The sequence below is a fragment of the Rhinatrema bivittatum genome, chromosome 2 (genome assembly GCF_901001135.1).
Source record: "Rhinatrema bivittatum chromosome 2, aRhiBiv1.1, whole genome shotgun sequence".
NCBI lineage: Eukaryota > Metazoa > Chordata > Amphibia > Gymnophiona > Rhinatrematidae > Rhinatrema > Rhinatrema bivittatum.
This window is the reverse complement of record NC_042616.1, coordinates 646628625-646700713: the sequence shown is the minus strand read 5'-3', so window position 1 is coordinate 646700713 and position 72089 is coordinate 646628625. Positions and strand designations below refer to the sequence as shown.

The window sequence follows — 72089 nt, the reverse complement described above, 5'->3', positions numbered from 1 at the left end:
GCTGCGACCTCTGATGCTCACCTCCTTTTTCCCTGCACCAGCGTGGCAATCTCCATCTGCAAACGCCGCCTTCCCCGGCATCCCCGGGAAGGCGTGGGCGATCCTGTCCGCCATCTTGAATCGGGGATTACCTAGGGCATGTGCGCGTTTGCCAGGTCCTCTCTTAAACACGTCATGGCGTCACCCGCCAGTGTATTTAAGCTATTCGGACTTTGCTTCCTATGAGTTAGCAAGGACTTCCTTCCTGCTGAATTCCACTCCACTTGGAGACGCTTTGCTATTCGCTTCGCTATTCGCTACTCTTAACTTGTTCCTGCACTCTGGGTCTTGAACGCTTTAGGTACCCGCTCCTCGGGGTTCTTGTCGCAATCTGGCTATCCGCTTCTCAGAGGTCCTTCCTGCCTAGAGAATCCATCTGCTCATATTGGGACCCATCCTTGTTCAGCTTTGTGAGTACGCTACTCGTTTGCTACTGTCTTGCTGATGGAACATCCAGTGTACCCCGTGCCTCAGGCCACTACCGTGCTCACCTCAGCATACCTGCTTCTACACCGGAGTGAGTACCCTCATCTATTCTGCTCTGCTGATCTCCTGCACGTCTCTTACCAACATCAGTGCTGATTCTCGGCATACACCGCACTGCGGGCCACTATTTATTTATTTATTTATTTATTTATTTATTTATTTAATATACCGACATTCGATCGAAATATCACATCGGTTTACAGGAAACTGAGAGAATAGGGCGGGGACTGCCCTATTTTACACCAGATCTACCCCTGAGAAGTGTTCATCTAGAGGAGGACTTCCCTTTCGTACCCCGCTCTGTGGACCACTACCGGGGGTATCATCACTGAGCCACATTACTACTCTGGACTGTATCTTCCATCCTACTCGGTGGGTACTTCACCTACATTCCAGTCTAATAATGTCTCTTTATTAACTGTGTCTGTCTCAGCTGAGGCCATGCCTATCGTGGTGAGTCCCCACAGGGCTCCTCCCTGTGGGTGGAGTCAGCTCTCACTATGATCCAGGGTCCACAACCAAACCAGAGCATAACAGATTGCTAACTCCATGGACCCGGCTCAGGTCTCAGCCCTGCAGGCCATCCCTGGCCTGGCCCAACGTATTGCTGAACAACAGAGGACCTTAGAGACATTGGCTAATGCTTTTAATCAGTTGAATTCCCGACTGAACATTTCTACAGCACCTGATAAAGATGCTTCGTTGTAAGTGGTTTCTGTACGAACTGCAGTACCTTTACCAATCCCCACTCGCTTCTCAGGAGATTCCCTGTTGTGTAGGGGTTTTCTTAACCAGTGCTGTATGCACTTCTCACTACAACCAAACTACTTTCCTAATGTAGTAGCCAAGACTACATATATCCTGTCTCTTTTAGATGGGAAAGCTCTGGCCTGGGCTTCACCTCTCTGGGAACGCAATGACCCAATCCTCAGCGACTTGCCAGGTTTTCTTGCTCTCTTCAAGTCAGTATTTGATGACCCAGCTCACAAGACAGTCACTGGATCTGCTCTTTTACACCTCCAACAAGGAGCTAAGCCACTTCTGGACTATGCTATTGAATTTAAGACCCTATCTTCAGAGCTTCACTGAGACCTGGGGTGCCTACATGCAATTTTCCTAGAGGGCTTTAACTCCCATATCAAGGATGAATTAGCAGCACGTGAATTACCTGACACTTTGGACTCACTCATTGACCTTGCAGGGAGAATTGATCGCCGCCTGCGTAAACGTTCGCAAGAGGTAAAGAGTCCCAAGAAACCTCCATCAGGGAGTATGCGCTCCTGAGCAAAACCAGCAACCCAGACCCTGCCTTCACCTATCATTGAAGATGAACCCATGCAATTAGGCCGCAGCCACCAAACCGCCAAGGAGAGGCGCTATCGTAAGAGATTAGGTCTCTGTATGTACTGCGGACAACCTGGCCATACGGTTCAATCCTGTCCCATCTGTCCTGGAAACATGCAGACCTAGGATCCGCAGGAGGACTCTTCCTTGGTCTTACTACCCCATCTCCTCCACTGACTCTCCTAGTCTCAGTCATTTCCAGGACTCTTGAATTCCAGACTCTAGCACTTGTAGATTCTGGATCTGATAGTAATTTTATACTTAAAAGGTTGGTAGAACACCTAAGGATTCCTATCATTCCGACACCTATTCCACTGCTTCTCTCCTCTATACACGGCGAGCCACTACCCACGCAACCAATATGTCTGCGCACTGGTTCTCTTCATACTGAGACCATCTCATTTTTGGTCCTTGACAAAGCCATTCATCCAGTAGTACTTTGCCTATCATGGCTGCAAGATCACACACCCCAGTTTGACTGGGGCACCCTGGAACTTTCACAATGGGGAGCGGCTTGTCACAATAGATGCTTGAAGAAAGTAACACCTGTGCCCTGCATGTCTACCACTACTTCTTTCCCAGGCTTGCCGCTACAATACTCCTCCTTTCAAGACGTGTTTTCAAAAAAGGCAGCTGACGTATTACCAACACACCAGTCCTTCAACTGTGCTATTAACTTAAAATCTGACTCGGAACCCCCTAGAGGAAGGGTGTACCCACTTTCTCTATCAGAGACTGAGGCCATGTCGGCCTATATTCAAGAAAATTTGCAAAAAGGATTTATCTGACCTTCCAAGTCACCTGCTGGAGGCGGATTCTTTTTTGTCGGCAAGAAGAATGGATCCCTTCACCCATGTATAGACTACAGAGGACTTAAGAAAATCACCATAAAGAACCGATACCCTTTACCTCTGATTTCAGAGTTATTCGACAGATTCCAGGGAGCCAAGATTTTCACGAAGCTGGACCTAAAAGGGGCACACAATCTGGTCTGCATTCGTCAAGGGGACGAGTGGAAGATGGCCTTTAATACTCGCGATGGCCATTTTGAGTACTTGGTCATGCCCTTTGGCCTGTGTAATGCTCCGGCCATATTCCAAAATATAATGAATGAGATCCTGCGAGATATGCTGTACCAATGCGTGGTTGTGTATTTAGATGACATACTAATTTTCTCCCAAGATCTACAAAGTCACCAGGAAGTTGTTTCCAGAGTCCTGCAGAGACTTCGGGACAACCGTCTCTACACTAAGCTTGAAAAGCGTGCCTTCCATCAGGAGTCTGTTCCCTTTTTGGGCTATGTGGTGTCCAGCAGGGCTTCCAAATGGATCCACAAAAGACCAAAAGCATACAGGACTGGCCTCAACCCACTAGTCTCAAAGCTCTCCACTGATTCCTCGGCTTCACCAATCATTATCGCACATTCACCCACCACTACTCGACCTTGACTGCACCACTTACTGCCATGACAAAGAAAGGAGCCAACCCTTCACAGTGGTCTCCAGAAGCTGTTGCTGCCTTCCAAACCCTCAAGGAGGATTTTCTCCAAAACCCTTGCCTTTGCCACCCAGACCCTCAACGACCATTTATAGTCGAGGTTGATGCCTCTGTTGTCGGAGTAGGAGCCATGCTGAGTCAGAACAGTGACACCCATACCCTGCACCCTTGCTCTTTTTTTTCCCGGTATTTTTCTCCACCTGAGAGAAATTGTGGTATGAAGATAAAGAGCTGTTGGCTATCAAGCTAGCATTCGAAGAGTGGCGCCCATGGCTCGAGGGGGCACAACATTAGATAACCCTATACACAGACCACAAAAATTTGGAATATCTGCGTTATGCGCAGCGACTGAATCATAGACAAGCCCAATGGTCTTTGTTTTTTAATCGGTTTGACTTTCTGCTCAAGTACCGTCCTGCTGACAATAATACCCGTGCAGATGCCCTCTCACGCTCCTTCACTTCAGAGGATGTCCCAGATGCACCTCGCCATATTATCAATCCTGATAAGATGATCCTGGCCGCTACCCATTCCGTTCCAGCTGGAAAGACAATGGTACCTCGGACCATGAGAAAGAAACTTCTTAAGTGGGCTCATGATTTCCGATTAGCCAGTCACCCTGGGCAGTCCCAAACGCTATCCACCTTACAGAGGTATTATTGGTGGTGGCCTTCAATGAAGGAGGACGTATGAGCGTATGTTGAATCTTGCGCCACCTGCGCAAGATAGAAGCCTCTAGCTGGTCGCCCTTGGGGTCTTTTCCAGCCCTTGCCAGTTCCAGAGGAACCTTGGACACACATCGCGACGGATTTCATCGTTGACCTGCCAGTGTCCAGCGGAAACAACACCATATGGGTCACTGTAGACCGCTTCTCGAAAATGGCGCACTTTGTGGCATTACCCAGGCTATCATCTGCCCCAGAGTTGGCAAAGCTATTTATACGGCATATATTTTGCCTGCACGGCATGCCGAAGCATATCCTCTCGGATAGAGGTGTACAGTTCACGGCTAAATTCTGGAGAGCCCTCTGTAAGAAATTCGATATTTCTTTAGACCTGACGTCAGCATACCATCCACAATCAAATGGTCAAACTGAAAGAACGAACCGTACACGTAAACAGTTCCTACACTCCTATGTTAACTCCAGACAAAGTGATTTGGCAGAGTTGCTTCCCTGGGCCGAGTTTGCCCTGAATTCACACCCATCAGCCGTCTCTGGATCAACACCTTTCCAAATAGTGTATGGCCGTTAGCCATTACCTCCATTACCAATACCCTTGTTGGTTTCATCTCCTACAGCCTAGCTGAAGAACTCCATCAGCTTAGGGAACAAACCAAAGGCCTTTTACAAAAGGCAGGACAACGGGCCAAGAAATGTTATGACGCTCATCACAGAGCAGCACCCAAATTCCAACCAGGAGACAAGGTATGGCTCAGTACCAAGTTCATACGTCTCAAGCTGCCATCTGTTCGATTTGCTCCACGCTAAATTGGGCCTTTTCCCATTCTTCGCCGCCTGGGACCAGTAACTTACAGCTTCAGCTACCTACTTCCATGAAGATACACAATGCCTTCCACGTATCTCTCTTTGAGTTTTCAAATAAGACTCCGGACTCACTACCTCTTACTGCCGAAGAGGACATCACATACCAAGTGGATGACATTTTTGATGTACATAAACGTGGAAAGCAATGGGAGTACCTCATATTCTGGGAAGGATATGGGCTGGAAGAAAATAGTTGGAAACCTGCCTTCTCTTAACTCTTCTACCTCATCACATCTCCCACTAGTAGACTTTGTCTTAGGCATCTCCTTAATGGTACTCTCGCTGTAATAAACCCAAGGTAGATGCACTTAATACCTTTGCCCTTTACCTAGTCACCGAACACTACACCAGCAAGCATTAGGCTCGCCGGTTAATCCACTTTGCTTATATACTGTGTTAAACCCAGTTCTTTTGTATCCAAGTTTGATTACCCTGGTTTAATGTAAGACATCCTCATGTCATGGTTATTGTTTGAATGTAAACCGACGTGATTGGTAACTATGTTACTTGAATATCGGTATATAAAAATGCTAAATAAATAAATAAATAATAACATCATTGACAAGGATTTAATTCATCAATTTCATCTAACTCATCCAAGGAAGCTGAAAACCCCTGGGAGGGGCCCTAAGAAGGGGGGTACTGTTGTGCCCGTCTGTCGCAAACGACTGCAACCTCTAATGCTCACCTCCTTTTTCCCTGCACAAGCGATTCTTGGAAGAGTGGCAGTCTCCGCCTGCAAACGCCGCCATCCCTGGAAAGGTGTGGGCGATCCTGTCCGCCATCTTTAATCGGGGAATATCTAAGGCGAGCGCGCGCCAGGCCCTCTTTTAAACACGTCATGGCGGGAACCTCAGTGGCGTTCTCTCCGCATGAGATTATCTGTCAGTGTATTTAAACTATTCGGACTTTGCTTCCTATGAGTTAGCAAAGACTTCCTTCCTGCTGAATTTCACTCCTCTTGGAGACGCTTCGCTATTCGCTACTCTGAACTTGTCCCTGCACTCCGGGTCTTGAATGCTTTAGGTACCCGCTCCTCGGGGGTCTTGTCGCATTCTGGCTATCCACTCCTCAGAGGGCCTTCCTGCCTAGAGAATCAATCTACTCATATTGGGACCCAGCCTTCTGAGTACGCTACTCGTTTGCTTCTATCTTGCTGACAGAACCTCCGGTGTACCCCGTGTCTTGGGCCACTACCATGCTCGCCTCAGCATACCTGCTTCTACACTTCGGAGTGAGTACCCTCACCTATTCTGCTCTGCTGACTTCCTGCACTTCTCTTACCAATATCAGTGCTGATTCTCGGCATACCCCGTTCTGCGGGCCACTACTGGGAATATCATCGCTGAGCCACATTACTACTCTGGACTGTGTCTTCCATCCCACTCGGTGGGTACTTCACCTACATTCCAATCTAATAAAATCTCATTAGTATCTGTGTCCGTCTCAGCTGAGGCCACGCCTATTGTGGTGAGTCCCCACAGAGCTCCTCCCTGTGGGTGGAGTCAGCTCTCACTATGATCCATGGTCCACAACCATATCAGAACATAACACACTTAGTGGATGCTAGACCGCTGCCCCCCCCCCCCCCCCCCCGCCTTTGCCATGGATCCTTTCTACAGGCATGAAAGGCAGAGCTGAACAAGATTGACAGTCCGGGATCGCAGATGCGAGATCCCGCAAGGCTGGCAGAGCAGGCAGGAACCAGGCTGCATCTTGCCCTGCTGTGGGATATTGTAATGAAGACATGGATGATGACATGGATCCCTGATCCCTGGAGGTTACGGATATTCCTCGGGGTTTAGAGCCATAAAGAATGGCATTGGTTTCTTCACAGGGGTGAATTGCAAGCTCTGGGTAGTATTGAGAGTGACGGGTGCTGAGACCCCAGCTGATCCACGAAAGAATCTCATTTTGTCTTCCTTGCTTGAAGCCTCATGGTTTTTTTCCTGTAGTGGAGGCCATTGTAGAATTGATTGATCTTGAGTGGGGCACTCCTGAAGCTAATTTTAAATGGGTGTTACGCGTGCCGTCCGCGACAGACCCACGGCATGCCCTCCTCCCCTCTCTGCAGTAACTCCAGTGCCTGGTCCCTCGTCTCTGGCAGCGGTAGGCCGCCAACTCCGTCCTCGGGCCACCCCTGGTGCCTCCGGCTCAGCTACAGACCCTGGTGTCCCCAGTCCAGCTACCACTTCCACTGCTCCACGTCGGGCCTCTCCGCGTGGCCCGCGGAGAGACGCTGCTACTCAGCGCCATGCCCCTCCCTAGGCACGCACGCATCACCGAAGCTTAAGTAGGGCCCGCGGCAGGAACCAAGCCACAGCCCCAGATGATGATGTCAGCGGAGCACTGTTATATAAGCCCAGGCTCTGCTCCCTAGCTTTGCAACAGGTCTCCTCGCTGGTCGAGTACTCATTGCATCCTGAGAGATTCGTCTCGTCCCTGTGTTCCTGTTCCTCGCAGACTCCTGACCCTGGTCCCCGTGTTCCTGCGTTCCTGTTCTTCAACCCACCTTTGGATTGCCTTCTTGGATCTCAACCTCTGCTTCGCCTGACCATGTCGTTGACTCTCTCCAAGCCCAGACCTCTGCTTCTCCTGACCACATGTTGACTCTCTCCAAGCCTGGACCTCTGCTTTGCCTGACCACACCATTGACTCTCTCCAAACCCAGACCTCTGCATTGCTTGACTATTCGGTTGCCTCTCTCCGGACCCGGACCTCTGCATTGCCTGACTACTCCGTTGCCTCTCTCCAGACCCGGACCTCTGCATTGCCTGACTACTCCATTGCTTCTCTCCAGATCCGGACCTCTATATTGCCTGACTACTCCGTTGCCTCTCTCCAGACCCAGACCCCTGCATTGTTTGTATACATATGACAATCTCTGCGACCAGACCTCAGCCTTGCTTGCCATGCCACTATTTTCAGATTGCCGCCAGCCCTAACTCAAGCTTGCTCTATGACGCCTCGTCAGCCTACATCCTGGACTTGGCCTATTCAGGCTTCAGCCTACTCTTGCTCGGGCGCCCCTTGTCTGACTTTGTTCCTTTAGCACCCTGTTCTCCAGGATACTACCTCATCCAGTACAAGACTGTATCATATCTCTACTGCTGTCTCTGGGCTGATCTCGATCCCTCCATCGACGACGACATACGGAGGCCCACATAAGTCCAGCTGGGCCTGGTACCCAAAGGCTCAACTCATGGGGAACGAGAGTTGGTAATGGTGAAGCACCAGCTGGCCTCCATCCCTCAGCCCACTTCACCTGCCTATGGTGGGGACCCGTAGGTCCCTACCTATGGGTTGCGTCAACCCCACCTCGGCCCAAGGGTTCACCTCCAGCGCAACAGGTTGCAAAGGCCAAGGACTCGGCTGAGCAGCGTGCCCTCCAGGCCATGCCTGGCCTCCAAGGTACAAGAACAGCAGCAGTTTCTTGAGGCACTGGCCTCCTCCCTTGAGCGTCTCCACACCCAGCTTGATGCCCTAACCAGCAACCCAGTTCCAGTACTGGCTTCTTCTCATCAACAGCCGTCTCCTTCCACTCCTAGAGCCTTGTTGGCCCTGCCAGCTCCACTGCGCTTCAATGGTGACTCCAAGCTCTGTAGAGGGTTTATCAACCAATGCTACATGCAGTTCGCTCTGCAGCCCTCCGTCTTTCAAGATGAATTAAGAAAGGTCACCTTTATCTTGTCTCGTCTCGAAGGGAAGGTGCTGGCCTGGGCTTCTCCCCTGTGGGAGCGATCGGACTCCCTTCTACAGGAACTGTCTCAATTTGTGGCTGTGTTTCGACGGACCTTCGATGATCCTGGGTGGCATGCCATGGCAAGCACTAGTTTGTTACACCTTCGTCAAGGTCTAAGAAGTCTATTTGACTACACAATTGAATTTCGGACCATGACCTTTGTTAATTCATCTTGAAAGACGGAGGGCTGCAGAGCGAACTGCATGTAGCATTGGTGACAGCAGTTGCACAGTTTTAGTGAATTTTCAGTTATGAGCAGCATTGTCTGATGTAGGATTGAATAAATATCAGATGGTAAAGTCATCTACTTATGTGCTGACATTTTGGGATTTTATTCAATATATTAATCTACCTCATTTTAGAGCCTGCATCTTCCATGTCTTGAATGTGTCAGGAAATGAACAAGATGGCTGGACTCAAAGAGAGTGGATTTCATAGTTTCATTTGGATTCACAAATGTGCGTAAAGGGTGGAGAGAATGGATGGAGTGTATTCCCAAAGCCTGTCCCTTGTGAAATCCTCGTATATTGGAGGAACAGTGAAGTGGCAGATTACACCAGCCCTGCTTCTCTCTCAGCAATTTCCTACTATAGCATTCTGTAGTTGCTTCTCATCAAGTCATCATAATCAACAAGTCACAGGGATAGGCATTTGTCCACATTGTAATATTTTTGACAGAACCAATTTTTATACAAAGTATGCTCATTGTTTTGGAGAAACAGTAAAAGTACACATGCTGTTACAGAGCAATGGGGCAAAAGTACGTTATGATAGAGAAACGGGTTCAAATTACACATGCAGTGTACCTGTCCATGCAGTATTTGGCAGAAAAAGAGGGTAAAAGTATGCACGCTACCTGTATCCAGTGTCAGAAGCATTCATTTTTGATGGGTACTTCCATTAGTGTAATGTAAAATCTGTTTTATTGTTTTTGTTTGTTTTTATCTTTTAGAAGTTTTTATCTTTTATAGTTTTTATCATGCTTACATATGTACAGTTGTGATCTACCATGATCTTGTGGACTGAATGGAATACAAATACTGTGAATAAATAAATATGTGTAATGTTTGTGTTCACCTATTAAGATAATTACTGTATGTTCTCTGGGAATTAGAACCTTCACTGTACCAGGCAGTGTGTGAATAGTGGGCATAGGAACAGCATGTCTGTCCTTATTTGAAGTAACAGAGAACATAAAACTAGAGAGTGCCATCTGATAGAACCAAGTTCAATACCTGACTCCTGGTCAGAACTGAAAATGTGCAGAGATACAGTTCACAGACCCTGGGAGGGATGGACTACCAGGCATCACTCAACCCTAAACAGCAAGTATTAGGGTAACCCTAATAACAACAGTTACAACCATAAACAGCAGTGGCATGATTGCCTCAGAGTGTTGCTTTGGGTATTGCTTTTTTGAGAAACAAAGTTGAAGAGGGCAGGGTTTGAAATGGCCCACTACTTGAAGAGGTGGAGATCCTCACTTTGGCAGATTTTGGGTATACTCAGGCTAGTGACAGGAAAAGGCTTGTAAGGACAGGGAAAAGGCTTGTGGGGGGATGGGAAGGAAGGAGTTGATGAGTTATATAAGGGATTTTGTGTGTGCATATACCTAAATTGACACTCTACTGGACAGACTGGATGGACCATTTTGGTCTTTATCTGCTATCATTGGCTATGATACTATGATGCAGCATCATCTGCTGGTTGGCTCATGCGCACACTTATACCAGGTTCCAGAAGGAGCTGTGCTCCATACTTCTCAGCGGGAGGAATGTCACTAAAATGGCTGGATTAGAAGTCAGGAAGAAGGAAGAGCAATAAAGAGTGAAGAAAAAAAAACAAAACAGAATAGCTGCAAATGATGACTCAAGGAGTTGTAGACCGAGTTAAAACAGGTTCCAGTTCAAACAAGAATCCCAAAGCAGCAGGTGGAAGCTGCTGGGCAAAAAAGAAAAAAAGTAAGAATGGGTACAATTTTTGTAGTGCACCTAATCGCAAAATTATGTGTGCACTTTTAAGCATGCACAAAATACCCATTTTAAAACACAACGTACCCACCATAACTGATGCATGTCAGGTAGCTCCACAGCTAAATGAAAGCAGTAACTTTATCCATTTCAAAACAGTGTAAATTAAGCAAATGATCAGCATGTCTGTTAGGTGTGCAGTTTATAAAAAATATGAGTTATGCATGTAGATTCATAACACCCCTCCGCCACCCCACCCCCTAGAATGCTTCTTTATTAAGTGGCCAGATTTATGCATGTAGGTTTAGATGGCTGAAAATCCACTTAAGCTCATGTGTGCATCTGGCTGAACTAAACTTTTGAAAATGTACTCCAAATGGTTAAAATAGTTAAAAATAATTTCAAAAAACCTAAATTCCATTATTATAGTACCAGCATCTTTGAATTACTATGACCCGGCATTTAATGGAGGAGTGACCTGGTGGTTATAGCAGTGAGCTTATACACCAGGGAGACAAGGGTTCAAATCCCACTGCTGTTCCTTATGACCTTGGGTAAGACACTTCATCCTCCATTGCTTCAGGTATAAGCTTATATTGTAAGACATCTGGGGATAGGGAAATGCTTAAAAAGCAGACAATAAACAAACATTTACTTGTGCCATGGAAGAGATTTCATGAAGCAGGTACTCAGCTGTTCTTTGCTTGTGAGATGTGTGGTACAGCATGCATTTCTTTATTGTAGCACACCTTATAATTATTATGCAGTTAAGCAAGATTTATGAAATAGCCATTCTACTTGCCCCACCCTAGGAGAGTAAGCTCTGAGTCACCTTTCCAGGATGTAATTGTTTTCCTATTCTAAATAAAGCAGTTAAAAGCCAAATCTTTTTGGGTTGTTTTTTTTAAGGCCAATACACAATTGGGTTGATACATTGATGCAAAAAATATTTCAAATTGATCACTCAATTTTTATGACTGGCATCAAAAGTGCTTTTTTTTTTTTTAAATTTCCATTTATTTCTTCATAAGAGCTGATTAAGACTAAGGCATACAGTGTCCGATTTAAGTTTTCAGTAGAAACAAACCTGCAAATCATCTTGAAATAGCTCATCTTTTATACAAAGTGTTAAATTACAGCACTTTCTGAAAAATGAGAAAATAATTGTACTCGCAAAAACATGTATAAAAAGTGCAGTGAGACTTTGCCCAGTTCTTAAAATTTAGTACTTTCAGGCAAAAGTTTCATGACATTTTTTTTTTTAGCAAAAGTTTGTGCTTGCACAATTTTTTCTGTGCAATTGTTTTCCCTTCGAGAAATTGCAAGTAGTTAAATCCTTGGACAAAAGATAATTCATTCATTTATCAAAGGTTCTGCAAGCAAAATGGACTTGAATGCTATTGCTATGTGCCCTGCTTTTTGTCTGAAACTTAAACCTGATATTGAAACTGTGATATTAGTCCATAGCATCATCTCAGTTTTGTAAAGCTGTAGAATAATTAGTTGCCAATGTAACCCACCTTTAGTAAAAAGCATGGCATTTTGATAGATGTGGTATTCATGACAATGCAGGGCTGAAAGATGAGTGCTATCTCTATAAGCTGTAAGACTAGCACCTAACATGTGCAGGTAGTTTGCTAGATCCTGCTAGTCCAAGACAGAAAGGAACCTGCTCTGGTACAGTGTCTAAACATAACAACATAGGAAATAACATACTGAGACAGACTAAAAGTCCATCAAGCCCAGCACCCTGTCTCTGACAGTGGCCAATCCAGATCGCAAGTACCTGCTGAAGTCCCAAAGATTATGAACAATCCTTCTTGCTCATAACTAGGGTAAGTAAGCTAGTTTTATTTATTTTGATTAATTTATTCATTGTTATCAAAAAATCAATATGATTTACAGTTGCTTTTCCAAGTCTAGATGGCTAATGATAGTTTATGAACGTCTCCTCCAGGAACTTGCCTAGACCCTTTTAAAACCTAGCTACACTAACTGCTTTCACCACATCTTCTGGCAACAAATTCTGCAGTTTGTGTGTTGAGTGAAAAAATACTTTCTCTAGTTAGCTTTAAAAGTGCTACCTTTTTCACTCAACGCACAATTAAACTCTGGAATTTGTTGCCAGAGGATGTGGTTAGTGCAGTTAGTGTAGCTGTGTTTAAAAAAGGATTGGATAAGTTCTTGGAAGAGAAGTCCATTACATGTTATTAATCAACTTGACTTAGAAAATAGCCACTGCTATTACTAGCAACAGTAACATGGAATAGACTGTTTTGGGGTACTTGCCAGGTTCTTATGGCTGGATTAGCCACTGTTTGAAACAGGATGCCGGGCTTGATGGACCCTTGGTCTGACCCAGTATGGCATGTTCTTATGTTCTTACCTATTAACTTAATGGGGTTTTACTTACTCCTATTACTAAGGGAAAGTATAATTAATGGTTCTATATTTGCTCATTTCACCACACACCTGATTTTATAGATCTCTTTCACATCTCCTCTCAGTCATCTCTTCTCCAGACTGGACAGCCCTAATGTATTTAGCCATTCCTCAAAGGGGAGATGTTCCATCCCCTTTATCATATTGATCATCCTTCTCTGCACCTTTTTTAGTTCAGCTATATCTTTTTGTGAGATGGGGTGACCAGAATTGCACACAATATTCAAGGTGCGGTCACACCTCAGATTGATACAGAGGCATTATGCTAGTTTTTATTTGTGTAACCCCTGGGCTAGTAGTACGGAAAAGAGCCCCCTGAACCACACCTTAAACAGAGTCTCAAATGTCCTAGTCTTCCCATGATGTTGATGTTACCTCAATGTCCAACTTTATATTTCATTGTATACAACATTGATGATCACTTAGTTGTAAACAGCACCAATAATCACACTGCAGGCTAATATGGTTTCCATCATAACTCAATTTCTTCTGATGTTCATTAATTGAAAACTGTCAAATGTAGTTGTTTTCCTGTCCAACCAGATGGTAAGGGTCAACTTTCTCTCACTTGATGGAAATATCTCTTTAGTCAATTTGGCGTATTCCATGGAAAAAATCCCAATTTTCCTACTTTTTTATGTAGTTCTTCTCTCATTCACCCTGCTTGTGATACCTGTAGGGTACCGGTTTTACTCCTTTTCTCCCATTATCTGTTTGAGATGTTAGTGAACCGCCGAGCAGGTCCATGAAGTCTCTCCCATTTTACTTCTTCTCCCCATGGGTGACCCTGTGTCATTCCTTCTAGAGGATACTGGTGATCCTATAGTTCTCTCACAGTGAAAGGCACCCCTCCTCTTGATGTAGAACAAAATGGAAAAATATCTGAGTCCCTGAATCCTGGAGTACTCAGCCCAAATCAAAAGGGACACTCCATACTCAATTAAGGAAACAAAAGAACTGAGGTGGAAAGGGTGGAAAACTTCCCCCACAGACAATAGAAAGATCTCACACTCCATGATACTCTAAAGGGTAAAGGCACTCTGACTCCATTTCTAACCCAGGGTCTCGCCCACAGAGGATCTCAGTGTCCTTTACCAGCAAAAATAAACATAACAGGGAACAACAAAACACATGCTGCCACTTGTAAGGTCAACTCAAGCTTCCATGCTTTACAGCGATGGGGAGGTCTGGGGGAAGCTTTCAAACCCTCCCCAGATCTCCCCATATTCCATCCTGCCACCCTTCCCCCCCCCCCCCACCAACACACTCACATCTTACATGCATTAATACTAATTTTCCATTGTCAAAAGAGGGGCAGGAATGAATCCCAGTTGCTTCTGCCTGTGTGTCAAATCAATATGGCATCAAATGGCACTGAACTCAAGTCAGCCAGTGCTATTTTCATTTAGCTCACTGGTGGGGCAGGTGCAACTTGGGATCAATCCTGTCCCTCTTTGTGCAATGGACACTACTAGGGATGTGAATCGGGCTTCGGACGATTGAAAATATCGTCGATATTTTCAAAATCGTCAGAAATTGGGGGCTTCCCCGAAACGATAGGAAAACCCCACGATATTGATCGTGGGGGTTCTCTTATAATTTTGGGGGAGGGCGGGAAAAACGGCACACAAAAATAACCCCTAAACCCACCCCGACTCTTTAAAATGAATCCCTTTGCTTTCCCCACCCTCCCAACCCCCCCAAAAACATTTTACAGGTACCTGGTGGTCCAGTGGGGGGTCCGGGAGCGATCTCCCGCTCCCGGGCCGTCGGCTGCCACTAATCAAAATGGCGTCGATGGCCCTTTGCCCTTACCATGTGACAGGGTATCCATGCCATTGGCCGGCCCTGTCACATGGAGGGAGCACTGGATGCCAGGTGGGGGGGTTGGGAGGGGGAAGCAAAGGGATTAGTTTTAAAGGGTCGGGGTGGGTTTTTTGTGTATCGGCTCGGGCGCAGCCGATAAGCAAAAACCGCGATCGGGCCCCAATGAAAAAAAAACCCACATCTGAATTGGAACCGGAATCCAAACCGATTCCGGTTCCGATTCACATCTCTAGACACTACTAATATTAAAGCAGGTAAGATGTGGGGGAGCCGGGGGGGGGGGGGGGATATGGGATGGTCTTGAGAGGTTTAGAAAAAGCCCAGGGAGCTTTTTTAATTAGATAGCATGGAATTTCATTGAAAATGGTGGCTGGGACAGAGATGAATTGTGGTCTGATGTGTTCTGTTGTAAAATAGCACACCCTTAAACAAAAATAAAGCAAAAAACAAGAAAAGCACATGAAAATAATTGATAAATGAAGCCAAAACAACATTTTTTGTCATGCACATCCCTGTTGTGTAAAAGTGCAAGGTTTATAGCTATACAAATCACTTAGTTGCATGAGAAAATGAGTTAATGCAGGAAATGCATTTAACATTTCAAATTATATTGTTTAAATGTTGATTATTTAACAAAAGATGTGTGCACTTAAAGGTTAACTTTAAAAGGTGCGTTCATCTCCAATAAATGCATGTATGTAGGTGTATGCGCCAAACATATGTATTTTCTATCATGCATGCAGGTATATGCACACAATGAAAAATGTGCATAAGTCTATATTGCTTTGTGTGCACATATATGCACACAGATCTACGTATGTCCTACATAGCCATGCACAGATCTGAGCGCATGCACACACAAACACAAGGGTGGGACTTCCTGTTCTTCATGGGTATGGAGCATAAGCATGCCAGTATGAGCCCAGCAGCCAAATTTCATCATCAGGCACGTCCCCCATCAGGCATCCCTGGTGGTGGAAAAAGAGGACCAGCTGTTCCAGGTACATGGCCAGCGACGGAATTTGTGACCAGATGCAGAGGGCCTGGAGGGGCCTGCAGCAGGAATTTAACCGGTGCGGGGTAAATAGAATGTGGGAAATGGGATTATGTAAGCTTCTGCATAAGGGGGGCACTGGGGGGTGGCTAGGTATGGTTACGCATGGGTGGCCAAATTGGCCAACATTTAGTGCAATATTAAATATGGATGTATGGAAACTATTAATGTTTAACATTCTATTACTAGCATGGATATTTGTTGATGATGTCATACTATGTAACAAATAGTAGGCAAGATTTACATGGAATGAATGAAGCCTATAGACACAAGTATAATAATGCTGAAAGGAAGAGATGCTACTTTCTCTGGGATAAAAAAAATCATTTTGTGCTGAAATCTATAGTAATACTTCTCAAGCCAGTCCTCAGGAGACACATAGCCAGTCAGGTTTCCAGGATACCCACAATGATTATGCATGAGAGTCTGACATGTGTTACGATTCTGCTTGTGGGATAGGCCCACAAGCAGTCTCTCATCTCTCCGCCACCTGTCTTCCGGCGGTCGGGCCGCTGCCTTCCAGTCCCGCGGTCCGGAGACCGCTCCCATCCATCCGCGGTCGATCACAAGATATTGTTAACTGGACTTGAAGAAATCGGACTGACAGATGTAACACTAAAATGGTTTAGTTCCTTTCTAGAAAATAGAACCTTTGTAGTTAAAATAAATGACAACATCTTAGAGACTATTCAGTTAACGACAGGGGTCCCCCAGGGCTCGGTGTTGTCGGCGACATTGTTCAATGTATATTTGCTTCCTCTGTGTCATTTATTGACGGATCTTGACTTGATTTATTTTGTTTATGCTGACAATATTCAGATCTGTTCTCTATTGAGAAAGATTTAGACGTGACTTTTAAGCTAATTAAAATGTATTTAGAAATTATTAGACAAGTATTGACACAACTAAAACTGATTTTAAACCTAGATAAAACTTTTTATTATTTTAGATAGGAAAAGGATATATGATGAACCAAAGTTAAGTTTGGCCACAGATAATAAAAATATGAAGATAGAAAATGTAACAAGAAATCTAGGCTTACATATTGATACGGAATTTAATTGTCAAGCACATATTTCTAAGAAAGTTAGGGAAGGCTATGGTAAGCTAATGATGTTGAGACGTCTCAAACCATTGTTATCCCAAGAAAATTTTAGAATGATATTGCAAGCAATGATATTTACAGGATTGGACTATTGTAATGCAATGTTCCTTGGCCTACCAAAAGTCGCACTCAGGCCCATGCAGATTTTACAGAATACCGCAGCACGTATATTGACAGGTACCAGAAGGAGAGATCATATTACTCCAGTCTTGAAAGATTTGCACTGGCTGCCAATTGAACAGAGGTTAATTTTTAAGGTTTTATGCATTATCCACAAAATTTTACACGGGAATATGACTGATTGGTTGAATACTGCAATAAGACTGCACATACCGCAACGCGACCTGAGATCGTCAAATAAAGGATTTCTCACGATTCCAAACATTAGATCAGCCCACTTATGCGAAGTAAGAGAACGAGCTATATCAATTGTGGGTCCTAAACATTGGAATAAAATGCCACTAGATTTGAGATTACAACAAGATAAGAAACTATTTCGGAAAGGACTAAAAACCTGGCTGTTTCGGCAAGCATATGCAGACAAGTAAAGGGAATATAGGAGTCTCTAGGCATGTTTTTTAGTGGGTTTTAACTTTTTAACCTTTTACTTATTGCTTTTACTTTTAGCTTTTGGCAATTTTATAGTTTTAAATAATCTAGTTTTTTAGAGATTATAATAAAATAATTGTATTTTTCTATTTCCTTTCTTTTTTACTGTGACAAATTTGTGAACCGTTGAGATGGATTCGTCCACACAACGATATATAAAACTGTTCAAATAAATAAATAAATAAATAGATCCTGCGGCTTGGGAGCCTCCGCATCTTCATGACCTGGAGACAGCCATCAGGCTCTGATTTCCCACAGCGGGTGAGCTGCCGCTGATGTTGCTGGATCCTCTTCGTGGCCTGGAGGCTGCCGCTGCTCACTGCCGCTGACCAGGCCTGGAGGCTGCTGCCGAACACCGCTGTCTCTATGCGGCTAAGCCGCCGCCTGCTTTTCTCTTCTGCGGCCCATAGGCCGCCCCAAAGCTCCTCTTCCGTGGCCTGGAGGCTGCTTCTGATGTCCTCTTCCACGGCCAGGAGGCCGCCCCGGAGCTCCTCTTCATGCGGCAGGGAGCCGCCATCAATCTTCTTTTCTTCGCGGCAGGGAGCCGCTCATGTCGGGGCCTGCTTTCTCCTTCTCAGCAGGATGCCGCTCTCCAAGGTCCTGCCTCCTTCCTCTAGGCACGCGACCGTGCCTCTTCTCTCCATTTAAAGGGCCAGTAGTGGGCAATCCTCCTGACTCCTCTTGCTGACATACCTGAGGCATTTCCTCTTCAGCCCTATAAAGAGGACCATCCTTCAGTCAGTCTTTGCCTTCACAAGGAGCCAGTCATGGAGCTGGACTGCTCCTGTATCCTCTGTTCCAGCTCTTCGTTCCAGGAGACCTCCTTGATCCTTCCTTGCTTCTTCAAGGCACTCTGTTCTTTGTTGGTATTCCTTGTATTCATCCATGGTTCCTGAACCTTTGTCTTCAGCTTTGTTCCATGTCCTGGTCTCTTGTCAGATCCCATCTCTTGTCTTCAGATGTCCAGACCTCCTTGTCTCCAGATGTTCAGATCTCCTTGTCTCCAGATGTTCCGATGTTCCTGTCTTCTGATGTCTTTGACTTCTGATGTCCAGTCTCTGGATGTTCCTTGTTCTGATGTCCCTGTCCAGAAGTACCTGTTGCTCCATCCTTCATGTTCCAGACGTCCCTGAGGTCCTCCTCTCCAGAGGTTCCTGATGTCAAGATGTTTTAGATGTCCAGGTGCCCTGTTGTCCTGGTATCCTGAGATACCGGTATCCTGTTGTATCCAATGCCCTATCCTGATGTTTCAGAGTTCCAAGTTCCAAGTCTTGATCCTGATGTCCCAAGTTCCAAGCTCTGATCCTGATGTTCTGAGTTCCACGTTCTGAGTCCTGATCCTGATGTGCCAAGTTTTGAGTTCCAAGTTCTGAGTTCTGATCCTGATGTCCTTTGTCCAGTTTCAATCATGAAGTACTGCTAGTTCCTAGCTCCGGGTTCAACTTTGCCTCACCCTGGACCTCGTCTCCAGCTGACCTTCCCTGGGAGTAAATCCGTATTGAGCTGGTTCAATGTTCTCACCCTATTTCTTCTTACAGATTGAGGACCTGAAGAAGAAGGCCTAGTGGCTGGATCGGTTGCATACTCAGCAGGATGGGGCTGGTGGTAAGTAAATCCTCAAGCCTACTGGGCACTGTCTCAATTAAAATGTCTCTATATTCCTCTAACTGGACATCATTCTCACACAACTTGCTTTTGTCTTAATAAGCAACACCCTGTTAATGTCAGCTTATGAGGAAGAGGAGAAAAGGGATGAGGATAAGAAATTGCCATACTGGGTCAGACCAAGGGTCCATCAAACCCAGCATCCTGTTTCCAAGAGTAGCCAAACCAGGCTACAAGAACTTGGCAAGTACCCAAACAGTAAGAAGATCCCATGCTACTGATGCCTAGGGATGTGAATCGTTTTTTGACGATTTAAAATATCGTCCGATATATTTTAAATCGTCAAAAATCGTTAGGGCCACGATACAATACCAATTCCCCCGATTTATCGTCAAAAAATGGTAAATCGGGGGAAGGGGGAGGGCAGGAAAACCGGCACACTAAAACCCCCTAAAACCCACCCCTGACCCTTTAAATTAAATCCCCCCACCCTCCCGAACCCCCCCCCCCAAATACCTTAAATTACCTGGGGGTCCAGCGGCGGTCCGGAACGGCCTCCTGCAATTGAATCGTATTGTCTTCAGCCGGCGCCATTTTTCAAAATGGCGGCACAAAATGGCGGCGGCCATAGACCAACAAGATTTGACTGCAGGAGGTCGTTCCGGACCCCCGCTGGACTTTTGGCAAGTCTTGTGGAGGTCAGGAGGCCCCCCCAAGCCGGCCAAAAGTCCCTGGGGGTCCAGCGGGGGTCCGGAAAACGATCTCCTGCCGCGAATCGTTTTCCGTACGGAAAATGGCGCCGGCAGGAGATCGACTGCAGGAGGTCGTTCAGCGGCTGATCCTGACTTTGTGCCATCAACATCTCAGTCAGAGCTGAATGATCTGGTCAGAGATTTGGCTTTATCGAAGAGTCAGGCGGAGCTGCTTGGGTCAAGGCTGCAAGGATGGAATCTTTTCAGTATTTCGCAGCTGACATGAAGATTTGACAAAATATTTCAACCAAGTAGACTGTCTGACTTTTTGCTGTGACATCAATAGATTGTTTTCTGCTCTCAGATGTGACCATGACCCAACAGAATGGCAACTGTTTATTGATTCAACAATCAAGTTTAAAGGCTGTTTTTCTGCACAACAGCAACGGGGTTCGCCGCTGAACGACCTCCTGCAGTCGATCTCCTGCCGGCGCCATTAACAAACACTAAGAAGAACCCATGCTACTGATGCAATTAATAGCAGTGGCTATTCCCTAAGTAAACTTGATTAATAGCCGTTAATGGACTTCTCCTCCAAGAACTTATCCAAACCTTTTTTGAACCCAGCTACACTAACTGCACTAACCACATCCTCTGGCAACAAATTCCAGAGCTTTATTGTGCGTTGAGTCAAAAAGAATTTTCTCCGATTAGTCTTAAATGTGCTACTTGCTAACTTCATGGAATGCCCCCTAGTCCTTCTATTATTCGAATGTGAAAATAACCGAGTCACATCTACTTGTTCAAGACCTCTCATGACCTTAAAGGCCTCTATCATATCTCCCCTCAGCCGACTCTTCTTCAAGCTGAACAGCCCTAACCTCTTCAGCCTTTCTCTGTACCTTCTCCATCACAAATATATGTTTTTTGAGATGCAGCGACCAGAAATGTACACATTATTCAAGGTGCGGTCTCACCATGGAGCAATATAGAGGCATTATGACATTTTCCTAATAATTCCTAACATTCTGTTTGCTTTTTTGACTGCTGCAGCACACTGAGCCGACAATTTTAAAGTATTATCCACTATGATGCTCCTAATATGGTAGCTCCTAATATGGAACCTAACATCATGCAACTACAGCAAGGGTTATTTTTCCCTATATGAAACACCTTGCACTTGTCCACATTAAATTTCATCTGCCATTTGGATGCCCAATCTTCCAGTCTTGCAAGGTCCTCCCGCTTGTGATTTAACTACTCGGAATAATTTTGTATCATCCGCAAATTTGATAACCTCACTCATCATATTCCTTTACAGATCATTTATATATATATATTGAAAAGCACCGGTCCAAGTACAGATCCCCGAGGCACTCCACTTTTTACCCTTTTCCACTGAGAAAATTGACCATTTAATCCTACTCTCTGTTTCCTGTCTTTTAACCAGTTTGTAATCCACGAAAGGATATCGCCTCCTATCCCATGACATTTTAGTTTTCTTAGAAGCCTCTCATGAGGGACTTTGTCAAATGCCTTCTGAAAATCCAACTACACTACATCTACCGGTTCACCTTTATCCACATGTTTATTAACCCCTTCAAAAAAATGAAGCAGATTTGTTAGGCAAGACTTCCCTTGGGTAAATCCATGTTGACTGTGTTCCATTAAACCATGTCTTTCTATATACTCTACGATTTTGATCTTGAGAATAGTTTCCACTATTTTTCCCGGCACAAGTCAGGCTCATTGATCTATAGTTACCCAGATCGCCCCTGGAGCCTTTTTTAAATATTGGTGTTACATTGGCCACCCTCCAGTCTTCAGGTACAATGGATGATTTTAATGATAGGTTACAAATTTTAACTAATAGATCAGAAATTTCATTTTCTAGTTCCTTCAGTACTCTAGGATGCATACCATCTGGTCCAGGTGATTTGCTACTCTTTAGTTTGTCAATCTGGCCTACTACATCTTCCAGGTTCACAGTGATTTGGTTCAGTTCGTCTGACTCATCACCCTGAAAACCATCTCCAGAACTGGTATCTCCCCAACATCCTCATTAGTAAACACGGAAGCAAAAAATTCATTTAGTCTTTCGGCAATGGCCTTATCTTCCCTAAGAGCCCCTTTAACCCCTCGGTCCAACTGACTCCCTCACAGGTTTCTTGCTTCGGATATATTAAAAAAGATTTTATTATGAGTTTTTGCCTCTATGGCCATCTTCATTTCAAATTCTCTCTTCGCCTGTCTTATCAATGTTTTACACTTAGCTTGACAATGCTTATGTTTTATCCTATTTTCTTCAGATGGATCCTTCTTCCAATTTTTGAAGGATGTTTTTTTGGCTAAAATAGCCTCTTTCACTTCATCTTTTATCCATGAAGGTAATCGTTTTGCCTTCCTTCCACTTTTCTTAATGTGTGGAATACATATGACTGCACCTCTAGGATTGTATTTTTAAACAATGTCCATGCCTGTTGAACACTTAACCTTTGCAGCTGCACCTTTCAGTTTTTTTCTAACTATTTACCTCATTTTATCAAAGTTTCCCATTTGAAAGTTTAGTGTTAGAGCTGCAGATTTACTTATTGTCCCCCTTCCAGTTATTAGTTTAAATTTGATCATGTTATGATCACTGTTGCCAAGTGGCCCCCAACTGTTAACTCTCTCACCAAAGACTGCGTTTCTACTAAGAATTAAATCTAAAATAGCTCCCTCTCTTGTTGGTTCCTGAACCAATTGCTACATGAAACAGTCATTTATTACATCCAGGAACTTTATGTCTCTAGCGTCCTGATGTTACATTTACCCAGTCAATATTGGGGTAATTGAAATTTCCCATAATTTTTACACTGCCAAATTGGTTAGCTTCCCTGATTTCTCTTAGCATTTCACCATCTGTCTGATCATTTTGACCAGGTGGACGGTAGTATACTCCTATCACTATTCTCTTACCCAACACACATGGGATTTCTACCCATATAGATTCTACTGAGCATTTAGTCTCTTTATGATCTTTATCCTATTGGACTCTAAACCCTCCCGGACATAAAGTGCCACACCCCCACCAAGTTGATCCTCCCTATCATTACGATATAATTTGTACCCTGATATAGCTCAGTCCCATTGGTTATCCTCCTTCCACCAAGTCTCTGTGATGCCAATTATGTCAATCTCATCATTTGCTGCTATACACTCTAACTCTCCCATCTTACTTCTTAGACTTCTGGCATTGGCATACAGACATTTCAAAGTGTGTTTTTTGTTTGTATTAACAACCTGCTTTTCAGTTGTTAGGGATAATTCAGAAATCATTAGCTTCGGTGATGTTTTACGTTTAGGCACATGGACTATGTATGCTTTTATTGGAACCTCTCTGTTGGGATGCCCTGACTCTCCTGTTTGATTAGTATCCTTCAAGGATACATTCCTCTAAACCGTGCACTGCTGAGTGACTGTCAGCTTTCCCCCTTGTTCTAGTTTAAAAGCTGCTCTATCTCCTTTTTAAAAGTTAATGCCAGCAGCTTGGTTCCACTCTGGTTAAGGTGGAGCCCATCCTTTCGGAAAAGTCTCCCCCTTCCCCAAAAGGTTCCCCAGTTCCTTTCAAAACTGGATCCCTCTTCCCTGCACTATTGTCTCATCCAGGCTTTGAGACTCTGGAGCTCTGCTTACCTCTGGGGACCTGCACGAAGAACAGGAATCATTTGAGAGAATGCCATCCTGGAGGTTCTGGATTTCAGCTTTCTACCTAAAATCCTAAATTTGGCTTCCAGAACTTGTCTCCCACATTTTCCTATATTGTTGGTGCCCACATGTACCATGACAGCCAGCTCCTCCCCAGCACTGTCTATAATCCTATCTAGATGATGTGTGAGGTCCACCACCTTCGCACCAGGCAGGTAAGTTACCAGGCGGTCCTCACATCCACTGGCCATCCAGCTATCTACATTTCTAATTATCGAAACACCAACTATGATGGCTGACCTAACCCTTCCCTCCTGGGCAGTAGCCCTGAGAGTCTCGTCCTTAGCGTGAGAGGACAACACCTCACCTGGAGAGCAGGTCCTTGCTACAGGGTCACTTCCTGCTACAACCGGGACCTTTTCTGATCCAAGGCAGCACTGGGCCTGCCAGACTGGATTTGGGACTTGGCTACTATGTTCCTGAAGGTCTCATCATGGTACCTCTCTGTCTGCCTCAGCTCCTCCAAGTCTGCCACTCTAGCCTCCAGAGATCAGATTCGTTCCCTGAGAGCCAGGAGCTCTTTGCACTGAGTGCACACATACAATTGCTCACCTGCGGGTAAAAAATCATTCATGTGACACTCAGTGCAAAAGAATGGAAAGCCCCCCTCTTGCTGCTGGACTGCTGCCTTCGTCTTAATTTTGTTGAGTTCCTAGTTAAGTTTAGGATACTAAGGAAGTTGGAATTAGAGTACTTTACAGGTGTATTTACTAATTAATCTGCTATGTAAAAGGATCATTAAATTCTCAATAAGGGCTGGTGGAATAGTATGATTTAGATAAGTGTCTGCTTGATTTTTAATGAGAAAGTGTCTCCTGCCTAAAATTCAAAGGTTGAGTAGGGGTGGATGGGTGGGAAAGACAGACACTAGAATTAACTACCTGTGGCTTGCATATTATCTCAGACACATGCAAACTCTAAAGAATATATCCCACTAGCCCCTGTACAAGCAGCAGCCACCGCTTGGGTGGGGGAAGAGCAGAATGTTCCTTCCCCACCCCTGTCACCACCTAGGGAGGAAGCGGTGGTGATCCAGCTTCACCTCCCACAAGAGACAAACTCCAGGACTACAGCCAATACTAACCTCTTTCCCATTCCCGTAGGGTCTCCTCCCCATTTTGCCCAGGGAGTTAGGGATGCAGAGACCCAAACCTGCCAGCCTTTGCTGGCTAAGGTAAGAATGCATCACCCTCTGTTTCGTCCAATATCCCCCCACCTCAGCAGTTGCACATTTTATGCTTTTCTGAAGGGGATGGCAGCAGAGCAGAAAGCTTTGCATGCCTACCAAAGGAGGGTGCTCGGGATGCTGGTTGCCCACCTATGAGTCTTATAAATCCTAGGGGCAGCTGTAAGGATCCTGGGTAGCAGGATTGCACCATCCTGAGCACCCTCTTACCTCTCTAACTCCCTGGGCTTTCTTTTGTTTTTAACATTTGTAAACTTTTTAGTCCCTAGATGTACCCTCCTTTATTATTTTTTTTTTATTATGCACATACAGTTAAAAAGTAAAAAAAAATTTCTGATTTCAATCACGTGTCTGTGTTTGAGTACCTAGTGAGAGGAGGAAGGGGTGGGGGTGGGGGAAGGGGTTTGGGAGAGAGAGTACCTACTGAGAATGAAATAACTAGAAAATGAAGAACAGACCCTTGAAAAAATTACAAGACGTGTATTATTAGTTCATGTAGTTTATTTCACCTTAAAGAAACATGGCAATGGTCAAGGAGAGAGAGACATCTGTGGAGACGAGGCTTGCAGGAGTGAAATGTATCTGCGCCCGCCAGAAGGAAATGTAGGAGTACAATCACCATTTCCACGTACAGCAGCGCTGAGTGACGACAATGATATCCACCTGAAAAGAAAAACATTTAGCACTGCAACCTTGACAAATTTCTGCATACCCCAGGGCACAGAAAAGATGGCACCACTTAAAATTATGAATGCAGCTACATACTTTTAGAGAAGAGATGAGAGACAGTGGACAGTGAGATAAGCAATGGCAGAGGCGAGGAGGGAGATGCATCTTCTCAGACTATCATCCCTGGTCTTGCTGCTTCTGCTGCTGGTGACCACACAAGTGAGGGTAAAAGGGGGAAGACAGTAAATGAGGGGATGGGGGAAGGGGACTGAGGATAGAGGCTCAGAGCCTCCACTATAGAGAAGACCAGGCCTTATGAAGAGAGAAAGCCCCATTCTCTTCTTCAACCCTGTAATCCAGCATTTCCATCCCCCTGCTACGCTTCTCCTACCAGTGTTCATCAAACATGTAAAGAGTGTGAACAATAGTATAATAGTATTCTAAAAAGTCCTATTAAGATCCCTTTGTGCCCCATGGACTTAAGATGTAAGTTATAATAAAAGCTATAGTTCAGTTACTAAATACATGCAATGCCTATCTGTCTTGAAAGAGCTGTCTTAATTATGAGCTGTACCTTACCTAGTCCTCTCCATGCTCACAAGTGCTAGCTGGTAATTCCCTGTTAATCAGCTACAGGATGACATAAGGACAACTCTTCAAAGACCAAAAAAAAACATAACTTCTGTAACACCTACCTTTGTCTATCCTACAGCATATTTGAAAAGTAGGACATGCAAACTCATTTGCTTTTGTATGAGTCAAACACCAAAGCTCCCAGCTGAGAGTAATCACTCACTCCATCGCTCCCTCTTCCATCTTTGGTAAATGCTAAGGACTAGCAGAGTGACCTGACTGAAGGTAATCCTGTGAGCTTGCCTCACACCTGGAGGTTGATGTGAAGTGTAATTGTCAGCAGCTCTTTCACATTCAGATTAATAGGTGGCTCACCAGTATTGTAAAAAGAATGAGGTATGCATGTAAATCAAATGTATCTACGAGTGTACTAATTAATTTGCACAATAATGCTATCCATTTTAACAATATACAACTGCCTCAATTTTATACAAATTTATCTGATGTTTATTCATTAGGAATATTCTGAAAACTTGATCTGTTTGCGGCCGTGGTGGAGCTCATCCTTTGTCAGTAGGTTTGATAAAATGTGCTGTACAGTTATTTTTGCTAAGTATTGTCATTATTTGGAAAGTTCCAAAGAAACGGCTTTAAAGAATAGTAAAGACCTGCTTTTTTCATCTGCACAGATGCTTGACTATGAAGTAAAAAGCTATATCAGGAAGCAGAAATTTTTGTTCAGAAGAAACTATGTTTTTCTGGCACACAGCAGTTGGCACAAAGATATCTGGCACCAAGGAGACCAAGTGTGAATGTGTGTGAGTGCCTGAGAGCCTGTGTGTTTGTGCTGAAATATCGCCCTGGAGATAGGGCATCTGCTCTAACGTTCTTATATCGCTCATTCCTCTCTAAGGAAGTTCCAGATGAACCACAGCATATCATCGACCCGAAAAGAGTTATCTTGTCAGCTACTCACCCAGTACCTGCGGGTAAGACCATTGTACTCAAAAACCTAAGAAAAAAGCTGTTAGCATGGGCTCACAACTCTAAACTGGCTGGACACCCTGGTCAACATAGAACTCTGGCTAAACTGCAGAAGTATTACTGGTCGCCCACCATGAAGGAAGACACATTCTCCTACGTTACTTCTTGCTCTAATTGTGCCAGACAGAAACCACCACCTGGTCGCCCTTGGGGCCTACTTCAACCCTTGCCAGTACCAGACGAGCCATGGACACACATTGCTAGAGACTTTGTGGTAGACTTACCACTCTCAGGAGGAAACAACATGATTTGGGTAACAGTAGATCATTTCTCAAAGATGGCTTACTTTGTGGCTCTCCCTGGCTTACCCACAGCCATGGAGCTTGCAAAGCTTTTCATCACACACTTCTTTTGCCTACACGGCATGCCAAAGCACATCGTCTCTGATCGAGGAGCCCAATTTACAGCTAAGTTCTGGAAGGCATTGTGCAAGAAGTTTGATATCTCTCTCGACTTCACCTAAGCATACCATCCACAGTCTAACGGGCAAACATAGAGAATGAATAGGACACTCAAGCAGTTCATTCGTACCTACGTGGGCACTTGCCAAAATGACTGGGCTGAACTGTTGCCCTGGGCTGAATTCGCCATCAACTCTCATCCAGCAACATCTACTGGATCAACACCATTCGAAGTGGTCTATGGACGACTACCAGCACCACCACTACCACTTCCACTGTCAGTTTCATCCCTGGCAGCTCAATCTACTGACAAAGATATACAACAACTATGGACTAAGACCAAAGAGATGCTTCGTAAAGCAGGACAACGAGCTAAAAAAGGCTATGATGCTCATCATGACAAGGCTCCAGAATTCCAGCCTGGTGATAAAGTCTGGCTATCTACAAAACATTTAAGATTCAAGCTACCATCAGCTCATTTTGCTTCTCGCTTCATCGGACCCTTTCCCATTCTCCGACGAATAGGCAATCTTACATACAATCTGAAACTTCCACCAGCATTGAAAATTCATAATGCATTCCATGTCTCACTATTGAAACCATTAATCCTTAGTGAGTTCTCAACCATGACATCTGAAGTTACACCTATTGATGCAGAAGATGACATCGAATACAAGGTAGACACAATCCTTGATGTGAGAAAGAGAGGCAGAGTATGGGAATACCTTCTGTAATGGGAGGGTTATGGAGCTGAAGAAAACTCTTGGGAACCTTTGGCTAATATAATGGATAAAGAGATGCTTCAGCAATACCACAGAATATATCCTCAGAAACCAAGATCAGGTAGGAAGCCTGGAGGGCGCCCTTTGAAGGGGGGTACTGTTGCGTCCGTCGGGGGTCAGACGGCTTTGCCCCTTATGCCTCACCTTTTTCTTGGCTCATCCTGCTCACCTTGGGAAGATGGCTACCGCCACGTCTACAAGCCGCCCTCTCCGGCGTCCCCGGAATGGCTATGGCATTGCCTCCCACCATGTTCCTCCCAAGGGCCTACTAGGGTGTGCACGCGCGCAACCCTCGTCTTTATTCCAGCTATGGTGCGAACCTCAGGGGCGTCCCCCTCAAGTGACGTCATGCCATCTGGGTATATAGCCTGTACTTGTTTGCTAGCTCACTGAGTTAGCAAGGATTGGTCTCGGCCGGTCTAAGCTACTCTGCCACTTCCGTGCTGCCGCTGGAATCTCTCTCTCTGCCCTTTGGGGTAATCTCTAACCTGGGTATCCGCTCCTCAGGGGCCCTCTGCTTTATTTCAGGTGCCTTACAGGGATCAGGTACTCACTCCTCGAGGGCCTGCTCTTCCTGTCTCGGTGCCTGTACCATCTACTTCTGCCTGGTGGAATCGCCAACCTACAGCTACAATCTAGTGAGTAATCTAACTCTCAGTCTGTCTCATCTACAGCATTGCCTTGCTGGGAAACCTACACCGGAATCCCCCTATACCAACGTGGTGAGACGGGTCCCCTCTGCCGAAGGTCCCGAGACTGCTACCTCTGGATCACCTCACTACTGTCGTCACCTCTGGTGGTACACATCAAAACTGTACAATAAAAGATCTAAGTCTGTGTTTGTGCATCCTGAGTCTAGCCCAGTACTGTGGCTCCCCACGTGGCTCCTCCCCATGGGCGTGGTCATCTGCCACAGTACCCAAAAATCCACCCAAATACTGCTAAACTATAACACTGCCGAGGGCCCCTGGACTGCTACCTCTGGATCACCTCACTACTGCCATCTCTGATGGTATATCTCAGCTGTATAATAAAAGACAAATCTCTGTGTTTGCGTGTCTCGAGTCTAGCCTAGTACTGTGGTTCCTCACGGGGCTCCTCCCATGGGCGTGGTCATCTCCACAGTACCCAAGAATCCACTCAAATACCTCAAAACCATAACAGACTGTTTTTCAATACATTTTTCTCACAAATCCCCTCTCTCATGCAGAATTCTCCAATGCAGGACTTTTTCAGTCATAGTTCTGTATGATTTAAAGTGGTATTTCACTGCAAGTTACCAACAGTAGTCCAGGGGGCTGTGACATGCAAATCCCCTACCTGAGTCTCTTGCTCATCTTTTCAATGGTCATTTAAGCAGTAAGGGGTAATGCAACTTTTTCAATTTCATTCTAGGTTTCCTAGGCTGGCGGTTCATGTTACATAGCTGCATTGTCCTCTTTTTTTCTCTGCTGCAATTCACTTAAATGATAGCATGCTCTTTACCCTCTCTCCCTTTGGAGGCAGGGGTTTCATCCACAACATGGATTGGTGGTCAAAACGTATATATCAGAGGAGCACACCATATGCATGCTCTTACATGGGGAGAGCTACCTGCCCACATTTCTACTGTGTTTCTTATGACACAAATGGAATATTCTGGTAGGAGTCTTACAGGATCTCAACATACATTTTTGAAACTTAAATGTATGTGCCCTACCCTTGTCAGAATGCCTCTTTTTAATGCGGCAATAAGTATGCACATTGTAAAAGTATACACATAATTTCAGATGACTGAAAAGCCATTAAGGCAGATGCAGCAGTTCTACTTATGTGACTCTGTAATTGCATGTGTGTCGAATCTGACTAACCCTTTGAAAATTTACCTTTAAAATATAATTAACTGCGATGTGTATATTATACAGGAGCGTCGGTTTATAAAACCTAAAAATAAATAAATAAATCCTTTGTAGCCTCCATTTCAGTCAGTTTCTAGCCCACTTGTAATTTTTATCCTTAAGCCTCATCCTTCTTAATTTGGAAATCCAGCTTTTCATCCAGCTTGGTATCAAAAGCTTTAGCAAAATCCAGATACAAACTACATCTGTCATGTTTCCCGGTCATGTTTCTTATCTTAAAAAAAATCCCTATAAGTTTGGACTGGTAGGACCCGGTGCTTCTGAACCCAGGCTGATTCTTGCTAATCATTCCTCTCTTCTCCAAATGTGCTTCCATCTCCTTTTTTATGATGTTAATTCCAGGGTAAAACACAAGCTATTATAGTAACTTGGTTCTCTTTTAGATACTTTTCAGGGTATGGACAATACATGTGCCTTTCACTAATCTCGAGGAACCTGCCCATCATTCATTGATTTCTAAAAGTATAGTATAATAGGTAACCACGTTACTAATTTTTTGCAATACTATTGGTTGAATTTCAGCTGGCCCTGTTGCCATCATCGAGTTTTTTTAATAAAGTACAATGGGGTAAACAACAAGACTTCTATTTAGATATGTTAGTCATAGAAGGAAGTTCTAAAATGGCATTGTGAGACTCAGAGATGAAGGGGAGGAATACGGAGGAGCTGATAAGGGAAAAAGTGAAATTGCTTAACAACTATTTCTGTTCAGAGTTCACTATGGAAGGGCCAGGAACAGGACCACATGAAACAAAAACAAACGAGTGGAAGTGAGGTAAACTTCAACTGATTTTCAGAAAAGTGTGTTTGTGAGGAGTTAACTAAACTTAAAGTAGACAAAGCGATAGGGCCAAATGGGATACATTTGAGGGTATTGAGGGAACTTAGAGAAGTCCTGGCAGCTCCACTGGCTGAACTTTTCAATGCTTCTTTAGAATCAGAATAGTTTTGGAGTGTAATGATTGGCCAGCTGCGGGATGACCCGCACCAGCCTCATTCACTCTGATATGTTGCCTACACCACTTGCCCAGGATGCCAGCAGTCTGCCCCAACACACTGTGAACTGTGCCTGTTGCATGGATGCCACAATCATGCATCTCTGACACCATTCACCCTGCCTTGGAATGCTGCTCCTTAGGTGCTTGTGTGTGCCGCTGCCTAGATTAAGAAGGCTCCGTGGTGGGAACACTAGCAGTAGTGTGTTGTGATGTCTGCGAAGTTGGCTATTTAAACCCCAGCTGTGCTCCGAGCTGGTGCTTTAGAAACAGGTCCCTCTGCCATGCCAAGCTGCTTACAACACATGTTGCTCTCATTCCTGTTCCTGTCTGCCTTACTCCAGACCTGCTTTGTCTCCATTCCTGTCCTGCTCCTACCTGCCTTGTTTCAGTCCTGCCTTTCCTCACTTCTGTGTTTCTCCACCTCTTCTTGTCCTCCCCTGGCCTAGTTCTCTGCCTCCCTTCCTTCTTTCCTTCTTGGATTGTTTCTTGGATCTTGACTTCCAGCTGGATGCTGCCTGACTTCCACCTGCCCTGACTATTGCCTGGATACCAACGCCACCTGACCTCTGTCTGCCCTGACCTTGGCCTGGTTATTGACTCTGTGTCTGTCCGCTCTCCAAGGAACCCTCACCTAAGTCCTGCTGGTCTCCGAACCCAAGGGCTCAATCTGAGGGGGAAGAGGCTGATACATGTGAAGCTCAGCTTCTGTCATTGTCTGAGTGAGTCTGCGTACTGTCAGTGGGGGCCCAGCTGGTTTACTGGCCTGGCAGCACCAATCCCACCACAGCTGAAGGGTTTACACTTTGAGACATGGAGGACTGGAGACTAGCGGATGTAGTTCCTATTCATAAAAGTGGAAGTAAGGAAGAGGTTGGAATACAGGCCGGTTAGCCTGACCTCTATAGTGAGTAAATTAATGGAATTGCTGCTAAAACAGAGAATAGTGCAGTTTCTGGAATCTAATGGATTGCAAGATCTGAGACAATATATTTTTAGTAGAGGTATGTCTTGTCAGACAAATCTGACCAATTTATTTGATTGGGTAACCAGAGAGTTAGATCAGGGAAGAGTGCTAGATGTAGTGTACTTGAATTTCAGTAAAGCCTTTGACACAGTTCCGCATAGATGACTTATAAATAAATTGAGCGCCATTGGTATGGGCTCTAGAGTGACTGACTGGGTTAAAAACTGGTTGAGTGGGAGATGACAAAGGGTAGTAATAAATGGAGTTCACTTCGAGAAGGGTGGGCATTACTGATGGTATGCCTCAGGGACCAGTTCTTTTCAACATTTTCATGAGCAAATTTGCAGAAGGATTGTTGGGAAAGGTTTGTCTTTTTGCCAGTAGTACCAAAATTTGCAACAAGATAGACAGTGAGGAAGGTGTGGAAAATATGAGGAGGGATCTAGCAAAGCTCGAGGAATGGGCTAGGGTGTGGCAGATAGGATTTAATGCTAAAAATAGCAGAGTTATACATTTAGTCTGCCAGAACCCAAGAGAGAGGTACTCTATGGGGATGAAATTCTTCTAAATATCTTAGCTGACCAAACAGGTAGATAAAGTGATGGCAAAAGCCAGAAAGATGCTTGGCTGCATAGAGAGAGGAATGGTCAGCAGAAAAAGGGAGGTGATTTTGCCCCTGTATAAATCCCTAGTGAAACCTCATTTGGAATACTGTTTACAATTCTGGAGACCACATCTTCAAAAGGTTATAAAAAGGATGGAGTCGGTCCAGTGGATGGCTACTAAAATGGTCAATAGTCTTCGCTCTAAAGCATATGGGGTCAGACTTAAGGATCTAAACTTGCATCCTCTAAAGGAAAGGGATGATAGACATTTAAATACATCTAACATTTCCATGTACAAGAGGTGAGCCTCTTTCAATGGAAAGGAGGCTCTAGAACCAGGGTCACTGGATGAGGGTAAAAGGGGTAGAATCTGGAGTAATTTTAGGAAATTTATCTTTATAGCAAGGGTAGGGAATGCATGAAATAGCCTTGTAATGGAGGTGGTAGAGACCAAAACAGTATCTGAATTCAAGAAAGCATGGGATAAATATAAGGGATCTATGAGGATGGGAATTTTAAAGCTGAATTAGTTGAGTAGATGGGTAGTCTAGATAGGCCACACAGTTTTTTTCTGCAATCACATTTCTATGTTTCCAGGGTTATGCAAACCTAGTTCTGCTTACTGTTGGAATCTAAGGCTCTAATTGGTCCACAATCATTCCAGCTTATAAATTGAAGAAAATGTATTTAATATTATCATTGTGCTTTGATTAACTGATGCCTTTGAAAATTGTACAGTTTAGCCAGATAAGGGGCTCTATATTCAAACCTTACCATTTAGATGGATAACTTGCAGGTTATCTACTTAAATGGCTTTGAACATTGACCTCATGTTTTTTTGACTATCTGAGAAGTTAAAGAAGTTTTGCCTTACATGTTGGCAGAAGCAGGGGGCTTGCTGTGATCTCAAAAGCTCATGAACAAAATCCCTACTGGATACATTTTATGTTGGTCTAATAATAGTACTGCAGCCTACAGTGAATCCCCATGCAACCTAACACAGAATGTGAGCCTCTGATGCCATAATGGGGCATTATGGCAGTGGAACCCTGGCAGGGCACTTTGTTTCTTTCTCTCTCCACGGTGATTCAGTTCTTTGGTACACTTGACACTGAACAGTAGCAGTTTGAAGAGAGCACAGAAGGCAATGGAAAACTTCCCAAAGTGCAAAAGGTTTGGAATTATTTCAATCCAATTACTTGCCAGCCTTGGTAACAGGCAGCAATGTATCTTAGATCATCCAGATTTATGGACAGTCCATAAAAGTAATGGAGAAAGTGTCCTGTCTGTATGGTCCATGAAAATTGCGCAATGTTCAGAAATTGGATAGTTTTTTGTATGAAACTGGATGTTTTTTTGAATGAAATATTCGAAAACTGTTGTGATGGCTAGTCTAAACGCCGGTATATAAAAACGAATAAATAAATAAATCCCACACATTTCTTCCAGCAATTTCTTCTGATATCACATGGATGCAAGCAGGAGAGGAAAGTGATTTGTGATCAAGCTGAGAACCCAACTCAAAGGCAGCTGCACTGTGTCAGAGTACAAAGAGCCTCCCGGGATCATCCAGAGCAGGAGCTTGAGCAGGCAGACCAGCTTTGCCCCCAAAGCAAGAACCAATGAAGACCATTCTGCAACAGCTGCCAAACCAGAGTCTGCCACCTGAGCCTCACTTCTCTTCCAGCAGGTGCATGGTCATTTTCTAAGCTCCTAGTATTCAGGTCCCCACCATCTCTGTGCCCTGGTACCATGCCTTCCATCCTGCCTGCTTGCCCAATGATCTGTGGTGGCCTTGGACCAGAGCACAGGACGAGTGTAGAAAAGGCTGAGGAAAACCCAATTTTTGCCCTAGGCTAGTCCCAGCTAGATGATATCTGAGGAGATTTAGGATATGGGATTTAATTATTTGCCTTTTACAACTCAAGTTCAAGGCAACTTACAATTCAGGTACAGAGATGCTATATTTCCCTGCTCCTAAAAGCTTGCAGTCTAAAGTTTTGTACCCAAGGCAATGGAGGGTGAAGTGACTTGTCCAGGTCACAAGGAGCGTCAGTAGGAGACGCAAGATTTGAACTCTGGCTTCCTGGATCTCAGATTGCTGCTCTAACCATTAAGAACATAAGAATTGCCATGCTGAGTCAGACCAAGGTCTATTGGGCTCAGTGTCCTGTTTCGGACAGATCCCATAAACTAGATCTAATTTCTATTACTCCCAGGGATAGCAAAAGCTTTCTTTAATCTATGTGGCTAATAATGTGTTATGGTCTTTTCCTCCAGGAACCTATCCAAACCTCTTTTAAACCCCGCTATGCTAGTCACCTTGATCTCATCCTCTTACAACAGATTCCACAGCTTGATAGTGTGCTGAGTGAAAAAAATATTTTCTACAATTTGTTTTGAATCTGCTAGTTGTTAGTTTCATGGCATGTCCCCTTGTTTTAATATTATTTGAAAGAGTAGATTACAGTCCTTTATTTACCCATTCTATCCCACTCGTGATTTTATAAACTTTATACTATCCCCTCTCAGCCATCTCTTTTCCAAGCTGAAGAGCCCTAGCTTGTGTAACTTCTCATCACAGGAGAGCCGTTTCATCCCTTTATTATTTTTGTCACCCTCCTCTGTACCTTTTCTAGTTCTGCTAAGTCTTTCATGAAACGGAGTGACCAGAACTGCATACAATACTCAAAGTACGGTTGCACCATGTGGCTCAGGACAGAGGCAATATGTTATTTTCCATTTTATTCTCCATTCCTAGCATTCTATTTGCTTTTTTTGACTGCTGCTGACATGCAATGTGCTGAAGGTTTCAATTTATTGTCAACAAGGACTTCAAGGTCCTTTTCCTGGGTAGTAATTCTCAGTACAGAGCCCAGAGTCATGTACTTGTAGTTGATATTATTTTTCTCTGTGTTCATCACTTTGCACTTTTCTACATTAAATTTCATTTGCCAATCAATTCCCAGTCTCCTAGTCTCAGAAGGTCCTTCTGCAGTTCCTATATAATCCACTGTTGTTTTAACAAATTTGAATATATTTATGCCATTTGCAAATTTGATCAACTCATTCCTTGTTCCCTTTTCCAGATCACTAGGCCACTCTTCTCCAAACAATCGGTAAACTGCTGCCTTTTATGAAATTGTATTTAGATTTGGTTGCTGGTTTTTTACAGCTCATTGAACAACAATGATCACTCTCTGGGGCTAATGTTGAAGGACCTACGGTGAAATCGGTGCTGTCTGCAAGTATTTATATTTTTATCATGTGCAGCAAAAGAAGGCACCTCCACAGGATGTAATAAAGGTGGGGGGTATGAAAATGAGATATGTGCAGAAAATCCATGCTAAAGTAAAACGCGCAAAATTGCATACAAACACGCACACTCAAGGCCTTATGTAATAAACCACTTAGAAACCCACATTAATTTGGTGACCCATGAGTGATTCTCAGGGCAAAAGCCTTCCCCTTTCATAAAACAGTGAAGTAGTTAGTGGTCTGGGAATGGGACTGAAAGTGGGTAAAACAATGTCTAACCCCTTCATGTTCTGTCTCCAACTGCGTGGCAGCTGTATCGGCGGATACCAGTAAGCATGGGAAATGCAGCAGAGATTTCTTCAGCAGACTCGCAAAATGTATCAATCATCTGGAGAAGGTAATGAGGTGTGAGGACTCGATGATAGAGTCATAGGAGAAAGGCGGAGCAGGCTTCAGGTCTCAAAGTCAGATTACCAGGCATGGGTCAGGACAGGCGGCAGTACTCATAGTCGTGGTTCCAGGCGCAAGTCGGGGCAGGAGGCAGTACTCGTAGTCATGGTTCCAGGCGAAGTCAGGGCAGGCGGCAGTACTCATAGACATTCCAGGCGTAAGTTAGGTCAGGTGGCAGTACTCGAAGTCATGGTTCCAAGCAAGGGTCGAATTCTAGAAGACGTCAGACAGAACAGGAACGCTGGAGAGAGCCTCCGGGGAGGAATGATATGGAACCTAGCAAGCAAGAAGCCAAGGCAAGGTTTGCGAGCCAGACCTTGCTTTAAATAGGAAAGGTGCAGCAGCAAGGAGGGACAGTTGCCATTTCCTGCTGTGATCCCTTTAAATTCTGTACAGAGACGCACAAGCGGGCCTACAGAGACCCAGCAGGGGAGGGGCCCTCGCTGAGTGTGGCCTGCATGTCAGGAAGGCCCTGGCAGCAGGGCCTACCGGGGCAGCAGCAGGACAAGCCACAAGGGAGCGACCCAGAGCGGTTAGCCACCACCAGCGTGCCCAGCCCCGAGGGAGCAGCGGTGAGTGGAAGAGGCTGGTTGCGGGGAACCACAGTAGGCAGACATAACAGTACCGCCCCCCCCCCCCCCCCCAATTTAGGCCTCCCCCTTGAAGGTCTGGGCTTCCCGGAATGATCCTCATGGAACCGCTTGATAAGATTCCTATCAAAGATGTTGGTTCCCAAGAATTTTCCTCGGGGCCGAAGCCCTCCCAGCCTAGAAGATACTCCCATTTGCGACCTCGCTTCCTGACATCAAGGACCTCGCGGACATAGTATGTGGTCTCATCCTCAGCGATCAGTTGTGGGGTTTCGGGAACTCTCCGAGAGGGCCAGGGAACAACATGCCGTTGGACCTGCGTCTTGAATCCTGTCACAAAACTTTCAAACAAAACCTTAAAACATGGTTGTTTGAACAAGCATTCATTCTATGAATCATATCTAACCTAAAATTCAACTATCCCATTTTATTACTCACCTTCACCAGGTTCTTATCTTAACCAGTTGTATTTATCATTCTGATATTCCATTCCCCCCCTCTGTAATTCAATTCTGGCTATTGACTTTAATATGACTTTGGTCTTGCCTTTGACAGTTAATTTACTCCTGCGTAATACTTGATTATTAATATATTATGGTTATTATAGTTAATGATGTTAGCATATTACCCTTGAAATCCAATGTTTCTGTAAAGCCTGTTGCTGTTAAATGTTTTACTGTTTAAACTGTTATATGTAAAGCCTGTTGCTAAATTATTGTTTAACTGTAAACCGAGGTGATGTATAACTATGCGTACCGCGGTATAAAAGAATCTACAAATAAATAAATAAATAAGAGGTTTTAGGAGGGACACATGGAAAGAATTATGAATTTTCAGGGAGGCCGGCAAGTGAAGTTGATATGTCATGGGACCTAGCTGTCAAAGTACTGTGAAGGGGCCAATGTAACATGGAGCCAGGCGCATGGATGGGACCCTGAGGCGAATGTGCCGGGTGCTGAGTCACACCTTCTCCCCTTGTCGGAATTGGGGCACTGGTCTCCGGTGATGGTCAGCAAATTTCTTGGCTGACCGGGCTGCCTCCTGAAGCATCTGCTGGATGTGGGTCCAAAGTCCTTTTAGATTTACTGCCATCATCTGAGCTGCAGGAGAGGGGACGGACAAGGGAAGAGGTAGAGGAGGAATGGGTTGTTTCCATAAACGATTTGGAAGGGTGATGCCCCGGTGGCGGTTCAGGGGTGCAAATTGTGGGAAAACAGCCCAGGGAAGGAGGCAGGCCCAGTTGTCTTGGCGGACATTGACATAGGATCTTAGAAATTGATTCAGGGTATGATTGGTTCGTTCTGCCTGACCATTAGCTTGTGGGTGGTATGCGGTAGTGAAATCCAGGGAGATACAAAATTTCTTGCAAAGGTTTTGCCAGTACCTAGCAGTGAACTGAGGGCTCAGTCAGAAGTGATGTGATGCAGCAAACCATGGAGATGAAAGACATGAGCTAGTTGGGGGGCTGAGGGAAGGCCAGGTAAAGGAGTGAAGTGCGCCATTTTAGAAAAGCGGTCGACCACCACCAGATTGCTGTGTTATCCTCAGAGGCGGAGACATCCACGATGAAGTCCATGGAGATGTGTGTCCAGGGCTCCTTAGGGGCCGGTAGCGACTGTAGTAAGCCCCAGGGTTTCCCCACCGGGGTCTTATGTTGCGCACATGTGGGGCAAGAGTCGACATATGCTCAGATGTCCTTACCCATCTCGGGCCACCAGTAAAACTGTTGGAGAAGGATTTGAGTCCGAGCCCATTCAGGATGGCCAGCGATGTGGGAGTCATTGGCCCAGGCTAGGACCTTGTTACGGAGCCTCTTCGGGACCACCGTCTGCCACCCAGACCATTCCCGGAGGAATGGTCTGGGTGGCAGAGAGGATGATTCATGCTGGGTCTAGGATGTGTTTGATTGGTTCCTCATAATCTTCAGCAGAGAAGGAACAGGAGAGGAAGTCTGCCCTAAGATTCTTGTTGGCCGGTCAGTAGTGAAGCTCAAAATGGAATCGAGTAAAAAAGAGAGCCTAATGAGCTTGGTGGGGGTTAAGGTGCTGGGCTTATTGTAGATGTACCAAATTTTTATGGCCCGTGTAAACCGAGATACAGTGTTGTGCCCCCTCCAGCCACTGGCACCACTCCTCGAATGCGAGCTTGATAGCTAAAAGCTCCTTGTCATCGATGGAGTAGTTATGTTCCACTGGGGAGAACTTATTTGAAAAGAAGGAGCAAGGGTGTAGAGTTCCGGTCGAGTCTTGCTGACTGAGGACTGCTCCTACATCCACAGAGGAGGCATCAACCTCCACTGAGAATGGAAGTCTGAGGTTCAGGTGCTGGAGACAGGGCTTCTGCAAGAAAGATCTCTTGAGGAACTGGAAAGCTTCTTCTGCCTTGAAGGGCCAAGTCTTGACGTTCGCCCCCTTGCGAGTGAGGGCTGTGAGAGGTGCGACCAGCTTGGAGAAGTTTTCAATGAAACTGCAATAATAATTCACAAAGCTGAGGAAGTGTTGAAGGGCTCATAGCCCGCTGGGTTGGGGCCACTCCTGTATACACTTCAGTTTAGCGGGGTCCATCTAGAAACCATGGTTGGAGATAATATACCCTAGGAAGGGCAGGGAATCCTTTTCAAAGATGCATTTCTCCAACTTAGCATAGAGATGGTTATCCCTCAGAAGTTGAAGTACTTGAGTGATATGTTGCTGGTGGATGTGTAGATTCCTGGATTGTACCAGGATATCATCCAAGTAGACCATCACGCACTTGTAGAGGAGGTCTCAGAATACCTCGTTCATAAGGTTTTGGAAGACAGCAGGGGCGTTAGTAAGTCCAAACAGCATGACCAGATATTCATAGTGGTCGTCCCAGGTGTTAAAGACCTTCTTCCATTCGTTGCCTTTATGTATCTGGATTAAATTGTAGGCCCCACAGAGATCTAGCTTTGAGAAGATACAGGCTCCCTGTAGGTGGTCAAAGAGTTCGGATATCAGAGGAAGTCCTTGATGGTAATGGCATTCAGACCGCGAAAGTCAATGCATGGTCGTAGGGTCCCATCCTTTTTGCCGACAAAGAAGAAACCAGCCCCGGTTGGGGATTTGGAATGTCGGATAAACCCTTTCTGGAGGTTCTCTCGAATATAGTCCAACATGGCATGGGTCTCAGGAATAGATAGGGGGTAAACCCTACTGCAAGGAGGTGTGGAGCCAGGGATCAAATTGATGGTGCAGTCGAAGTCTTGGTGTGGAGGCAGAATGTCAGTGGCCTTTTTGGAAAATACGTCGGCAAATTGGCCATACTGGGGAGGCAGTCCTTCTAAGAGCAGAATGTTGAAACAACAGGGGTCACGTGAGGTCCCCTTCAGACAGGTTCTTTGGCAGGTAGGACCCCAATGGGACAATTGTAGAGAGGCCCAGTCGAACTGAGGGTTATGCTGCTGAAGCCATAGTATGCCAAGTACTACAGGATGGATGGCTTTCGGAATTACGTAGAAGGAGACGTGTTCAGAGTGGCCTGGATCGATGCGGCACTCCAGAGGGACCATGAGGTATGTGATCCTGCCCAGGAGGGGATACCCACGAATGGAGGAGAGAGACAGAGGCTAGGGACATGGACAAGTAGGAATGAGCAACTTCTCCACGATGTCCCGCATAATAAAGTTTCCTCCGGCTCTGGAGTCAATTAAGGCTAGTGTGGAGAAATCACATCCATCCAAGGAAAGGGTAACTGGCAGTGTGAGCAGGGTAACAGGTGAGGTCAGGCCTAGGGTCACTCCCCCAGTGGAACCTAAGCCCAGGAGTTTACCGGACAGATGGGGCAATGGGCGATGAAGTGGCCGGATCCTCCACAATAAAGACAGAGGCTGACTCTACGGCATCTCTGCCGTTCTTTGGGGGACAAGGGCCCTCGTCCTAGCTGCATAGGCTCCTCTGTGGTACCCTCGGCTGGTGGAACAGGCCGAGAGGCAGGACAGGAAGGTTGAGGTCAGCTGGAGGCTGTCGTGTGTCTCCTTTGGTCCTGCAGCTTGTGAGCCCTTTCTTGTAGGCAACGATCGATTCTGCTCACCATCTCGATGAGAGAGTCCAGAGAGAGAGGAAGTTCCTGAGCTGGCAATTCATCCTTGATTTTCAGAGACAGCCCAACCAGAAATATAGACCAGAGGCAGGTCTCCTCCCAGTGGAGTTCCGATGTCAGTGTCCTAAACTCGTTAGTGTAGTCTGAGAGTGAAGTCCATTACCTGCTATTAATTAAGTTGACTTAGAAAATAGCCACTGCTATTACTAGCAACAGTAACATTGAATAGACTTAGTTTTCGGGTACTTGCCAGGTTCTTATGGCCTGGATTGGCTACTGTTGGAAACAGGATGCTGAGCTTGATGGACCCTTGGTCTGACCCAATAAGGCATGTTCTAATGTTCTTATGTTCTAAGTGAATGCCCTCCTTGGCGGATGTATAGGGGTTCAGTGCCTGCAGCTGTCTGCCGCCCTGGGTTCTTGAACACCGTGCAGAACAATTCCAGGAATCGAGGAAGGTCTTGCAGCATGGGATCACTGCGCTCCTATTAGATATACGTGGGCTTTGTAACATTGTCTGGGAACAGTGAAGACTGGAGACAGAAGTGCATGCTGCACTGATTAAGAAACCCCTGGCACTGGCTAGGGTCACCTTCATAACGCGGGGGAGCGGGCAGAGAGATGACCTGGCAAGTGGGAGATGGCACTATGGAAAGGGTCGGTACCAGAGGAGAGGCCACTTTTGCTGTGGCCACTGATTCCAGATGGGTGTGGGGCATTCCATGGAGGATGCCAGCGTCTCCAAAACCCTTTTTTGCTCTAGGATTTTCTGAGCCAGACCTGGAATGGCTTGTAGCGCTGAAGCCTCTGCTGGATCCATGGCCTTGGCTTACTGTTGCACTTTGGAGGGTGGACCCTTTGCCCGAGGTTGAGTTCCCCACCGTCGGTAGGTGAGGCCGGGATGGAGCAGATACCCCACTGGAGCTTCACCACTACCAGCCCACGTTCCCCTCAGCTTCAGCCCTTGGGTACCGGGGCGGGCGGGACATACATTCGGGTCTCTGGAAGACAAGGAGATGAAGCTAGGACTGGGTCTGGAAGTTGGCTTGAGGACTCGATGGTAGAGTCGTAAGAGAAAGGTGAACCAGGCAGCAGGTCTTGAAGTCGAATTACCAGGTGTGAGTCAGGACAGGCAGCAGAACTCAATCATGGTTCCAAGTGCAAGTTGGGGCAGGCAGCAGTACTTGTAGTTGTGGTTCCAAGCAAGGGTCGAATTCCAGAAGATATCAGACAGAACAGGAATGCTGGAGAGATCCTCAGGGGAGGAACAGGTTATGGAACCTAGAAAGCAAGAAGCCAAGGCAAGGTCTGCGAGCCAGACCCTGCTTTAAATAGTCCCACAAAAAAAAAGGTAGGCGATCTATAAAAGCCGTGAGGAAGTAAAAAAGAAATAGATGCCTGACGTCCGTCAATTAAAATTTATTTCAAAGGAGACAATAAAACTCTTTAAAAAGCCTGACTCAGGCCAAGTTTCTGTCTTGAAGCTGCTTCAGGGGCTGAAACATGCAAATAGTTTAAATTAACACAAATATAAACAGTGATAAAACACATATAAATAAATGAACACATAGTTTAAATTAACACAAATATAAACACTAATAAAACACATATAAATAAATAAACATATATATAAAGAGTAAATAATGTGAAATGCATATCATGGTGACATACAAAAAAAGTCCAGAAATGCACTGGAGCACCACTTGCACTCAGTATATATCAGACATCCACAACAAGTGCAAGAATAAATTCAATTCCTGGTCAGGATTTCAGCAAAGATGGGGGCTTGCTGCAATATACTGTGTTTAAATGAGGAGTTGCCTAAATAAAAATATAATTGTCTTTGCTGAAATCCTGACCAGGAATTGAATTTATTCTTGCACTTGTTGTGGACATACAAAAAAACACATAATACAATCAAAATAAAAATGTAAAAAGTTAAATAAATATCAAAATAAATATAAGAAGTGATGCAGAGATATCAAACAAGAATAAAATTATTAAATTGCAATTTAAGGTAAAAAATCTAGCAGTTCTAGCCAAAACTAATATATATGCATAAAGTGTACATTGGCAATGGATTTAAACATATATTGGATGGAAGCATAAACTAAAAAATCTTTGAATGATGTCAGGGTGAGCGATAATAAAATTTATAAAAGTCCATATAAAATGATGCTTTACCCTAATATGCTTTATATGAGTTATACTGTTCAGCTTGAGGGAATAGGATGGTGCTGTGAATGAATAAATATGTGACCATTCTTGAAAGTGAGCTTACTGTGTAGTATTTATAAATATGTAAACCAGAGGCGGAGAAAATGAGATACCTTTTTCCTCAATCAGATTTGCAGAGTCATTGGATGCAATGTCTAGGAACAGCTGATATTAGGAAAAGAACATTAATCAGCATGGATTGTAATGTGCAGCTTAATGAAGTAGGATGACACTGTAAAAGAATCACCATATATTTGTCTTTTAATGTTTTAATCCATTGCCAGTGTACACTTTTATTTATATGTGTTTTAACAGTGTTTATATTTGTGTTAATTTAAACTATTTGCATGTTTCAGCCCCTGAAGCAGCTCCAAGATAGGAGCGAAACTCAGCCTGAGTCGGGCTTTTTAAAGTGTTTTATTGTTTCTCACAGGACAAGCAGGATGGTAGTCCTCACACATGGGTGACATCATCAGGATGGCGCCCAATCACGGAACACTTTTGTCAAAGTTTCTAGAACTTTGACTGGCACCTACTGGGCATGCCCAGCATGGCACTAACCCTGCATCCAGCAGGGGTCAACCTTCAGTCTCTTTTTTTCCACACAGCAGTAGCCACGTGGGTTAAGGAGTTCTCTAGAGATTCCTGACAGGAATTTTCCTCATGGAACTTCTTTAAAAAATTCAAAAGTTTTGTACCCCATCGGGGTCCCCCTATAATTTCCATAGTCTGCGGTCGTAAGGTAAGGCTTTACCCTCATTTGTGGTCGATTCCCATCGCGTTTTCCCTTCGGGGCCTACCAGTCATCGACCGCACCGCGGCTAAATTTTTGTCGAAGCCATGGCGTCGGGTTTTCGTCGGTGCCCTGATTGTTCTCAGACAATGTCCATCACTGACCCACATAGGGTCTGTGTTTTGTTTTTGGGGTCAGACCATGACGTCCTAACTTGCACCAAATGTGCCCAAATGACACAGAAGGGCCGTAAGGCCCGCTCAGAGAAGATGGAGTTACTTTTTCAGGCAAAGCCACCGACTCCATTGAGCTCTTCGACGTCGTCTGAGCCAGTGCCATTGACCTCTCGCCAGTAGCGGGACACTGGTGCTACCCATCCACCACCAGCTACTCCGAAAGCATCGATTGCATCTGCTTCGGCTCCGGAGAAGGACCACGAAGAGCATCGGGAGAAGTGTCGACACCGGCATCGGAAGGGTCAGTCTGCTGATCCAGGCATGCCCTCGGCATCGGTGTCGACAGAGCCACCAACAAAGAAATCCCGTCCAGAGAAGGCCCCATCCTCCTCTGCAACTGGGTCACTGAGGCGTTCCCCACCTTCGTTGGTGCTGGGAGCTGCGACTCCACTTTCACCGGTGGACCTTCTGGTTATGCTAGTGCTGCTTCCTACTCCGGAGCTGGGGTTCCACGCCCCAGGCTTCCACGAGGAATTGGATCGGATGATCCAAGAGGCCATCGGAAAAGCACTGCATTGCTTCCAGCCAACATTGGCACCATCACCGGTGTCCGCTCCAGTCGCCGATCCGATTCCCACGGCGCTCGCACCGCTTCTGGGCAGACTGGATGAGTTGATCGGTGCCCTTCCACCAGTGGAACCGAGGGCACCAGTATGTCCTAACCTTGCACCCTGATTCCTCTGTCATCGGAGGATGAAGAAACACCGATACCCGGACCGTCTGGAATCCTGCCACCGGCTCACCCATTGATGTCACCGGTTCCATCGGTGCCTCTGTCGATGCCATCGGTGCCACTGTTGATGCCGTTGGTGCCGCTGTCGAGGCCGCCGGTGCCTACTCCAATTCCGTCGGTGCCTCGTCCTGGTCCTTCAGGATAGCACCACTTCTTCCCTCTGGAGATCCCATGGGAGCCGGTGATCAACCTTACGATCCTTGGACTGATGACTCATCCCGACACCGATGATCGATCTTCAGAACCATCTCCTCCTGAGGAAAGACGATCCTCTCCTCTCCTTCATAAATTTTATAAAGGAGATGTCTGAAGCCATTCCAGCTTCAGACAGAAGAGGACTCCAGGCACAAAATGCTGGAAGTGCTCCAGTTTGTGGATGCACCCAAGGAGGTCATGTCCATACTTGTTCATGAAGTCCTCCTTGATCTCCTGAAGAAAAATTGGGAACATCCAGGCTCTGTGCCACCGGTTAACCAGAAAACAGATGCCAGATACCTGGTACAGACAGCCCCTGGATTTCAAAAACCACAGCTGGCCAACCATTCTATGGTTGTGGAGTCAGCCCAGAAGGCACGTCGTTCTAAGCCTCACTCTTCTATTCCTCCAGGGAAGGAACAGAGGTTCCTAGATGCATTTGGCCGACACATTTTCCATGGCTAAATGCTGATAACTCACATTGCTTCATGCCAGCTGTACATGACTCAGTATAACAGGGACCTTTTTAAGAAGATCCAGGATTTTTCTGAGTCTTTACCCGACCATCTTCAGGATCAACTTAATGCCCTGGCTCAAAAGGGACTGAATGCTGGCAAGCATGAGGTCCTAGCTGCTGTTGACATATTTGACACTGCCTCCAGGGTGTCCACAGCTGGGATTAGTGCACGAAGGTGGGCCTGGTTGAAGTCCTCTGACCTCAGACCAGAAGTGCAGGACCGGTTGACTGACCTACTCTGTGCTGGTGATAATCTCTTCGGAGACAAAATCCAAGAAACCATAGCGCAGCTTAAAGACCACCATGAGACGCTAGGCCAGCTCTCGGCAGTGCCTTCTGATTTCTCGTCCACCTCCAAGAGGACATTCAGACGGGACTCTAAGCGACCGGCCTACAAGCCAAGAAGGTATTAAGCTCCTGCTGCTCGAGGTCGCCCCTCTAGACCTTACCAGAAAGGTCAGTCTCGACAATCCCATCCTCAGAAGACACAACCAACACCTCAACCAGGACCAGCGTCAGGATTTTGACTCCTCGATGGAGAGCATATGTCAACCTCCTCTGCCGTCAGTACCCGTCGGCGGTTGATTGTGCCACTTCACCAGCATATGGCACACAATCACCACAGATCAATGGGTACTTGCTGTAGTGACCCAAGGTTACCATCTCAACTTTCTGAGAGTACCAGAGGACTCCCCACCTCGGCTGATGTGGGGATCATCTGACCACTCCCCTCTTCTAGAGGAGGAGATGTTATCCCTCCTCAAATCCCGGGCAATAGAGCCAGTGTCCCCCTCCCAACAGGGGCAAGGGTTCTATTCCCGGTATTTCCTCATCCCAAAAAAGTCAGGTGGCTTTCGTCCGATCCTGGACCTTCGAGCCTTAAACAAGTATTTACAAAGGGAGAAGTTCAAGATGGTAGCCTTGGGTTCTGTACTACTCCTTCTGCAAAGAGGAGATTGGCTTTGCTCTCTGGATCTCCAAGATGCATATACACACATCTCGATCACTCCTTCTCATCGCAAGTTCCTTCGGTTCCTGGTCGGCCCCCGTCACTTCCAGTACCGAGTACTGCCGTTTGGCCTGGTGTTCGCTCCGCGAGTGTTTACCAAGTGTCTCATAGTAGTTGCAGCCTACCTCAGAGGTCAAGGGGTCCATGTCTACCCTTATCTCGATGATTGGTTGATAAGGGCTCCAACTCAGAAGGATGTACTGGCCTCCTTGCGCCTGACTCTCCATACTCTGCTGTCTCTGGGGTTTCTGATCAACTATCCCAAGTCCAAGCTAGTTCCATCTCAAGCCATGTCCTTGATAGGGGCCGATCTGGACACTGTACAGGCAAAAGCCTTCCTCCCTCAGGATCGGGCTCACACTCTCACGTCCCTGCCGCAGTCTCTCCAGGCCCGAGATTTCTTAACAGCTCGTCATTTCCTCACGTTGCTAGGTCACATGGCATCCTCGGTACATGTCACTCCAATGGCCCGCCTAGCCATGAGAGTAATGCAATGGACCCTGAAATCCCAGTGGGCTCAAGTGTTTCAGCCTATGTCGAGCATTGTCCACGTCACTAAGCACCTCCGCATGTTGCTGCCCTGGTGGATGCACCACTCCAATCTCCTTCAAGGCCTTCCTTTTCAGGCTCCAGAACCTCAAATTGTCTTGACGATGGACGCCTCCAATCCAGGGTGGGGTGCTCATGTTGACAACCTGCAGTCTCAGGGAACCTGGTCTCCAGAGGAAGCCAAACACCAGATAAATTTCCTGGAGCTTTGGGCGATCTGAAATGCCCTCAGGGTTTTTCAGGATCGCCTCTCAAACAAAGCTATCCTGATTCAAACTGACAATCAGGTAGCGATGTGGTACATCAACAAGCAAGGGATAACAGGCTCCTACCTTCTGTGTCAGGAAGCTGCACAGATATGGGCGGGGGCTCTTTCCCACTCGATGTACCTCAAAGCAACCTACTTGGTGGGTGTGGACAATGTTCTGGCAGACAAATTGAGTCGCGCATTTCATCCGCACGAGTGGTTGCTCAACCCCACGGTGGCGGACACAATCTTATGATGGTGGGGGTACCCTCGCATAGACCTCTTTGCGTCAGTCCACAACCGCAAAGCAGAGAATTTCTGCTCGCTCACTTGCAGCCACCACTCACAATCGAGGGACACTTTCGCCCTCTCGTGATCCAGCGGTCTCCTATATGTGTACCCTCCACTTCCTCTAGTCTCGAGGACTCTCATGAAGTTACGGAAGGACAAGGGCTTACTGATTCTCATAGCCCCTCACTGGCCTCGCCAGGTCTGGTTTCCAATCCTCCAGGACCTGTCAGTATGCCAGCACATTCCTCTGGGAGAGGATCCACTTCTAATAACTCAAAACAATGGGTGCCTACGCCACTCCATCCTCCAGGCCCTAACCCTGACGGCCTGGATGTTGAAAGGTTAATACTCCAACCCCTTAACCTTTTGGAGTCAGTATCCCGAATCCTGGTAGCTTCATGAAAGCCTTCCACGAGACACTCTTATCGTTTTAAGTGGAAGAAGTTTACGGTCTGGTGCACATCCATGTCGTAGACCCTTTCTCTTGTTCCACTGCGAAGTTTCTGGACTATCTCTGGCATCTGTCAGAATCAGGCCTGAAAACATCCTCTATAAGGGTGCATGCCAGTGTGGTAGCCACTTTCCACAACGGCGTGGGAGATGTCTCTATTTCAACACAATCCTTAGTCACACGCTTCATGGGAGGTTTGCTCCACCTGAAACCTCCAATGAGCCCTCCGGCCCCTGCTTGGGACCTTAACGTGGTCTTAGGGCGGCTCATGAAACCTCCATTTGAGCCTCTTCACTCCTGCGATCTTCGCTATCTTACCTGGAAAGTTATATTTCTTCTTGCTATAACATCCACTCGTAGAGTTAGTGAGTTGCAGGCATTAGTCACCTACCCGCCTTACGCTAAAATTCTGCATGACAGGGTAGTGCTCCGCACCCATCCTAAATTCTTACCGAAGGTAGTATCAGAGTTTCATCTTAATCAATCCATCATCCTACCTACCTTCTTTCCCAGACCCCATTCAAACCCAGGAGAACAGGCTCTATACGCCTTAGACTGCAAACGTGCCCTAGCCTTCTATCTAGACCGCACGTCAGCCCATAGGAAGTCCACTCAATTGTCCGTATTGTCCGTATACCATCAAATTGGGAAATCCAGTGGGAAAGCAGACCCTCTCCTCCTGGTTGGTGGACTGTATCTCATTTTGCTACCAGCAAGCAGGCATTCCGCTACAAGACCGTGTAAAAGCACACTCTATCAGGGCCATGGTGACATCAGTAGCGCACCTCCGTTCGATGCCACTTGCCGACATTTGTAAGGCTGCTACCTGGAGCTCTCTCCATACCTTCGCAGCCCATTACTGCTTGGACAAAGCTGGCAGACAAGATTCCATCTGTGGCCAGTCAGTTCTTCGCAACTTGTTCTCAGCTTAACTACCCAACATTCTACCAGCGATCCGTTCAGGGTTTTCAGGATGCCCTCCTATCCAAATCCACCCCTGTTGTTGTGCTCGTCTTTGGGTGCATTTGGTGCATTGCTTGGGCATCCTCAGCTCGCTATTCACCCATGTGTGAGGACTAACAACCTGCTTGTCCTGTGAGAAAGCAGAGTGGCTTACCTGTAACATGTGTTTTCACAGGCCAGCAGGATGTTAGTACTCACAAAACCCGCCCGCCATCCCACGGAGTTGAGTTCGTTCTCATTTTATTATTTTATTTTCGTACGTACTTCTTGCTATACACGAGACTGAAGGGGGACCCCTGCTGGATGCAGGGTTAGTGCCATGCTGGGCATGCCCAGTAGGTGCCAGTCAAAGTTCTAGAAATTTTGACAAAAGTGTTCCGTGATTGGGCTCCATCCTGATGATGTCACCCTTGTGTGAGGACTAACATCCTGCTGTCCTGTGAGAACACCTGTTACAAGTAAGCAACTCTGCTTTCCTTTGAAATAAATTTTAATTGACGGACGTCAGGCATCTATTTCTTTTTTACTTCCTCTTGCTTTAAATAGGAAAGGAGAGGGTGGAGCAGCAAGGAGGGACTGTGGCCATTTCCTGCTGTGGTCCCTTTAAATTCTGTACAGAGACACGTACGCAGACCTAGAGAGACCCAGCGGGGGAGGGGCCCACGCTGAGTAACAGCACATCAGGAAGGCCCCGGCACCAGGGCCTACCGGTGTGGCAGCAGGAAAAGCTGCGAGGGAGTAACCCGGAAGCAGTTGGCTGCCGCCGCCAGCGTGCCCGTCCCTGAGGAAGCAGCGCTGCTGCGGTGAATGGAGGAGGCTGGTTGCGGGGAGCCGCAGCCGGCAGACATAACATGCATGGACACACAATCATACTAATGCGAGCAATGGAGTAAACCGGGCTCCAGACACGCATTTTAAATTAACTCCTGTCCTGACCCAAGCGCCTGTCCTGACCCAACCAGCCATGAGTTTTTAAATGGGTTTATGCGTATGTTTTTCCTGAGCTGAACAAGTTATTACATACATGCTTAAGGCTAGCATGGGAAAAACGAGCGCAGACACATCTGCAAGTATACGCAAAACGTGCAGCAGCTTTAGCACAGCTTATTACCTCAGCCCATCTGTATCTTTTTCTCTCTCTGTATATACTGTATATACTCATATATAAGTTGAATTTATGCTGGAAAATAGACCCCCAAAAAGCCGGGTTGACTTATACAGGCATACTATCCATTTTTCCTCGTATACTATAACATTCCTGAGGAATGCATATGCATATGTGCTAACCGCCAAAACAGTTTGGAGTTAGCCACTTAAGTTAAGCAGCTAACTCCAGTATTAACTGTTGAGGATAAGCTGTTTTAGTGGACTCTTGGGCCGGCCTGAAAGAGACTGGAGAGAGATGGACTATAGTCTCTGCTAGAGGGCAGGCCGGGAGGCCGATACCAGGCAGGCGATGGACGATGAGCTTCACCCAGGAAGCTGGTGCTCCCCTGGGAGGAGCCCGTAGGAGCCCAGCCACTTGGGGCTTAGGGGATTCACCCTGGAAGCCGGAGCTCCCCCAGGAGAAGCCCGTAGGAGCCCGGCCGCTGGGATTAGGAGATTACGGAAGCTGGAGCTGAAGCAGGCGGGCAGGGGTCCGGAGTCAGGCAGGAACTGAAGCAGGACAGGTACTGGAACCAGGCTGGCACTGAAGCAGGAAAAGTACTGGAACCAAACTGGAACTGAAGCAGGACAAGTTACTGGAACCAGGTTGGCACTGAAGCAGGAGATCTACTGGAACTGAAGCAGGACAGGTTACTGGAACCAGGCTGGCACTGAAGCAGGATAGGTACTGGAACCAAGCTGGAACTGAAGTAGGACAGGTTACTGGAACCAGGCTGGCACTGAAGCAGGAGATGTACTGGAACTGAAGCAGGACAGGTTACTGGAACCAGGCTGGCACTGAAGCAGGAGATGTACTGGAACTGAAGCAGGACAGGTTACTGGAACCAGGCTGGCACTGAAGCAGGGCAGGTACTGGAACCAAGCTGGAACTGAAGCAGGACAGGTTACTGGAACCAGGCTGGCACTGAAGCAGGAAAGGTACTGGAACCAAGCTGGAACTGAAGCAGGACAGGTTACTGGAACCAGGCAAAAACAAAGACACGACTTGGACACAGAAGCGTAGCAAGTCGTAGGCAGGAACAGAGCTGCTAACGCAATAGCACACTCCGGGGCTCGGAGCAACTGGAAACTGCAAGGAACCCCGTTGCAAGGCAAAGTCCTGGGCTCCGCAGCAACCTTACATAAGCCTCAGCGTCTGACGTCAGGAGTAAGGCGGGGCCTTCAGTGGCGGGAAAAGGCCTTCATAAGCGCGGCTCTTGCGCGTGTGCGCCTAGGGAGACGGCGTCCAGGAAGGGTTTCTCGGTGGTGTGCCCCCCGTGGGGACGCCGCGAAACAGGCCGCAGGCTCTCGGAGATGGAACAGGACCAAGGAGGTAAGGGCCGGGTCACGACCGTCCTAAATTTAGCACTCCCCTTGATGTTTTTTAATACAGACATGGCTTTAGAGATGTGAATTGGAACCGGAATCGGTTCGGATTCCGGTTCCGATTCACGTGTGGTTTTTTTTTCATCGGGCTCAATCGCAGTTTTGTTTATCGGCTGCGCCTGAGCCGATAAACAAAAAACCCACCTCGACCCTTTAAAACTAATCCCTTTGCTTCCCCCACCCTCCCGACCCCCCAAAAAAACACTTTCAAACAAATTAAACATGTTTCCACAAGAGATCGATCATTTACTATAGCAGGAACAAACATCTGGAATAAAATGCCTACAGACTTGCGCCTGGAGCCCTGTATCAAGAAATTCAAACAAAACTTAAAAACTTGGCTCTTCAGAGAAGCTTATACATAATGCCCTTAGACTCCTCAAACAGCCTTCCTACCTCTAACAGCCTCCGTCTCCTACCATTCTATCTCCACTCTATCAGCCAGCCTCTCTCCCCCCTTCCCTCTTACTACTTTCTGCCTTCCGCGACCTGAATGTATCTAATTATACATAGATTGTATATTTGATTTGTACATAATTTACTGAAGTATATACCGTTGGTAAATATACATAGTTTCTCCCATAAGATTAGATGGGATTTAATTGTACCATATGCTGATTCATTGCATTGTTGATTTATATTTGCTTGTTCTCTCTAAATTGATTGTAAAGCCTGTTGCTAAATTATTGTTCATTGTAAACCGAGGTGATGTTTGAAACGTTCCGCGGTATATAAAAAAACCTTTAAATAAATAAATAAATAAATAAATTTATTTCTTTAGTTGTTCTGAAAGGGTGACTCCTCTGTTTGAAGAATCTGTGGTCTCAGGAACCTGCTGTTCTAGCCTGGCTTCCAGTGAGGAGGGGTGGCTAAAAAAACCTCCTCATGACAAAGAGAAAATATTTTCTTAGTCAAAAATCTTCCCAGACTGGTATTCTGCTGTCACAGGTGCTTGCCGCATTCATGGAGTGAATGGGCTCATTGAATCTTCAGCTCCTGTGAGTCCAGCCAGTGAGGATGTCCTTCTCCAGAGAAGCAGAGTTTAATCACAGTCCCTTTCCAAAATGGGTATTTTCTGGCCATCAGATGCCTCATACAGTCAAGCCTGTCACAGGGGCTTGCCATATTCAGAGAGTGAATGGGCTCACTGGCCTTCAGTCCTGGAGTGGGAGTCCTGCAAGGGTTCCGGCAAATAGAACTTCCTCACTGCAACTAAACACGGAGGGACCCTCTGGCAGGGTGCACAGAATTAATTCCCTTCAAAAAGTAAAAGCCCGATGAGGGAAAAACATACATCCTGACTCTTGAGTGTCTAACTTGATCTAACTATAGCCACCTCTTAAATCACAAAATGGCTGGGTTACAAAGGCAAGGAGCAACCAATCCCAGCTCTCCTAGATGGGAGAAGGCAAGAGGGATGGAAATCTCAGAGTGTTTAATAACTAGAATGGAACTAAGGGCATATAGTGGCAGACTGGAGGGTCCTGCCACATTATCTATCTAGATATATATGTATGTGTAGGGAATGTGCTTCTATTTGAAACCAAATAGGAAATTGCCAAAACATTTTTTGTTTTGTTTCCTTTCAGTTTGAAAAGGAAACAAAAGAAAAATGAACAAAATGTTCATTTTTTCAATTAATTTTCAAATGCCAGGCTACCAGCCATGGCTCTATCTTCCCTGCCAAAAAAAAAGCATGAAATGAAAATTTTAAAAAGCTCCTCTTGGCTTGTTGCTATCCCCCCACTGCATCTTATCCCATCCATGGGTCTGAAGGGGGCAGGATGTTACCTTATTTATGGGGCTGGAATGTGGTTGGAGTGATCCCCAATCACTCCTGTACCACTGGTGCTGTAATCCAAAATGGCACTGCCAAAATTAGGTCAGTGACATTTTGGAGAATTGACAAAATAAAAATAAAGTCCCCTCCCAGGCTTGCTGCCATCTCTCCCAGGCACCCCCTTCTCCCGCATCTAATGTGACAAGGCAATAGCTAAAGCCAGAAGAATGCTGGGCTGCATAGAGAGAGGAATATCGAGTAAGAAAAGGGAAGTGATTATTCCCTTGTACAGGTCCTTGGTGAGACCTCACCTGGAGTATTGTGTTCAGTTCTGGAGACCGTATCTCCAAAGAGACAGAGGCAAGATGGAGGCGGTCCAGAGAAGGGCGACCAAAAAGGTGGAAGGTCTTCATCGAATGACTTATGAGGAGAGATTGAAGAATCTAAATATGTACACCCTGGAGGAAAGGAGGAGCAGAGGTGATATGATACAGACTTTCAGATACTTGAAAGGTTTTAATGATCCAAAGACAACGACAAACCTTTTCCGTAGGAAAAAAATCAGCAGAACCAGGGGTCATGATTTGAAGCTCCAGGGAGGAAGATTCAGAACCAATGTCAGGAAGTATTTCTTCACGGAGAGGATGGTGGATGCCTGGAATGCCCTTCCGGAGGAAGTGGTGAAGACCAGAACTGTGAAGGACTTCAAAGGGGTGTGGGATAAACACTGTGGATCCATAAAGTCAAGAGGCCGTCAATGAAGAGTGGGTGGCTCGCCAGAATGACGGCTACTGCCTGGAGATAATACCCTTATTCAATAAACATACACATGGTTATTGTGACTCCAACATCGCTCTAAGCTTCAACAGCAAGAGGAAATGTGGAAAAAAGGATTTGCACTCACAAAGCGGGGAGTAGCTGGCTTGTTACGGCGGTTACTACCCCAAACCAGATAAGCCTGATACTTCACTTTCAATGCATATCCAGCATAGCTCTCTGCTTCAACGGCAGGGGAGAAGAAAAACTAATACTTCACGCATATCCAGCATAGCTCTCTGCTTCAACGGCAGGGGAGAAGAAAAACTGATACATCACGCATATCCAGCATAGCTCTCTGCTTCAACGGCAGGGGAGAAGAAAAACAACCAATAAGGGCTGAATAACATAGTCTGGGTAAAACAAATAAACATGGGTGTAGCTTGCTTATTGCGGCGGTTACTACCCCTACTACCCCTAACTAATCAAGCTTGATATTTCACTTGGATGCAGCTCCATCACTGCTCTCTACATTAATGGTGGGGGTGGAAGGGAAATAGAACCAAAGAGCTAAGAGAAACAGATAAGTATGAGAAAAAAATGTGTGAAGCTTGCTGGGCAGACTGGATGGGCCGTTTGGTCTTCTTCTGCCATCATTTCTATGTTTCTATGTTTCTATAAAGGGGGCAGGAACCATCCCCATTCACTTCTGCTCCATCAGTGCTGACTTTCAAAATAGCATCAACCCTTGTCCTTCTTCTTCTTATGACCATTGTCCCTGGATGACCTGGCATTGGTGATGGGTTCCTCAACCTTCTAGGCTGGCATCTGTAGTGACTACGACCTGTTCAGGGAGCTTTAGTGAATCTCTTTTCAGGATATTGGACAACTGTATCCTCCAGTCCTAGCCTCTTCTTATGTCTGTGGGCACCTGTAGCTGGCACTGTTAATCCTGAGTAGAAGGTGACTGGCGTGAAAATAGTACTGCTGCAAGGGTTTCATATGGGCCCTGGCCCATGGGGCCAGGTCTAGTGTTGCTGCCTTGAGGCCAAGCACCTGGAGATAGTCCCATGCTCTGGGTGAGTCCTGCCTTTGGAAGGCTTGCACAACTTGGACAACCTTTCAGGGGACAATGCAACTTTCCCTTTCTCTGAATCAAAGTGGACTCCCAGAAATTCTAAGGTCTGGATTGGCTCCAGCTTGCTCTTTACAAATTTTATTGACCATCTTAGCTCCTGTAAGAACTAAGCTACGTCTTCTGAGAATCTGTGGTTTCCTGCACTGACTTGTCTCATATGAATCAATTGTCCAAGGTCATGGGTGCGGTTGCTAGACTGAAAGGTAGCACCTGAAACTGAAAATGTCATCCTAAGACACAAATTTTAGGAAGCTTTCATGGGTTATCCAGATAGGAATGTGAAAATAGGCCTCTGCCAAATCCAGGGAGGTCAAGTACTTCTTTTGCCCCACTAAATCCATCACTGAAATTTAGTGTCCCCATTCAGAAGAGGGGAACATGCAAACACCTGTTGACATCATTGAGGACCAGCACTGGATGGGAGGACCCGTATTTCTTTAGTTTTATTAAATAAATTGAATAAGCACCCTGCTCCCTCTCCTGAAGGGAAATGGCACAATGGCTTGAAGGAGCTGCAATCTGTGCAATGTACCCTCTATGCCTTCTCTTCTGAGTGGTCCTGCATGTAATGATTGACCCCTTGCGAAGGGCCTCACTTATTCTGAATCCCGGAAGCCTGCCATTAGGTCAGGACACCACTGCACTTGATTATGAAGTTACTTTTTATTCCCCGTGGCTCCCTGGTAGTAGAAATGGGAGAACTCGCCCTACCAATTGCTCCTGAGAAGGCGGCAATCGAAGTCCCTACCTTGGGATCCCAGAATTCTCTTCCTGTTGTTTTTTTTTGCAACCTGCCTGAGCATGAGGAAGAGAGGAGGAATAGAGGCAAAAAAGTAAAGATGGCGATGGAAAGAGAGGGGGGGGGGGTGTGTGAGCAGCTTACAGCCCTAGCACATCCCTGAGTTTCCAATTCCCTGGGGTGGAGAAGAGGAACCCCCCCGCCAGAGAACTGTGAGGGAACCCGAGTGACCTTAACTGAGGCACCTAAGCTTCCCAGAAGCAGACTCCTACTTGGGGAAGCAACCCTTAAGGACTGGTAGCCTGGGGCTCAACCAGGCCAAGGAGAAACCAAGACTCTGGGAACTTTACACTTGTCTATCCATCACAACTGCCGGAGACAGAGAATGCTGGATTGGTCCAGGACCAGATCCCCTTATAAACCCAAAATGAGGTCATAAAGAGGTTTGTCCTCTGTCTCTCTCAGCTGTTAAGGAGGGGATATCCTATACATAATGACTGGTCTAGCAAGATGATATGGAAAATTGGATTACATTCAGGTACTGCAGGCATTTTTCCTATCTCCAGAAGGCTTCCAGTCTAAGTATGCACCTGAAGCAATGGAGGATAATATGAACATAAGAACATAAGATATGCCATACTGGGTCAGACCAAGGGTCCATCAAGCCCAGCATCCTGTTTCCAACAGTGGCCAATCCAAGTCACATGTACCTGGCAAGTACCCAAACATTAGATAGATCACAAGCTACTATTGCTTATTAATTACTAGGGATGTGAATCGTTTTTTGACGATTTAAAACAATCGTCAAATATATTTTAAATCGTCAAAAATTGTTAGAGCCGCGATACAATAACAATTCCCCCGATTTATCGTCAAAAATCGTAAATCGGGGGAGGGGGGAGGGCGGGAAAACCGGCACACCAAAACAACCCTAAAACCCACCCCGACCCTTTAAAATAAATCCTCCACCCTCCCGAACCCCCCCAAAATGTTTTAAATTACCTGGGGTCCAGTGGGGGGGGGGGGGGGGGTGTGTCCCAGCGCGATCTCCTGCTCTCTGGCCACGGCTGCGTTAAGAGAAATGGTGCCGGTGGCCCTTTGCCCTTATCATATGACAAGGCAAAGGTAGCGCCGGCGCCATTTTGGTTCCTGTGACCTGACGTCACGAGTGCAGGAGATCGCTCCCGGACCCCCGCTGGACCCCCAGGGACTTTTGGCCAGCTTGGGGGGGCCTCCTGACCCCCACAAGACTTGCCAAAAGTCCAGCGGTGGTCCGGGAGCGACCTTCTGTGCTCACTATAGTGAGGGCAAAGGTAGCGCCGGCGCCATTTTGAATATTGGCAAATCGGCCCGAGTACAGAAGGTCGCTCCCGGACCCCCGCTGGACTTTTGGCAAGTCTTGTGGGGGTCAGGAGGCCCCCCCAAGCTGGCCAAAAGTCCCTGGGGGTTCAGCGGGGGTCCTGGAGCGATCTTCTGCACTCGTGACGTCAGGTCACAGGAACCAAAATGGCGCCGGCGCTACCTTTGCCTTGTCATATGATAAGGGCAAAGGGCCACCGGCACCATTTCTCTTAACGCAGCCGTGGCCAGAAAGCGGGAGATCGCGCCGGGACACCCCCCCCCCCCCACTGGACCCCAGGTAATTTAAAACATTTTGGGGGGGGGTTCGGGATGGTGGAGGATTTATTTTAAAGGGTCGGGGTGGGTTTTAGGGTTGTTTTGGTGTGCCGGTTTTCCCGCCCTCCCCCGATAAAACGATTTTTTAACCTAAAAAACTAAGATGATCAGATTCCCCCCCCCCCCCCCCTCAGCCAAAATCGATCGTTAAGACGATCGATCACACGATTCACATCCCTATTAATTACCGTAAAAGCAGTTTATGGAATTAACTTCTAGGAACTTATCCAAACCTTATTTAAACCCAGTAACACTAACTGCTGAAACCACATCCCCTAGCAATGAATTCCAGAGGTTAACTATTTGCTGAGTGTAAAAGAATTTTCTTCGATTTGTTTTAAATGAGCTACTTGCTAACTTCATGGAATGCCCCCTGGTCCTTCTATTATCTGAGAGAATAAATAACAAATTTACATTAACTTGTTCAAGTCCTTTCATGATTTTGTAGACTTCTATCATATCCCTCCCTCAATCATCTCTTCTCCAAACTCAAACAGCCCTAACTTCTTTAGCCTTTCCTCATAGGGTAGTCGTACCATGCCCCTTATCATTTTGGTCACCCTTCTCTGCACTTTCTCCAATGCAGCAATATCCTTTTTGGATGCGGTGACCAGAATTACACACAGTATTCAAGGTGCGGTTTCACCATGGAGTGATACAGAGGCATTATATCATCCTCTATTTTATTTGCCATTCCCTTCCTAATAATTCCTAACATTCTGTTTGCTTTTTTGATTGCCACAGCACACTGAGCCACCAATTTCAATGTATTATCCACTATGACACCTAGATCTCTCTCCTAAGATAGAACCAAATATTGAGTAACTACAGCAAGGGTTATTTTTCCCTATATACATCACTTTGCACTTGTCCACGTTAAATTTCATCTGCCATTTGGAAGCCCAATCTTCCAAAGGTCCTCCTGCAATTTATCAAAATCCACTTGAGATTTAACTACTCTGCATAATTTTGTGTTATCCACAAATTTTATCACCTCACTTGTCATAACCCTTTCCATATCATTTATAAATATATTAAAAAATACTGGTCCAAGTACAGATCCCTGAGGCACTCCACTGTTTACCTTTTTCCACTGTGAAAACTGACCTTTTAATCCTACTCTCTGTTTCCTGTCTTTTAACCAGCTTGCAATCCACAAAAGGACATTGCTTCCTATCCCATGTCTTTTTAGTTTTCTTAGAAGCCTCTCATGCAGGACTTCTGAAAATCTAAATACTGTTGCGCCGGGAGGTGGACCCTTGGCCTGGTGCAGGATTGGTAGGCTCCCTGGTCGGACTCAGAGAGAGCCTGCCACCAGGAGGCGGAGCACAGGAGGAGACAGAGGCTAGCTGGAGCTTCACCAATAGCAACCTGGGGTTCCCTCAGGTTGAGCCCTTGGTTACCCGGGCCACCTGGTCTTAGGTGGGCCTCACAGGATCTCCGAGAGATAAAGTTCAAAGGTGTGCCCACCACATACAAGGTTGTGCGATTGATGTTCAGGTCAGGGAATCCAGGAGCCAGAGAAGACCAGAACAGAGTCTCTGAATGAAGAGCGAGGATCAAGGCCAGAGTCAAGGATAGCATGGTCAGCCAAAGCAGGGGTCAATACCAGTGGTCAGTCTGAGGATGGTCAGTCAGGCAAAGGTCAGGCTCCAGGCAGCAGTCAGACGTGGTCAGTGATCAGGCAGAGGTCAGTTCCAGGCAGCGTGCAGATGTGGTCAGTGGACAAAGCAGAGGTCAGTTCCAGGCAGCGTTCAGACGTGGTCAAGGAAACAGGCAAAGGTCAAATCCAGGCAGCGATCCAACGTAGTCAAAGTAACAGGCAGAGGTCAGTACTGAGAAGACAGTCCGAATGGTACTACCTGGGTAAACGTAGGAACAGGAGGATGCTGGAACAGGAGGTCACTGGAACAGGAGAGTGGAACAGGATGCTGGAACAGAAGACTGGAACAAGACACTGGATCAGGAAGGCCAACTAGCTATTACAACGTGATCGACCCGATTGCCAAGGCAAGGAAGTGGGGTCAGACCACTTCCTTTTAAGCAGCGAACAATCAGGATGCGCTGCGGAACTGGGTTCCGCTCCTGGCCCTTTAAGAAGCTGGATGGTCCATGCGTGCATGCCTAGGGGCGGGGCCGATGCCACGGAGGACACCGAGCCCCACCGTGAGGCCTGGTCCAGAGTGAGAGTGCAGGGGGACCAGAGAAGCCGCAAGCTGTAAGCAGCTGTGGAGGGGTAATTGCCCAGAGCTGGTAGAAGGCGTAGCGAGGTAAGCAGACCCGGCCGCGGAGCATACGCGGCTGGGAAGTGGAACAGTACCCTTCTTCTAGGCCTCCGCTTACTGGCCTTGGTTTGTCAGGGTGGTCTTGGTGGAAGTCCTGGAGGAGTTGTTTGTCATAGATGTGGTGGGAGGGCTCCCACGAGTTCTCCTCAGGCCCGAAGCCCTCCCACAACTGTAGATACTCCCAATGACCATGTCTTTTGCGGACATTTAGGACCTCTCGTACCTGTAAGGTTTCTTCTGGTTCTGCAGAGACTTGAGGAAGAGGAGTCCTGCGAGATGGCCATGTCAGTACGAGAGTTTTCAGTAAAGAAACATGAAAGGTATTATGGATACCCATGGATCTTGGCAGCTGGAGTTGGTACGTTACTGCTCCGACACAGCGAAGAATTGGGAATGGCCCAATGAATTTAGGTGCCAGGCGCTGAGTGGGTAATTGCAACCTGATATGTTTGGTGCTCAACCATACCTTCTGTCCTGGTTGGAAGAGTGGAGCCGACCGTCGGTGAGTATCTGCTACTCTCTTGGACCGTTCAGCGGTCTGAGCTAGACGCTCTTTGACTTGGTTCCATACAAGTCGAATGGTTTGTGCCGTGAACTGAGCCACTGGAGAGGGCACGGAGAGAGGCACAGGCAGAGGCAAGCATGGTTGGTGTCCAAACACCACAGAGAACAGAGAGACATCAGTGGCAGTGGCAATGTGTGTGTTGTGTGACAACTCGGCCCAGGGCAACAGGTGTGCCCAGTTATCCTGCTGGTCATTCGCATAAGACCATAGGAAGGTCTTCAGCGTACGGTTGGGTCTCTCCGCTTGGCCGTTTGCCTGAGGGTGGTAGGCCGATGTGAAGTTCAGGGTGATGTTGAACTTTTGGCATAGTGATTGCCAATACTTAGCGGCAAATTGCGGCCCTTGTTCTGAAATTATTTCCTTGGGTAGGCCATGCAAGCAGAAGATGTGTTTCAAGAACAACTTGGTGAGTTCTGGAGCTGATGGAAGGCTCCGCAGAGGAATAAAATGACCCACTTAGAGAAGCGGTCAATGAAGACCCAGATAATGGTGTTATCTTGAGATGGAGGTAGGTCAGTAATGAAATCAGTTGATATACGAGACAAGGGTTTGGTGGGTGCTGGAAGCGGTTGGAGAAGTCCCCATGGTCAACCAGTTGGGGGCTTCTGTTGAGCACATATAGGATAAGAATCAACATAGTTGCATGAATCTTTTACCATACTGGGCCACCAGCAGAACCTCCTCAGCATCTCGAGGGTTCTAGCTCGGCCAGGATGTCCGGCCAGCTTTGAGTCGTGGGCCCAGTGGAGTATACGCTCACATATTCGGCATGGGATGACTGTATTTCCAGCAGGTACCGTGGTGGTAACTGCAAGGGACACACAGGCTGGATCGATTATGTGTCATGGGGAGTCTGGTGTAAATTATTTATTTATTTATCTATTTATTTATTTAAAGGTTTTTATATACCGCGGCACGTTCCAAACATCACCTCGGTTTACAATGAACATAATTTAGCAACAAGCTTTACAATCAATTTAGAAAGAACGAGCATATATCACATGAAGTAGAAGAACATAGCAGTAAATCAACATATATTACAATTGGAATTAATATGTTACACTTTTACTTTCCCTCGAACTTCTGGTTCGAGGGAAATTAAAAGTGCATCTGCGCGGAGGTTCTTCGATGCTGTCCGGTAGAGCAGCTCGAAACTGAATCGTTCAAAGAGCAATGCCCATCGAGCTTCTCTTGGGTTCAATAATTGTGCTTCTTTTAGATGTTCATTTTTATGATCTGTGAATATGGTAAATCTCTGTTGTGCTCCTTCCAACCATGGACGTCACTCTCGGAGTGATAGCTTGACACGAGAAGTTCACGATCTCCAATTGTGTAATTTTGCTCCGCTGGTGAAAATTTATGGGAATAGAAGGAGCATGGTACCAATGTACCCTTGGAGGAGTACTGACTCAACACTGCCCTGGCTTCGATGGTGGATGCGTGGACCTCAACGACGAATGGGCAGTTTGGGTCTGGATGTCGCAGACAGGGACCAGAACAGAAAGTCTCTTTTAATGCGTGAAATGCAGCTTGAGCCTTGGGACTCCATACCCGGAGATTGGTTCCTTTTCTAGTCATAGCCGTGAGTAGGGCAGCTAACGTGGAATAGTTAGAGATAAAACTTCTATAGTAATTTGTGAATCCAAGGAATCTTTGTAGGGCGCGGAGGCCTACTGGTTGAGGCCAGTCACAAATCCCTTGAAGCTTTTCAGTATCCATAGTAAATCCTCGATTGGAAATGATATATCCCAGGAAAGGCAGACGGTTTTGTTCAAAGATGCACTTTTCCAGTTTTGCATAGAGATTATTCTCTCTGAGGCGTTGAAGAACTGTCCTGATGTGAGTGTGATGGGACTTCGGGTCTTTTGAAAAGATCAGGATGTCATCTAAATATAAAACTACGAATGAATAAAGTAGATCTTGGAGGATCTCATTCATCAGGCGTTGAAAGACCGCAGGGGCATTACAAAGGTCGAAAGGCATCACTATGTACTCGTAGTGGCCATCCCTGGTGTTAAAAGCGGTCTTCCAAATGTCCTCAGGCTGATGCGTACGAGATTGCACGCTCCTCGTAGATCCAGCTTCGTGAAGATATGGGCCCCTTGCAGGTGATCAAACAATTCACTGATGAGGGGTAACGGATAGCGTTCCTTGTGGGTGATGGCGTTAAGCCCATGATAGTCGATACATGGGCGTAATCCTCCGTTGGAGAGTTGGAAGGTCTGATGAACCCTTTCTCTAGATTTTCTTTGATAGACTCGGACATTGCTTGAGTCTCAGGAAGGGAGAGTGGATATGTCCTGCCTTTGGGAGGCATGGTGCCCGGCAGAAGTTCAATAGGGCAATTGAACTTTCGAAATGGAGGCAGCATATCAGCCTTTTGCTTCGAGAAGACATCCTCGAAGTCAGAGTATTGAGCAGGTAGACCAGTGAGAGTCGTAGTCTTCAAGATGGTAACTGCTGGAGATACTTGTTTCAAGCAGTGTTTCTGGCATTCAGGGCCCCACTGAAGCAGCTGGAGGGACTGCCAGTCAAATTGGGGTCCATGTATCTGGAGCCAGGGAAGCCCTAGGATGACTGGGTGTGTGGAATGTTTCAAGATATACAAGGATATTTCCTCCTCATGGAGGGTTCCCATGGTGAGGCGGAAGGCCACCGTGTGATGAGTGATTCGTCCGGGGAGATGTTCCCCTTGGATTGATGTGATGTGGAAAGGCACCTCTAGGAGTTGCAGGGGAATCTTCAGGAGGTTGAAGATATCGTCCATGATGAAGCTGCCATGTGCTCCAGTGTCAATAAGAGCAGTGGTGGTGAAGGAATGGGATTCCATGGAGAGGGAGATTGGGAGTAAAGGTGGGGCCAGAGACTGTAGCGCCCAAGCTCGGGACCCCCACCAGGCTTAGGCTTTGACGTTTTCCGGGCGAGCTGGACAAGACAGCCGCAGGTGTCCAGAGGCACTGCAATATAAGCAGATACCTTGCTTCTTGCGCCGAAGACGCTCTTCGGGAGACAAACTCCCACTGTTATCTTGCATCAGTTCTTCTGTGGATGGAGGTGGTGCCGAGAGAGCCTTCAACTGAGGGCTTGGGGCACATGCTGGGCGTTGAGAGGAGGTCGGGGTGCTTTCACTTCTTGGTGCCATTGCTGGAGGCAATGGTCGAGTCTCCCAGCGAGGGAAATCAGATCCTCTAGAGATATGGGAATCTCACGGACAGCAAGCTCATCTTTGAGAGCGGGAGACAGGCCTTCTAGATAGAGTACTCATAGACAGTCTTCTTGCCATCCCAGTTCTGTAGCCAATGTATGGAATTCCACTATAAATCAGTGAGGGATCTTGAGCCTTGACGGAGGTGGAGAAGATGATGGCCTGCAACCGCCTGACGACCAGGGTCTTCAAAGGTTCATTTAAAGGCGGTGATGAACTGAGACAGTTGGGTGAGGTTAGGATCAGAATGTTCCCACAGTGGAGAAACCCATGCCAGGGCCTTCCCCTCAAGGCATGAGAGGATGAAAGTGATCTTTGTGGATTCATTCAGGAACAATGAAAGCTGCAGGGAGAACTGCATGAACCATTGGTTGAGGAAACCTCAGCAGAGCTGTGGATCCCCATTGAAACGAGGAGGAGCTGGAAAAGCCAGTGATGCCCTCTGTAGCAGAGTAGAAGGCAGGCTTGCGGAGTTAGTCACTACAATGTCCTGCATTTGGGAGCGAAGCCCTTCTACCAAAGATGCTAGAGTTTCTAGAGCTCGTCGTTGCTCTTGGACACTTGCGGCCAGACCCCGGATGGTCCATATGGCAGGAGACTTCGCCGAGTCCATGGCCTTGGCAACCTGTTGCGCCGGGAGGTGGACCCTTGGCCTTGTGCAGGTCTGGTAGGCTCCCTGGTCGGACCCAGAGAGCGCCTGCCACCAGGAGGCAGAGCACAGGAGGAGACAGAGGCTAGCTGGAGCTTCACCAATAGCAACCCAGGGTTCCCTCAGGTTGAGCCCTTGGTTACCCAGGCCACCTGGTCTTAGGTGGGCCTCGCAGGATCTCCGAGAGATAAAGTTGAAAGGTGTGCCCACCACAAACAAGGGTGCGCGGTCAATGTTCAGGTCAGGGATTCCAGGAGCCAGAAGCCAAAAAGGCATCTTTTAAAAACAATACAAAGCAGAATTAATTAAGAAAAACAAAAAAACATAAATACTGGCAAAATAAACATAACATTTTAATAAGAAGGCAAAGAAAGACAATTTGAAAAACTTGCCAAGTACATCTAATCTAATTGTACATTTGTATCCCACCTCTTCAATACCTTAGCACCATTTAAAGTGGCTTGCAGCATGTCAGAATATACATAGTGTGCAGCCGGCTGCACACTATGGGCCCCCCCCCCCCCCCCCCGCCCCTTTTCTGGCCACGCTCATCACTCCGCTATAAATATAGGGCAATGATAAATCCTACGGTTAATGTCTTTGAATATTGACCCAATTGTTATTTATAGAAATGGGAATTACTTTTCAGTTCCTGTTGGAGTAGAAAGTGCTACACTCAATAATATTCCTCAGTTCCCACCCTGTAACATTTATTGTTAACAGGAAATTTTAAAACGATATCCTGGATAGTGATCTCTTTCATAACACATTTCATTCTAGCATTATTTTCATTAATGGTTCATCAGGTGTAGGGATTCTATAAATATTGCAGTGATTTAAATTTGATGCAATAAAAGAAAATGTGTACAGTTAAAGACCCATTATTAGGCGCTCCACTTTCCTGAATGCTCAAGTAAACAGTACCTTGCCCAGGCAGCATCTTGTCTGTAGGGGTGAGTGTTTGTGCATGGGTAGGATGGTGGTGAGGGGGGAGGGAGGAAGGTTAGATTAGGGAGCAGAGTAATTTTTCCTCTGATGTGCTCTGTCCTCTCCAGCATCTCCCCTTTCCCCTCCTGTTTCCTGCAAGAGGCAGGAGGGGGAGGGAGGGGAAGAGAATTGACAAGAAGCAGAGGGCTCTCAGATAACTGGCATATTTGATTAACTGGCACTGTCTATTCCCCGTGCATGCTGGAGAATAGTGCTTTTACTGTAGTTAATCCATTCACCCAATGAATGTAAACAATTCATCAGACACTCAATGGACAGATTGTTAGGACAAGGCAGCCAGAAGGGTTCACAATGCAAAGGTGAAATCTGGCAGAGCATACCCACAGTTTCTGTACTTTTCTTGGAGAAGAAATACTTGCTAGCCTCAGTACATTTGTCCTTTTCATTATTACCTTGGATGGGAACTGATGCATTCTTGTCTGTTATACTTTCCAGAGTTTCCTTTTAAGTTGCAGAAGAAGTCTTTGAGAAACTCCTTTTGATAAACTGTGGATGAACGGTCTCCTTGCTTAATGCACTTTCAGTCCTGGAGAGGACGTTCATCTTAAAATCCTGACCAATGGAGAGCTTCGTTAACAGGGAATCTAATCCTGGCTGCAGAATGAGGGAAATGCTGTGTGCTTTGTTTGCAAGATGATGAACAATACACGGTAAGGAGACCAACATATAAAACGTGTCACAATAATGCTTGGCCTGATTTTGAATGCATTTCTAGATTTGGCTAGCCTCTTTCTTTTAAGTTTGAAGATGATAAGATAGATTACTGTTTTCATTAGAAAAGAAACAACAAAATCAAAGGACAATGTGTATATAATGGACCCTGGTTCTACAACTAGTTCAGGTGCAAGATGGAGGTGAAAAGGATCCCTTTCTCCCTCTTTTGTTCCCTTCCTCTCTTTTAATTTGTAGCAGCAAACAAACAGAATGATCCATCTTCCTCCGAGCCCTGACTCACTGCTTACATATCCTATCTGCCAGGAGGAAGTCATGGTCACTTTGCCTCCCCAGTGTCTCTTGTGAAGTAACCTAATCTCCTCCTTACTTTCTTGGGATCTCCTAAAGTCCCTGCATCAGGCTAAGCCTTCCAGTGGGCCTGCTCTATCACATTTCACCTTTCCTGTCTGGTCCTTTTTAATTTTCTAGGTCCATAGAGGACACGGTGTGGCTGCTGGTGGTAGAGCTCCGGCCATCCTTCTGGCCAAGCTCTTCTCAAGGGTCACTCTTTTTTTCCCCTCTATAAAGCTTTATTTGTACATTTCACTTTCTTTTCCCTGTGGCTTTCTTCCTTTTTTGACTAGCAAAGTGTTTTTTTTAACTTAGTCAACCCCTAACCAGTCAGGTTTTCATACATCCACAATGAATATGCACGAGATAGATTTTATACAATGGAAGCTGTGTATGCAGAACTATCTCGTGCATATTCATCGAGGATATGCTGAAATCCAAACTGACTAGGGGGTTCTTGAAAAGTGGGTTAAGTATGCTGCGAGGGAGTGGATATGACCCAATGAGTGCACTAGGTCCATTCATTGGGTCGTATACACTTTCTCACAGCATACTAACATTATATTTTTGTGTCTTGTTTCTCCAAGGTCTGCATTGCTGGTGTTTAAGGAATAGTTTCTAAAGCAAAATGTTATACACTACGTTTGGTTACAGTGTCGCAAAAGTTCAGTAGTCTAATGGTTACTCAACTGGATAGATAACAGAAAAACAGTGATCTAAGCCAGTGGTTCTCAAACTGGTTCTGGGGAACCCCCAGCCAATCCAGTTTTCAGGATATCCACAATAAATATGTATGAGATAAACTTGCGTGCAGTCAGGGCCAGTGCAAGAGTAATAGGCACTCTTGGTGAAACTACAGCTTGCTGCTCCCTTCCCCCCTCCCCCCCCCCTCGGTCACACCCTCGCCACACATAAAAATTATGCATTTATAATAATAGATTTTTACATGAACAAGAACATTTAAGTACAGTCTTCTGAGGTAAAAATCTCACTTATAACATGTATATTATATTTACATGCTGTAAAACCCTGCAAAAAAGTAAAAAAAAAAAAAGACCCTTGGAATTGGTATTAGTTCTATTGTAATGTGTGTTGGATATGGTCAGAACTCTGAGAAAGCCACAAGTAAACTGAATTACAATTTCAATATAGTAACTCTCCTATATCAAAACTCCAATAACTGCCAGCACTCAAACACTAACAACCCTACTTATGAAAAGGCAAAACTGCAATTATTACACCAGGCCCTAAAATGCCAATATACCTACTATTAGGAAAAACAGAAAAAGCCAAACTGCTATAGATCCCTACACAAAACCTACATACTAACAGAATATGTCAACTCTGTCACACATGCAGACTATAAACAGATCCTCACAAAAATGCAGAATAAAGTAACCATAAAGTATTAATAAAAACATGCAGACAAAAACTGAACTGCAACAGGCCATATTATTATGCAGTGTAACAATGGAAAACCAGAAATATTATAGTTCCTCAGAAAACATCAAACAATAAAATCAGGAAATAGAAATCATCAATAGAAATAAAACCATACTAATAAAAAGAATATTTCAAAACAGCTGACAAATAGAATAACATCCAATGATTTAAAACTCTTATAAATTGTCCAAATACCAATACAATATTGCAAACACCATCCAATACTTAAAATTTAAAAAGGATAAAAAATCCCTGGCTGTTCATACCTAGGATCTTTTGATTTCCAGATGCCCTGAAATTGTTGTCAATTAGCAGGGTAGAAGTGAGAGGTTGATTCTCACAATCTCTCTCTCTCATATATACACACATGCTTAATCATAGAACATACTCTCACGCATACAGTAAAAAATGCTCTTCAGGCACAGCAATGCACACACACACACACACACACACACACACTCACTCAGACATGCTCTTTCACGCGCAGACATGCTCTCACATACACACGCACATGCTCACACACACACAAACAGATGTCTCTCTCACACACACACACACACACACACACAGACATGCTCTCAGACACATACACACATGCTGTCACTGACACAGACATGCTCTCTCACCCACATAGACAAATGCTCTCACAGATACACACAGACATGCTCTCTCAGACAGACATGCTGTCACAGTCACAGACACACATGTGCTCTCAGACAGACACACACACACACACATGCTCTCACTCATTCAGCTTCAAAGTGTCACCACTCCTGCCAGCTGCAGCAGCTTTAGGTACAGTTCTTTTCTTATTATTTACCTCAGACTTATTAGTTGGCTCTACCTCAACCAGTACCTGACACTTTGTCACCTCCAGCAAGACCAACAGCTAGACCAGGGCTTCCCAAACCTGTCCTGGGTACCTCTCAACCAGCTGGGTTTTCAGGATATCCACAATGAATCTGCATGAGATAAATTTGCATATACTGGGTCTCCAATGCATGCAGATTTATTTCATGCATATTCCTTGTGGATATCCTGAAAAGCTGACTGGTTGTATGTTCCTTAGTGCAAGTTTAGGAAGCCCTGAGCTAGACTGTTTCCTTCACCATCATCAATAATACTTTTGTTACCATTTCCATTGCTTTATTACAAACTGCTGATTTCCATTGACTAAATAAGCCCTGCTGGAAGGTTTTTGGTGAATGGAAGCCTTGTCAGTGGTCTGGGCTGATATATCTGCCTGTTTATTATTGCCATCATTGTTCAGTAGAAGTATGACATGAAAAAAATAGATCCTTTCTTCTTCTTTTGGGTCCTTCAGTCTCTGTCCCTCTTTGAGAAGAGACCATAAGAGAGCCATGGGTTCTACTGGGTTGGACATGTTTGAAAGTGTTGTAGTGCCCTTCAGGTACTGCTCTGAGAAATCATTGCCCTTCTAATATCTGCCAAAGAAATGATTACAAAATAATAAGAGGTATTCTTAGCAACCAATAAAATCAGTGGGTACAGAAACGTGTAGAGGCCAATTTTCAGTAGGTAGGTACCCAGCTATCTGCGATTGCCTATAACCTGTTTTGGATTTTCAAACACTGCCTTTGTGAGTTGCACTGTTCTGACAATATCAAACCCCCAAACTATGCTCATTCTTGAGGCTTCAGCATGCTCACTTTGTGCAGCTGCATTTTCTGCATGCATACTTTGCACTCGATTTCCAGTTCCTGGGAGCATAATACCTTTTCGGGATGGCCTTGTAGCTCAGTGGTAGTGGTGTGCACTGCAATGCAGAATATCTGGGTTTGATTTCTGGGCCAGGCCTCTGCTTCCCAAGCCGGTCAAGGCTGGTGATACTGCAGAGACAGTACTTATGTGCTTTCTTTCCCCTATGGGGGAAAGTAGTGCCAGTTATTGCATAATAGTGGCACCTAGTGGCTGGACTTATGTTCCGTGATTGCAGGGTTCCAAAGGGAGCCTTGGTGCATGGATCCTGGCTGAGGATTATCACTGCAATGATGGGGCTAAGTGAGTTGAGAGACCGATATATAATAGGGGGAAAAATCCAGGTAGTTGCAAATAAAGATTCATGGTATCATAGACCAACAGAGGTCAGTGCCAAGTGAGCTGAAAGCCAATAGGAGCAGGAGGGAATAGTCAAGCCAAAAAAACAAACAAAAAATATGCTATTCTTTAATATATCATTAATCTGATTTAGATTATTTACCATTAATCGGGTCTTTTTTCCTTATTTTTTACAGAGTGAATACAGCCATCTTGCCTTACCCACCAAAAAAATCTCTGTTAAAAATAGACTACACACACACACACACACACACATGAAAGAAATCAATTTAAAACATATACCTGGTCTTGTGCATAAACTGTCAAGTATTGGTGTGTTAACCAAATGTATAAAACTGAAACAAAGAATGTTCTAAGGGCCAAGGGAAATGTTTGAGGAATTTTCAAAGATATGAACTAAGCATCTAAGCAGTTGCACAGCTAAATAATTCATCATAATCAAAAGGCATTGAAAACTTTTAAATTTATAGGGTCTGCTTCAAAGTATAATTTTAGTACAAAAAACACAGAGATCACTGCATCTGGCATGCTTTCATTTAATGAATTATTGGTGTTTATCTTTTGGGGAACATCTTGTCAAATAGCCACTCATAACTCCAATATTTGTTGCACCCATTCATAGTCTTAATCTGTGCCTACTGCTGTTTAGTATTATAAAGTAATACCAAGTACCCCAGGGGATGTACAAAGTGGTGCAGAAACTGAGAAAAACTGGTTATTGAAAGCCAGAATTGGAAAGGGAGTTGTCAGTACATGATTATGAGCAAGAATGTGAATTATATAGAAAACAGAGGCACTAGCCAAACAATTTAGGAGCTGGAGAAAATATATATTTATTTCATTCTAATTTACTCTTATTTTTGGTTTTTCATATCCGGGGTTAAGCTTATTTTGCCCCGATGGCTTAACATCACTAGCTTGCAATTGTTGATGCCGGAGGGGCGTGTCTGAGGCCGTAACCGGAAGAAGGACTATTATTATATATTTGAATGTTTTGCGGCACGCAGCTGCTGCTGGCGCACCGCTAAGCCATGCACGCTTAAGGGGTGTGCGGCTAAGCTGGGCTTTGCCGGGCTTCGCCGGGATTCAGCCAGATTCGCCAGGAAAATCTATGGGTCCTTAATATAGTGAACTTTATAAGTGAGCTATACTTCAGGTAGGATTTAAACTTATGTTCTCTCTCTCTCCTTTAAGCCTTCTAAAGTGATAACTTCGAATAACAAACTACTTGCATTATTACATTTGATACAATCCTCGGCCAGAATTGTCCTCTTTATTTTTGTTTCCCTTTTGACGTAATGCCACACACTAAAAGGAAGGCAAAGTTAAGGCGTCCAATTGGTGTGACAATGGCAGAAATAGGTTAGAGGACTGTATCGGAATGGTTGACCCTACCTGATTCCCCAATAGGGCAGACCACTGTGGGAGAAGCATTAGAGCAGAATTCTTTTCCCCAGGTCGAGGAAACATCATTAAGCCCTGGGGCACCGGAAGTACCACCCCCACCTGGAATAGTAGGGGGTTTAACCCCAGAGAACCCAGGGGAAGAGTGAGAAGGAAACCTGAGAACTTTGGATATGAATAATATGCTGGATCAAGTTAAGAACTTAGATCCAATTGAGCAAACAAAGCAAGACTATTCCCAAATGTGTTCCTTGGAAAAATCTAGTATTCCTCCTAAAGATACTAGTACTCCAAAGTCTATAAATGGTAAATGTTGTTAAAGAGAGTCATCAAGATATTGAAATTGTTATTAAGCCAGATAGTTTGTTATTGAAACCAGTAAATGTAATGTTGGAAAATGTATGGAACTTTTTGGTTAAAATGGATGGTTCAATTAATAAGTTAATTGAACCAGTAATGAGAACTACTAATACCTCTGTACAAAATTCTGTAAAGCTGGA

At 45.7% G+C, this 72089-nt stretch overlaps 1 long non-coding RNA gene across 1 annotated transcript; it reads left to right on the top strand.

Annotated features, from left to right (window-relative positions):
• The first annotated feature begins 33931 nt into the window (after positions 1–33931).
• LOC115086247 lies at positions 33932–70730 on the top strand. Its single transcript, XR_003855184.1, has 4 exons — positions 33932–33999; positions 34276–34516; positions 66094–66308; positions 70362–70730. It is a non-coding gene; the product is annotated as an uncharacterized LOC115086247 (long non-coding RNA).
• The last annotated feature ends 1359 nt before the right edge of the window (positions 70731–72089 follow it).